Genomic DNA, 70,249 nt, shown 5'->3' with positions numbered 1-70,249 from the left:
GTACATGAGCCCCTCTGTGCCTCAGTTTCCCCGACGACGCCCTCTCAGGGGGCCAGGCCAGCCGCCATGCCCAGGCACGGCCCGAGCCGCCTGCCGCGCCACGCTCTCTCTTCCACCTGCCATTTCCACCCCATCTCTGCCCACACCGGATCCCCTAGGAGGCCTTCCTGTGGATGGCTGGCCTCGTCCGCGGAGCCCTCAGACACGTCAGCTTTGTGTCACGAACGTCCCTGGGAACTGTCCTGACAGCCTTGCGGCAGAGGCCAGCGGGCTGTCATCACCCTTCTCGGCACCCCCTTGCCCGGCACATGGTCAGCGTGGACCCACCCGCGGGATGTCTGAATGTGTCACCCTGTCTCATTTTGCCTGAATTCTAATCCCAGTTCTGTCCTTCCCTGGCTGTGTGACCTTGGGCAAGTCACTTAACCTCTCTGGGACTCGGTTCCATCATCCTTAAAATGGGAAGGAATACTTTCCCCTGTGAAGTTGTGAACTGAAGGAGGAGAGTAGCCCCGGAGAAGTGCCTGCTCTGTGGCGAAGGGAAGCAGTCTCCTTTCCTCTCCTCCTTCTGCTTCCCTCTTCTTTCTTGTCAGCCTCTGGGAGGAGCCCAGCCCCCCAGCTGCCCCGCCCAGCGGATAACAATATCTGCCCTGGCTTGGGGCTTGCAGGCGCTGGGCCTAATGCAGACCAGATGCTGGCCTCCCCTTCCTGCAGTGAATTCTCCCTGCCTGCTCCCACCCCCTTCCTGTTTTTGCTCCTGGCTCATCCCCTGCTAAATTCTCCAGTGCCCCCACCTTCCTCTGCCCGTCAACCTTGGCCTCACCTGGAAACTATTAATGGAAAACAGGATGCGTGAATGGGGGAGCATCTCCCACCACCCCGACAGGGTGCGGAAGGAGGGGAAGGGGCCCAGGCCGGCGGGGCAGAGTGCACGGGAGATAGTCCCTCCCTGCCAGGCCCCAGCCAGCCCCTCAGCGGGGAAACAGAGTCAGGGTTGGGGGCCGCCCTACGGAGGGGCACCACTCTCTGAACATGGAGACGTAGGCTGGCCTGCCCGTCAAGCTGCCAGGACGTCGCCCTCGGCTGTGCAGACAAATCAGGACCAGAAAAGGACTCACCCTCTCCTTTTGTGGGTGAGGAAACTGACGCTCGGAGACTCATCCAGGGTCTTGGCAGCTGGGACTGGGCCAGCCAGCCAGGGGCTGGTCTGGGGCATTCTCGCCTGCCCTCCCCCTGCTGGAGCTGGTCTGGTCATGTCACGAGGTGAGGCTCACGAGTCTGCAGCCCGTCAGTCACCCCGCTGGCTGCCCAGTGCCTCAGGCTGGCGGTGTGAGGCAAGCGTGCACACCTGGCTGGCAGACTGAGGCAGCGAGGCCTGGGCACTTGGCCGGGTGGCCTTCAGCACCGTGTTTGTGTGGGTGGGTGGGGGGACTCTTCCTTTGTCCTCTCAATCCTCTGACCCCTCAGGGCTGCCAGGGTCGGCCCTTGCCTGTTTCCATGGAAACAGCAGCCCAAGGGCTCCCAGAGCTGCCTGGCCACCCCTCCCTCCTCCAGCTGTGCCGAGTGTTTGGACAACTGGATGGAATGTTTTGTAGCCAAAATTCTCCCAGGATCCCCGCTCGGATTTCAAGAGGGAGGGAGGGAGGAGAGGATGCCTGTGGAGGGAGAGGGCAAGAGACTCTGGACGTCAAACGTGGGTGCCGGTGGGGCTCCGGGCCTGACCAGAGACCACTGCTACCCGCCCGGCTGGGGTGCGGAGCTGGAGTCAGGCCCGGCTCCTCGGGGAAGGGCAGGGCTGAGGGTGGAGGCAGCGATGGTGTCAGAGATTTGAGGCCGATGTGGTGAAGTCAGGCCCTGGGGACAGTCTGGGCTGAGAGAAGGGCCGGGCCCAGGAAAGCACGGAGAACGCTAAGAACGCTAAGATCCTGGGGCAGAGACCGTTCCCCATTTTGCTGATAGGTCAGTTGGGGTTCCTCAGGCTCAGGCCCTTGCCCAGGTGACCAGCGTGCTGGGCGTAGGGCTGGGTGGCAACCAGGCCTCCGGAAGCCAGGCTTGCTCCTCTGACCGTCCAGGAGGTCCCCAGTCCCCCTCAGCCGCAGAGACGCACACCACAGCAGTGGGTCCGCAATCGTCTGTAGTTAATGCTCTCATTGCGCCCCCCTCCCTCCCAGGGGCCAGGGCAGAGGCCCCAGAGCAGGGATTCCTGTCCCATGTCCTAGGCTGGGGCCAGAGCCCTCCCAGGTCCCCAGCCCAGCCACCCAGGCCTCCGGGGGCCCCTGGAGTAAATCCATTCCCTGTCTGCAAAAACTCGCAAGTTCTAGACCCAGCGATGCAGATGTAGTTTGAACCCAAGTTAAAATTGGAGAATTATCTTTATTGTACTGGCCTCGCCATTATATCATGGGGTGTTGGCCGACCTCTTTGGAGACTTAGCCCCTGGAAGCTCAAACGAAGAAAGGAAGGAGGGGAAATAGTCTTGGGAGTGACCTCATGGAGCCCGGGGGCCTGGACTGGATTCCCCGAGGTGAATCCTGTTTGCTCACTCCTGTCTGCCCAGTAGGAAAGCTTGGCCACCTAATAGAATCCGAGAACCAAAACCCTCAAGGGAAAACATGACTCATTGGCAGGAGGCTCGACCCTGAGCCGGAGACTCCCTCCCAAGATGGCAGAACATGGGCTGCGGCAGGGGCTGTCCTGGGCTCGGTACCTGGGGTCGCCCTTGCTCCTCTGCAATGCGGTCCTTTGCTGCTCTCTGTTCCCCTTTTAAAGACTGGGGGCAGGGCGGGAGTGTCTAGGGATGGAATGAGTGGTAGAGAGCTTGCCAGGCAGGCCTGAGGCCCTGGGATACACACCCAGCGCTAAAAAATAATAAAGGTGGGAGTGATGACAGGCACAGAGACTTGACAGATGGAAGGATTTGGCCAATAGCTAACAAAGCAAAGGATCTTGGATTTTAATCCAGGTTTGTCTGGCTTGAAAGATATTTTCTTACCCCTCCACCACTCACCCTCTCAGGAAGAAGGATAAGGTGAAGCTTTTTTAGAGAAAGTGGGGTTTAAAGAATAAGCAAGATTTCATTATCTATTTAGAAATGGGAGGTGGGTGCCCAGGACAGTGGTCTCAAATCCCAGTAACTCAGGAGGCTGAGGCAAGAGGCCAGCCTCAGCCACTAAGGGAGACCGTCTCAAAATAAAAAGTAAAAAGGGCTGGGGATGTGGTTCAGTGGTCATGTGCCCCTGGGTTTAGGTTTGGAGCCTTGGAGACCAAGTTAAAGAATTTGGACTTTATTCTACAGGCTCTAAGGAGATTGTTAAACATTTTTTTAGCAGGAGAGAAAAATGATCGGAGCTCTGCTAGCAGTAAAGAACAAAGAAAAAAGAAGTGAAGGACATTTACTTGTCCAGTATCCAATAAGAGACTTTCCTTCAATTTGGAAGTGCTTAAAGAGATCTCAACAGAAAAGAATCAATAGGTCTGCTGACACTGACATGTAAAAGTTCTTTATGCTCCTCCTCACCCCATAGAAAACAAATAACCAAAATTCAAAGGCAAATAACAAGGGTGTGGGCTGTAGCTTGGTGGTTAGAGTGCTTGCCTGGCATGTATGAGGCGCTGGGTTCGATCCTCAGCACCACATAAAAATAAAAGAATTGTGTCCATCTACAACTAAAAAAAAATATTTTTTAAAAAAAGCAAATGACAGAAAATATTCTCAACCAATGGCAAGGTGTCAACATCTTTCACATGAAAGAACTGGCAAAAATCAATAAGAAAAACACCAGGAGACCAGTTCATTCGTTCATTCATTCATTCCATCAGTTATTTCATGGGCCCAGCGCCAGGCGCTGATAGTAGGTTAGTAAACAACACAGAGTTTCTGCAGTCGGGAAGTATGTGGTTTGAAAGATTGTCACGTGTAGCGGGGATTCGGACATAGCTGCATGTGGCGGGTCAGGATGTGGGAGGGTGGGGTGTTCCAGAAGTGTATCCAGGAACTCAACCTGGATGTGGGGTATGGAAAAATTCTGAGGGGAGGAGTTTGGGAGTGGGAAAGGGGATTATGGAAAGATAAGAAGCTGGCATGAGAATCGGCCACCACATCATGAGGGACTTTTGAATGCTAAGAGTTTCAGATTTTATACTTATGGATAAAAGGAAGTTACTGGAAGATTTAAACATTTAAGAGTGTGATGTGATTAGATTTATATGTCCAAAAGATGGCTCCAACGGATGGGTGTGGGATGGATTAGAGAATTTGTGCTCCTCATGACGAGGTGGACTTGGGGCCGTGGGGACTCTTCCTGCTAAGCCAGACACAGTGGGTTTGCCTGTAGCCCCAGCTACAAAGGGGCCAACGCAGGAGGATCACTTGAGCCTAGGAGTTAAGAGGCCTGGGCAACATGGTGCCTGCGCAAGCACACGCACACGGAATATCCTAGGGAAAGAGAGGCCATGATTCTGTGAGGCCTGTTGTCTACCAAGATCTCCAAAAGCAGTCCAGGGTTGTAGCTCAGTGGTAGAGGGCTTGCCTAGCATGTGTGAAGCACTGGGTTGGATCCTCAGCATCACATAAAAATAAATAAAATAAAGGCACTATGTCATCTACAACTAAAAACAAATAAAAATTTTAAAAATGATCTCCAATAGCTGCTTCCTTATTCACAAAGGAGAGTGAGCATAAAGCTGGGTGCTTGGCCAAGAGGGAGGTTGGGGCACCTCCAGTAGACTAGGACCTTCAAGGAAAATTGAAGTGTTCATGTTGGTTGCACCCCCAGTTATCCTGATAGAAGCAGACATAAACATTCTTTGGAGCAAAGCATCTAAGTTATGTATGAGATTCCCACTGGTCAATATTGGGCAATGAGCTCCCAGTCAGAGATCACTAGTGCATAAAGATGCTAGCCACGATGGGTAAGAATCGGCTTCTAGAAACAACACACAACAGATCTGGATGCTGTAGGACTCCAGATATTCCAGTCCTATATACAATATAGAAAGGTTACATCTGAATTTAGGATGAATAAGCAATAAGATTATCAAGGACAACCAAGCAGATTTTTTAAATGACCAAATGAATACGTACATACATACACACACACACACATATATATATATATATATATATATATATTCATTCATTCATTTGAAACAAGGGGTTAAATAGTGGATTAGACACAGCTAGAGAGAGACTTAGAACCCTGGAATCTATATCTAAACAATTAGAAAATACAGAAATATAAAATAACAAATAGTTTAAAAGAAACATAGAACATACACTTATAAGATCTATGAACTATGAATAGGAAATAGAGAATGGGGGATAATGGTCATTTCATGGATACAAAGTTTCAATCTGGAAGAAAATGTTTCTGGAACTGGATGATGAATTGCACAACAGTATGAACATACTTAATGTCACGAAACTGCACATTTTAAAGTGCTAAAAATTATTTGGTAGTACCAGAGAATGCGTGGAGGACCTGTCACACATGCGAGTTGGCTCCTGCGCCACTGAGCCATACCCCAGATCTTTTTAAATTTTTACTTTGAGGCAGGGTCTCACTAAGTTGACCAGGCTGGACTGGAACGTGTGATCCTTCTGCCTCAGCCTCCCTAGTTGCTGGGATTACAAGAATATACCAGTGTGTCTGGAAAAAAATAAAAAAGACATTTCTGACACCATTAAGCATAGGTATTGTTATGGTCCAGATGTAAGGTGTCCCCCAAAAGCTCACATGTGAGACAATACAAGAAGGTTCAGAGGAGAAATGATTGGGTTATCCAAGTCTTAACCCAATCAGTGAATTAATCCCCTTGATAAGATTAACTGAGTGGTAGCTAAAGGTGGGTAAGGTGTGGCTGGAGGAGGCGGGTCACTAGGGGTGTGCCTTTGGAATATGTATTTTGTATCTGGTGAGTAGACTCTCTACTCTCTGATCATAGTGTGAGCTGCTTCCCTTGGCCACACCCTTCTGCCATGATGTTCAGCCTCACCTTGAGCCCTGAGGAATGGATCTCGTAGCCTATGGACTGAGACTCCTAAAACCGTGAGCCCCAAATAAACTCTTCTTCCTCTACAGTTGTCCTGTTCGGGTCTTTCAGTCATAGCAGTGAAAGAGCTGACTAAAACAGGTATAGAATAGAGATTGAAAAAAGTTAGCAGAAAAAAAGAAAGGTGGTGTACCTATATCAATAGCTGAACTTTAAGAGAGAAATATTTTTAGGAGCAGAGTTGGTCACTATGCAATACTAATAAAAGGATGACAATGTTTAAAAATAAAAGCTAAATTCACAAAAGATGTTACAATTAATTCTAATTAATTCATGCCTAAAAATATGTAAAGCAGAAATCATTGGAGCTACAGGAAGAAATTAGGTAAATATACTGTTATATTATGAATATCAATGAACCTCTCTCACTAACAGAGCTGGGAAGCAAAATAGCAGAGCTGGCAGCAACAGAAACCCCTGGCTCTGGTAATAAAGGTTAAAATATGGAGCATTAGCATAGTTAATGGAGAATTCAATCCCTAGGTCCTCTTCCCTACTTCACGCCACTGCGGACCTGCCCCTTCTGAGTTTAGCATAAGACTGGACAGTTTTTTCTGTAGATGGCAAAACAGAGTGTCTTTGGGCCATCTCTAGAGATTAAGCAATTGAATGCATGCTGAAAATGGACCCCCAAACCTCTTCCATTACTTAGTGGCCAGCATGGGGGCAGAACTTTACCTTCCAGATATCCCTCTTTGGGCCTCTGGCCAGCCCAGGAAGGGAGACCTAAGATTAGTATTACTCAGCAAATATCCAGCCAAGAACATCATACTGTGAAGCTCAAAGTCAACATGCTTCGGAGTGGCGCATCAATTGTTAAGTGCCCTCCCTGCCACACACTTATTCTTTTGAGACGGGGATCTGTTAATGCAAGGTGGTGTTGAACTTGGGACCCTCCAAGTCTGAGCCTCCTTGGTAGCAGGGATCACAGGTGTGCGCCACCAAACCGGCTAAAACTTCCATTCTCCCTGATGAGCAGGCAACGGAGGATTGCTGGCTGACCGAGGAGCACCTCTAACATGAAAGAAACCAAACCCAGTAAGCACGAAAAAGCAACCTGCAGGAAACAGAGGCTCTGCAGGAGGAAGGAGGAGGAGGAGGAGAGGAGGAGGGAGGAGGGAAGAGCCAGCTTTAGGATCCTCAGAGAGACAACTGACATGTTGTGTTCATGAAATAAGAACTGGGTTCTACGAAGGTAAGCATTCAGAGAACAGGAAGAACTCTTGAAATTAACATATATTTTTCAAAGGTAAGGTAGAAATGAAAACCTCAGAAGAAGGGTTGCAAGGCAAAGTTGATGGAATATCCAAAAAACAAGCAGAAAGAAAGAAATGGAAAATGACAGAAAAGAGCAGAATATCAGAGGATCAATTTAGGAGGGTCGATATCTAATTCACAAGAGGGAAGAGAAGTAAGTGAAGGAACAGAGCAGCAAACAATCCAAGATAATTTCCAACAACTGACACTATGTGAGTTTTCAAAATGAAAAAAACCTACTCATCTGGTGCCTGGGAGAGATAATGGAAACACTCAAATTCAGTGTAGAATTTGAGGAAACTGGGACAAAAAGAAGACGTGACAAGCCCCCCGTAAACATGGAAGTAATCTGGGATCAGAATGGCTTTGGACTTCACAACAACCCTAGAAGCAAGAAGACAAGGAAAGGATTCCTTCCAAATTCTGAAGGGAAAGTGTCTCCAACCTAGAATTCCATGACGACCCAAGTGTCATTCAAGTATGAGCAGAGAATAAAGGGATTTTTATATATCCAAGAAAGACCTCAAAAAATTTAACATCTCATTTCTCTAAAAAGCTGAAGGGTGATGCTGTGGTCTCAATGTGGCCTTCAGATTCCTATGTTGGGAAACTTAATTGCCAGTGTGATAGTGTTGGGGGGGGGGGCTTCAAGAGGTCATTAGGTCATGAGGGTGCAGCCCTTTTGAATGAGATTGGTGGCCTTATAAATAAAGCTGAAGGGAACAGCTAGCCCTTTTGCCCTTCCATCTGTGTCCCTTCCTCCATATGAGGAAGGCGTCAAGAAGTGCCATCTTGGAAGCAGAGCAGAAGTTCTTACCGGACACTGAATCTGCTCGCACCTCGATCTCAGACTTCAACAAGCAAACTATTGAAAACCAAAGACAGTAAGAAGATATAAATAAGAAAAGAAACTCAAGTCCAAAAAATCTTATCTAAATATAATTAATTTTAAGTCCCAAATTTTGTCATCTGAATGACGTATGGGCGAGAGACTGGTAGAACCCATTCTGGTGAAAAATTCCTTTTTATTTCTGGAATTGTGAAACTAGAAAACAAGGCATCCATTCCTAAAATGCAGTGTTGGATTGGCATAGTATAACAGTTATGGATATCCCTCTTCCGAACGAGAGAAAACTGAAGAGAGAAGGGAGTCATGGGTCCCAGGCAATTCCAAAATCCAACAGGGCAAATTCCATTAGGCTTCAAGGACATTTATCCTCTGTGACCCTCAGTTTCAGCCTTTGCACCTGTGGTTGTGACCTCAGTCTGAAAGTTGTCCCTCTGAGCAATTCTTCCTTTTTCTTTTCCTTCTTCCGCCCTTGCCCCCACCCCCTGCCTGTGTGTGTGTGTGTGTGTGTGTGTGTGTGTGTGTGTGTGTGTACTGGGGATTGAACCCGGTGGTGCTTTGCCACTCAGCTACACTCCTAGTCCTTTTTATTTTTTATGTTGAGACAGGGTCTTGCTAAATGGCTGAGGCTGGCCTCGAACGTCTGATCCTTCTGCCTCCGCTTTCCAAGTAGCTGGGATTACAGGCAGGCACCACCACACCCAGCTCATTGTTCCTGTTCTTAAAGGGCAGCACGTGTTTGGAGTGGAACAGTTTTATAAACCTGTTTCCTGCCTGTAGAATTTTTGGAGTCCATCACTCTTCCTTCTTTTTCATTCTGTCTCTTCCTCTCTCAGTTGAAACTGGCAGCATTTCTGCTGGTATAACTTTCTTAAAAATCTTGTCATTCTGCTGTGTGTGCCACAGAGCTCTGCGTCATTAAAGAAAAGGGTCCTCCCCAGATCTTTCCTGGAAAATCTGCTCTGTTCTGGCTTGTGCTGACATGGTTGAGTGGATCTGGGAGTCAGGCACCTAATACCCTCAACGGTAGCAAAAGGCTTGTTGAGCCGCACCCCCAGCCTGCTCAGCTCACCCCTCCCTCCCAGTGAACCGTCTCATTTTAGCATCTGGATAGGCGGAGAATATCTGAAATCATCAAGTGCTGGTTCTTTTTGGCTCGACAGCTCCTCTCGTGACCTATCTTTTACTACACTCAACAAAAAGAAACCAGCCTGCACCTGCAACTTTTGCATGCGAGTCACCTCAGTGAAAGATCCAAGCTCATCACTTACAAGTTCTGCTTTCCTTACAACTAGCCGGCACAGTTCAACTCGACTTCCTGACACTCTGGGACAGAGATTTCTTCTCCGGTTTCCAGTCACAGTTTCCTCATTTTGTTCAGCGTCTTCACTACTACAGACTTAAGTGTTCATAGTTCTACCAATGAGTTTTTTCTGCCATACTTCTCAAAATTCTTCCAGCCTTGCTGGGTGTGGTGATGCACAACCACAGTCCTAGCAACTCAGGAGGCTGAGGCAGGAGGATTGCAAGTTCAAGGCCAGCCACAGCAAATTAGCCAGGTTCTAAATAAAAAGGGCTGGGAGCTTTCTCTCAGCAAAGGAAACTATCAGCAATGAGAAGAGAGAGCCTACAGAGTGGGAGAATATCTTTGCCACTCATACTTCAGATAGAGAGCTAATGTCCCGAATCTATAAAGAACTCAAAAAACTCTACACCAAGAATACAAATAATCCAATCAACAAATGAGCTAAGGAAATGAACAGACACTTCACAGAAGAAGATCTACAAGCAATCAACAGATATATGAAAAAATGTTCAACATCTCTAGTAATAAGAGAAATGCAAATCAAAACTACCCTAAGATTTCATCTCACCCCAATTAGAATGGCGACTTATCAAGAACACAAGCCAACAATAAGTGTTGGAGAGGATGTGGGGAAAAAGGTACACTCATACATTGCTGGTGGGACTGCAAATTAGTGCAGCCACTCTGGAAAGCAGTGTGGAGATTCCTTAGAAAACTTGGAATGGACCTACCATTTGACCCAGCTATCCCCCTCCTTGGCCTATACCCAAAGGACTTAAAATCAGCATACTACAGAGATACAGCTACATCAATGTTCATAGCTGCTTGATTCACAATAGCCAGACTATGGAACCAACCTAGATGCCCTTCAATTGATGAATGGATAAAGAAACTGTGGTATATATATATACAATGGAATATTACTCAGCCATAAAGAATGATAAATTATGGCATTTGCAGGCAAATGGGTGAAATTGGAGAATATCATGCTAAGTGAGATAAGCCAATCTCAAAAATCCAAAAGACGAATGATCTCACTGATAGCGGATGATGACACGTAATGGGGGGTGGGAGGGGGGCAAGAATGGAGGAAGGAGAGACTATATAGAGGGAAAAGAGAGGTGGGAGGGGTGGGGGGAAAGGAAAAAAATAACGGAATAAATCAAACATCATTACTCTATGTAAATGTATGAATATGCAAATGGTATGCTGTTACTCCATGTACAAACAGAAACAACATGTATCCCATTTGTTTACAATAAAAAATAAATAAAAATAAATAAATAACTAAAACAATTTTAAAAAAAGAGCTGGGGATGTGGCTTAGCAACTAAGTACCCCTCAAAAAAGAAGTCTTCTAGCCTCCACCCACTACCCAATTCCAAAGCTTACCTCCACACTTCTGGATGTTTGTTACAGCAGTGCCCCACTCTTCATTCCAAAATAAATCTATATTAATCTTCCAGGGTAACTGTAACAAATGACCACAAATTAGGTGAATTTAAGCAACAGAAGTTTATTTTCTTGCCACTCTGGAGGCGAAAGTCCAAAATCGATAGTACTAGGCTGAAAGGAAGATGTTGGTAGGTTAGTGCCCCTTCAAAGGCTCTAGGGAATAATCCTCTTCTCTTTGCTTCTTCTGGCTTCTTGAATGTCAAGAGTTCCTGGCTGATGGCGACATCCATCCTCTGAATTCACATGGCCTCTTCTTTGCTCTGTGTCAAATCTCTCTTTGCCTTCTTATAAGGGAACATTTAGATCCACGATAATCTCCCCACCTCAAGATTTGAAACTTGATTACACCTGCAAAGATCCTGTATAAAGGAATAAGGACAGGTTTCAGAGATTGAGATTTGATATCTTTGGGGAGCATTTTCCTGCTCCCAATTAGGTTCATGAAATGGAATATTATATAATGGAGAAAAATGAGTGAAGCTATGGCTACATAAAACTACAGGTAAGTCTTAGGGACATCATTTTGAGTAAAAATGATGTTAGAAAACTATATCACAACGCTATGCTCCTTTTTATAATTTTTATTTCTTTTTCCTTCTTGGTCGTAAACCCATAAGATCAGAGCCTCATTTTGCTCACTGCTGTATGTTCAATGACTGGAAGAATGACTATTAGGTAAAAGATACTCAACAAATCATTGCCAAAATGATGAATTAAAAATGTACATTTATGAAGACTAATATAAGTAAACAGAAAATCTTGCAATATAGTATTAATGAAAAATTATAATTGTAAATTTTATATATTGAATCTTTTTTGGGAGCGAGTACAGAGACATTAAACTCAGGGGCGCTTGGCCACTGAGCCACATCCCACTTTTTGGTATTTTATTTAGGGACAGGATCTCATTAAGTGGTTATCACCTTGCTTTGGCTGAGGATGGCTTTGAACTCAAGATCCTCCTGCCTCAGCCTCCCAAGCTGCTGGGATTACAGGCCATGTGCAACCACACCCAGCAAATCATTATTTTCTGTGAAAATTCTATGTTTAAAGATAGAGGACCAGGGGCTGGGGTTGTGGCTCAGTGGTAGAGTGCCCGCCTAGCATGCGTGAGGTCCTGAGTCTGATCCTCAGCACCACATAAAAATAAAGGTGTTGAGTCCACCTACAACGACAAAATATATACATACATAAAAAAATAGGGCTGGGGATTTAGCTCAGTGTTTAAAGCACTAGCCTAGTATGTGCAAGGCCCTAGGTTCAATCCCCAGCACTGCAAAGTAAATAAACAAACAACCCAAACAAATAAATAAATGTAAATAAAAGACCAGATGTTAGTAGAAATGGCAGCGTTGAGGACTTCAGAAGTCCATAGGGCTTTGAAAAGCTTCTCTGGGGTCCTGGGAATAGAAGTGTACATGAATCTCTGGGCCGGTGCATACGGAGAAGAACTGAGCAGGACCAGCTCTCCGCCTCCAGCTGATCTTCAGGTTCTCTGCAAGCAGAAAGTAAGAGCCAAGACAAAGCTGCAAATGCCTGGCTGAGCGCCCAAGGTGTGTTTTAACATGCAGACGGTCCCTCCACAAGGACCGTCGAGTCGCTGTGCTAACAGAACACGGACGCTCGCCACACCCAACAAAAAGACGGACTTTACAAAAGGAGTTCAGAAAAGCCACTAATGGGACTTGTCCCACAGTCCCCACGGACAAAGCCTGGGTGGTGGGGGAATCTGGCGTTCCAGAGTGGCTAGATTATAATATTCAAAATGTCCAGTTGATGCCAGGCATGGGGGCACACACCTGTAATCCCAGCTATGTGGGAGGCCAAGGTGGGAGGATCACAAGTTCAAGGCCCAAACTCAGCAACCATAAAGATCAGATTCAATTTCCATACCCAGCAAAACTATCCTTCAGAGGGAAAGCGCCATCCTTACACTCAGGCTGATTTTAAAGGATATGACAATAACTCAAAATCACATGGAGAAATAAGGAAACACCAATGAGGTAAAGGTACCATCAGGGTTAATACTCATCAGCCTAGACTTTGGATCTGGAATGTCCTCAAAGGGCCATGTGCTTGGTCCCCAGCCTGTGGTACTACTGGTATATAGGACTTAGGTAAAAGTAGGGGGGAATCCTGAAAGTAAGTTAGGTCACTGGGATGTGTGTGCCCTGACAGGGAAGATTGGAAACCTGCAATTCCTGTCTCTTTCTTTCACTTCCGAGATGCTATGATGTGAGAAGCTTCATTCCACCACACACGGCACCATAATGTGCCGCCTTACACAGGTCCAAAAGCAATGAAGCCAACCAACCAGGACTGAAACTTCTGAACCAGGAGCCCAAATAACCTTTTTCTCTTCATAAGTCTATTATCTCAGGTATTTTGTCACAGTGACGGAAAGCTGAAATATAGGTCAAAGAGAAATATAGGTCAGTATTAATATATTTTTAGCTTATAACTCCTCTTTTTTTCCCTATATAATTAAAAGGCAACTTCAATAATCATAAATCTATGTTGATGGACATACAACACATAAGATGTACTTTATGGGGATAAGAACATAAAGCATAGGATGAAGCTATAGGACTGTAAAGGTCCTGAGGGCAGGAAGATTGCAAATTTGAGGCCAGCCTCAGCAATTTAGTGAGACCCAGTCTCAAAATAATTTTTTTTTAAAGAGGAACTGGGCATGTAGCTCAGTTGATTAAAGCACCCCTGGGACTCAGTCCCAGAAAACACATACACAAAAATGAGTGAATGTGGAGAGCTGAGACAGCTGGGTCACAGGTTCAAGATCAGTCTCAAGGAGACTGTCTCAAAATAAAAATAAAAAGGACTGGCAATGTGGCTCAATGGTTAAAGTGCCCCTGGGTTTAATCCCTAATATTAAGGAAGAAAAAAAAAAAGGTGTTAATGGTCATCCCCAGGACAACCACTAAAGGAAAACTAATAGTCTAGTAAAAGAAATGAAAAGGAGGCCTGGGATGTCAGTGGCCCTAGCATGTTGTGAGGCCCTGGGGATTGAACCCACAAACCAACCAACAAAGCCAGAGTAAAATGGTACACTATTTAAAAATTCTAAGATGCTGGGCACGGTGGGTGCACGCCTGTCATCCCAGCGGCTCGGGATGGCTAAGACAGGAGGATTCAGAGTTCAAGGCCAGCCTCAACAAAGTGAGACACCAAGCAACTCAGTGAGACCCTGTCTTTAAATAAAACACAAAACAGGGTTGGGGAAGTGGCTCAGTGGTTGAGTGTCTCTGAGTTCATGTCCCCCAGTACACAGCCCCCCCATAAAAAGGGAAAATATCTAACACAAAAGAAAGCAGTAACAGGAATTTAGGACAAAAATTTATATAAGACATATAAAAACACATAGTGGGACTGGGGCTGTAGCTCAGTGGTAAAGCACTTGCCTAGCATGTGTGAGGCACTGGGTTCCATCCTCAGCACCACATAAAGGTAAACAAATAAAATAAAGGCATGCTATACATCTACAACTACAAAAATATCTTTGAAAACAACACATAGCAACATGGAAGTAAGTCTTATTACATGAAATACAAATGGATTAAAATTTCCAATTAAAAAATCAAGATTAGCAGAACTCATGCTTTATTTATTGATTTATTTTTTTGTTAACAGGGATTGAACCAGGGGCTACAAACTCTATCCCCAGTCTTTTTATATTTTATTTTTAGAGAGAGGGTCTTGCCTTTCTGCTGGGGGCCTCTCTATGTTGCCTAGGCTGGCCTTGAACTTGTGATCTTCCTTTTTCAGCCTCCCAAGGTGCTGGGATCACAGGCTTTTGCACATCACACTTGGCCCAGAACTGATTTTTTAAAAACATGATTAAACTCTATGCTGTCTACAAGAGCTTCTCTTTAGATCAAATGACCCACATAGGTTGAAAGCAAAAGGATGGAGAAGATTTTCCATAAAAACTAAGCAAGAGGCAGCTCGGAGGGTTATACTAACATCAGAAGGAGGTAGACTTGAAGGCAATGATTGTTACAAGGAACAGCGAGAGGCGTCACGCAATGACAAATGACTCAGTCCACCAAAAGGACAGAACAATGATAAATAGGTACTTAGATAAAGACGGAGCTCCCCCCAAAATTGGAGCAAAAATGGATGAAATCAGGGCTGAGAGTGTAGCTCAGTGGTCCAGCCGTTTCCCTAACACATGGGTGTTATCCCTCATCCTGCAAACAAACAAACAAACAAACAAACAAAAACAACAAAAACCAAAGTGTAAACAGTGTACAGAGTCAAAGGGAAAAATAGACCAGCAAGAAGAGCTGCGAACTTTTAACATCCCGCTTTCAATAAAGGGATAAAACAACTAACAACTAGACACAAAATAAGAAAACGTAAAACTTGAACAACTCTAAAACACAGACCCAACTCTTCCCAACAACAGTGGAATAAACATTCTTCTTAAGGGCACATAGAACATTCCCCAGCACAGGCCAGATGTCAGACCACAAAACAGATTTCAAAAAATTGAAAGAGATCGAGGTCATATGAAGTATCTTTAACCAAAATAGAAAAAAAAAAAAATTGAAATTAGTAACAGAAGAAAAACTGGAAAAAAAATCACAAATGTGTCAAAATTAAATAACACATTTTTAAACACCCAATGGATTAAAGAAGAAATCACAAGGGAAATTAGATGAGACAAATGAGAGAGAGTGAGAACTGACTCATTCAATTCTGGAATTGTTAGAGCTGCTAACACCTACATTAAAAAGAAGAAAAATCTCAGATTAATAAACTGAACTTCCAACACGAGGAAGTAGAAAAAAACTAGACCCAAATCAAACAGAATGAAAGATATAATAAAGATTAGAGTGGATAAATGAGATAGAGAAGACAGAAAAAACAGAAATCCGGGCACGCCTGAATCCAGAAACTCGAGAGGCTGAGGCTGGAGGATGACAAGTTTGAGGCCAAACTTAGCAACTTAGCAAAGCTCTAAGCAATTTAGGAAGACTCTGTCTCAAAATGAAAAATAAAAAGGGCTGGGGATGTAGTTCAATGGTAAAGCACCTGGGTTCAATCCCCAGTATCAAAAGGAGAGAGAGAGAGAGAGAGAGAGAGAGAGAGAGAGAGAGAGAGAGAGAGAGAGAGAGAGAGAGAGAGAGAATGAGAATAACAGAGAAGCAAAACAAAAGTTGGTTCTTCAAAAACCCAACAAAATTTGGTTCCTTCCTCTTGAGATAGCCTGCATTCTCCCTTGAATGTGTACCCCTTGCTTTCCTAAATAAAAACCCCTGTGTCTCAAAAACAAACAACAATGACAAAATCTCCAAAGTAAAGCCAATTAACCTTTAGTTAGATTGACCAAGAAAAAAGAGAGAAGACTCAAATTGCTCAAATTCAAATTTGGAATTAACTTGCTATCAATCCTACACATATAACAAGGATTATAAGAGAATACCGTGAACAATTGTGTGGAACCAGTAGATAGATAATCTAGATAGAATGGGCATAATCCTAAAAACTCACAAGCTACCAAAACTGACTCGAGAAGAAGTAGAAAACCTGAATAGCCCCAGACAAAAAAAAAAAAGAAGAAGAAAGAAAGAAAAGACCAATCTTTTTCAAGTTCTTCCAAAAATTCAAAGGAGAGTATACTGCATAACTCATTCTGTGATGCCCATATTACCTGCAACAAAAGTCAGACAAAGACATCACAAGGAAAGAAATGACAGACTAACATCCCTTACGAATATGAGTACAAATATCCTCCATAAAATACTAAAAGATTAAAGCCAGAAATATAGTAAAAGGATTATACATCAAGGTCAAGTAGGATTTATCCTGGTCACACAAGCAAGGGCTGTTCCACATGCGAAAATCAGTCAGTGCCACATACTGTCTTATGAAAATGAAGAAAACCAGGCACATGCTCATCAAAATTGGTGCATAAAAACAATTTCACAAGACCAACATGCTTTCATGACAAAAATATTCATAAGACTAAGAAGAGAAGGAAACTTCCTCAACCTGATAAAGGCCGTCTATGAAAACCCACAGTTAATGTCATACTTAGTTGAAAGACTGAAAGTTTTCCTCCTGAGATCAGGAGCAAGATAAGGGTAACTAACCTTGCTTCTTCTACTCAATGTTTTACTGGACATCCTAGCAAGGGCAATCATAGAAGAAAATGAGAATGGCATTATCTTATATATAGAAAATCCCAAAGAATCCCCACAGAAACTACCACAGCTAGTAAATGAATTCAGCAAAGTTGCAGAACACAAGACTGATGTACAAAAATCCTTTATATTTCTATACATTAGCAATAAGAAATCTAAAAATAAAATTAAAAAATAATTCTTTTTATGATGGTATCCAAAAAACCCCCCACAAAAGACTTAGGAATATTTTTAACTAAGGAAGTGCAAAATTTATATACTGAAAATTATAAAGCATCATTGAGTGGGATGTGGTGGCATGTGCCTATAATCTCAGTGACTCAGGAGGCTGAGGCAGGAGGATTGCAAGTTCAAGTCTAGCCTCAGCAAACTTAGTGAGATCCAGTCTTAAAATAAAAAGTAAAAAGGTCTGGGGAATATAACTAAGTGGTAGAGTAACCCTAGGTTCAAAACACACACACACACACACACACACACACACACACACACAAATAGAGAGAGAGAGAGAGAGAGAGAGAGAGAGAGAGAGAGAGAGAGAAATTAAAGAAACTGAGTAGGTATCCCATGTTCATAGATTGGAAGACAATATTATAAAGATGGTGCATTAGTTAGCTTTACTTTGCTGTGACAAAATACCTGAGATAATCAACTTAAGGAAGAAAAGATTTATTTTTGATTGTAGCTGTAGAGGTTTTGGTTTCGTGGTCACATTGCTCCATTTTGTCTGGGCCTGTGGTAAGGCAGAATATCAAGACAGGGAGCAAGTCGGGGTGAGCAGAGAAGAAGGGCCAGGGTCCTCCTATGTCCTTCAAAGGCACACACACCTCAATGATCTCCTTCCTCCAACCAGGCTCCACCTCCAAAGGTCTCCACACCTCTCAGTGGTGCCGTCAGCTGGGAACCAAGCCTTTTGGAAGCATTGTAGATCCAAACCATAACAGATTGTAGAGCAAACTACAGAGTCAATGTAAAATATTTGTATGCATTTTGTCCTTTCTGATACTACTGTAACTGTTGTTGCTCTTTCCCATTGCTGGGGAGTGAACCCAGGGCCTCACACATGTCACTAAGAGCTGTACGGCTTAGCCACACTCCCAGCCCCCAGAGAATAATTTCCTTACTTTCATTCTCAGATTGTTCATTGCTAGTGTATAGAAATAAAACTGGCTTTTTTTTTTTTTTTTTTGGCAACACTGGGGATTAAACCCAGGGGTTTGTAGTCTAACACTAAGCTACATACCCTGCCCTTTTCATTTTGATACAAGTTCTTGTTAAATTGCAGAGGCTGGCCTCTATCTTGTAATCCTCCTGCCTAAGCCTCCTGAGTTGCTGGGATTACATGCATGCACCACTGTGCCTGGCTCTGATGTGTGTGTGTATGTGTGTGTGTAGTATTGTGAATATAACATAGAGTCTCAAACATGCCAGGCAAGGCTCTACCACTGAGCTACATGCTCAGCCCCTGATTTTTGTATTTTGTATGTGAACGTTTCAACTAAATTCATGTAGTTTTTAAGGGATCCTGAATAGCCAAAATGCTCTTCCCCCCCCCCCCTTTCTCCTGTGCTAGGGATGGAACCCAGGGCCTTGAACATGCTAGGTAAGCACCTGCCACCGAGCCACACCCCAGCCATGGCCAAAACAATCTTGAGCAAAAGAAACAATTTGATGAACACACACTTCTTGACTTCATACTTTTTCCATAGCTACACAATCAAAACAGTGTCCTGGCATAAGGTCGGGCATACAGATCGGTGTGATGGATGACAGTCCAGAATAGAACTACACATCTATCACCAATTCATTCTCAACAATGGTGCCGAGACCAGGCAGCGAGGGAAGAGTATCCCACGGATAGCTAGACACCCAAGTGCAGCACAAGGAAACTGGATCTCCGCAATGATGCACAGAAGTGACCTCAAGCGGGGGTTGGGGATACAGCTCAGTTGGTAGAGTGCCTGCCTCGCATGCACAAGGCCCTGGGTTCAAATCCCCAGCACCACAAAAAAAAAAAAAAAAAAAAAAAGAAGTGACCTCAAGGTGGGTCAGACTTCTAAGTGCCAGAGTGAAAGCTGTAACACTCTTAGAAGAAAATGCAAGGGTAATCCTTCATGACCCCGGACTTCGCAACGTCAAAATGCATCAGAGAAACTTCCTCAAGAGAGCAAACAGAGCCAGGCACAGTGGGTTCCATCTGTAATCCCAGCAACTTGGGAGGCTGAGGTGGGAGGATTGAAAGTTCCAGGCCAGCCTGCTGGCATCTTAGTGAGATCCCATCTCAAAAAAAAAAAAAAGGATGTAGCTTCCTGGTAGTTTATGCCTAGGATGTGATGTGCAAGGTCCTGGGTACAATCCGCAGTGTAATAAATTAGTATAAATATAAATAAAAAGTGAAAATTTAAAAATGAGTGAAAGTCTTGAACAGACATTTCTCCAGTGAAGATACACAAATGCCCAGTAAGTAAAGGAGAAGCAGCTCCCCATCGTTTGTCACTTGGGAAATGCAGCCCTAAGCCACAGAGAGACCTCTACACACCTATTCCATGAATTTAAGATAAAACCAGTAAACAAATGGAAAAGGCGAATTTTACAGTATAGAAATTTTCCCTCAATATTTCTTAGAAAGACTGGAAGGAAGTATATCAAAAGAATCACCACTGGTGTTTTGTTGTTGTTGTTGTTGTTGCGGTTGTTGCTTTACTGCTCTGTAATTTCCTGATAGTTTATAACAACATGTACTTCTGAAGTGGAAACAATAGTAAATTTCGAGCTCTCTTGTCATTGTCTGAAGCTGGCATCTTGGATGTGCACCTGCATCAGCTATTAAAAGGCAGATTCTGATTGAAGAGGTCTGGGGTCGGGGGCAAGATTCTGCATTTGTACTTTTGTGTTGTGTTGTGTTTGTTGGTTTTTCTATACCACCTAACTGCAACCACAGCTCTTTTCATTTTGAGACAGAGTCTTGCCAAATTGCCCAACTGGCTTCAAACTTGCAATCCTCCTGCCTCAGCCTCCCAAGCGGTTGGGATTACCAGGCATGCGCCTCCACAACTGGCCAAGATTTTGTATTTCTAACAAGTTTCCAAATAGTGTGGATACTACTGGGCCAGAGACCTCAGTTGGGGAAGGTTCTAGAAGTTGGTTAGCAGGAGGGCAGAGACTGATGAAGCAATTCACTGAAACTGAGGGCCCAAAAGAGAAGAAGCTGTTGCTTCTAGAGCCTTCCCCGCTGGAGTTTATATCATGCAGGACATATTTTCACTGAAGACTTTTTTTTATTGTAGAAGCTAGAGGTGTAGCTCAGTGGTAGAGCCCATGCTTAGCCTGTGTGAGGTCCTGGGTTAAAAAAAAAAAAAATTACGCTTTCTTTATGAGTAATTCACATTTAACCGACTGTCCTGTTGTTTGCTGAGTCTGATAGCTCTAGGCTGGGAAGGGGTAGAGGCCTGGCAGCCCGGCCAGCTTGCATGAGAGGTAGGTAAAGGCAATTTCCTTTTCCTTTTCTCTTTGCAGTGATGGGTATCAAACCCAGGGCCCCACGCGTGCTAGGCAAGTGTGTACCCAGAGCTACATCCTAGTTTTTTTTATTTTTCATTTGAGACAGGGTCTCACTAAGTTGCCCAGGCTGTCCTGAAACTTGTGATCTTCCTGCTCCAGCCTCCCAGGTCACTGGAATTATAGGAGTGCACCACTGTGCCCACCTGGTAAAGGCAATGTTTTTATTTGTGGTACTGGGGATTGATCCCATGGGCGCTTAACCACTGAACCACATCCCCAGTCCTTTGACGTATTTTATTTAGAGAAAGGATCTCACTGAGTTGCTTAGGGGCCTCACTAAGTTGCTGAAGCAGGCTTTGAACTTGTGATCCTCCCGCCTCAAACTTCTGAGCGGCTGGGATTACAGGCATGTGCCACAGTGCCTGGCTTGGTAAAGACATTACAGCAGCTGGCTTGGTGTCCTGTTGATCTGAGAGAATGGCAGCATGGCTTATTCTTCCTCTGACCTGCCCTTGTCCATCCTCCCCCATGTCTGTCCTCCTGTGATGACAGATAGCCCTACCTGTCCCCCAGGGGTGTGCACCAACAGTGAGATGACATCATTCCTCAAAGGCATTTCGGGGTGGCCTGTCCCCAGTAAGTGCTCAGGAGGTGGAGGAGCAATGGTTTCCTCCCCTCTTTCCCTCCCACAATGCCCTGGGCAGTGTTGAGCACAGTGGAGACCCTGAGACTCTGCGCTGACCTAGCCAGAGACCTTCTCCAGCTCTAACTCCTCGGACTCCAAGTAAGTCATTTTCCTTCTCTTTCCTCTGTTTCTTTATTTGCAAGATGAGAAACTGAATGAGAAATGGCTGACATTTGCTCACAGCATGTCAAGCTTAAATGCCCATTTGAAATGAGGAACTGAGGTGTGTGACCGCAGCCAGGTTGTCCCATGCCCCGGGCCGTTCCTCCTCCTTACCTGCCCATTAGCCCCAGTGCTAGTGTGCAACGGGGTAGGGTGGGTCAGTCCTCACCTGACTGGTCTCAGCAGGGCAGAGTCCATGGAGGACTGGGCCGCTTGGGGATCCCGGCGTTCTCCTCAAGGCTGCAGGTGACTTCTCTTACCTCTCCTTGAGCTGGCTCTGGCCTATTCCATACTAATCCACTGTCACTGGCAGCCTGGGGCTTGGTGGAGCTGGACCCAGGTGAGTCCCATTGTGGCCTGCCTCCCCTGCTCCCTGTGGCTGTTCTGTAGTGGCCAGAGGTCACGTGTTCATCTGTGTGAATGTTGAGTCTCCCCAGCCTTCAGGGTGTAGATGCCTGACCTCAGGGTATAGCTGTTGTTTTTTTGGCCTTCCACGTCTTGGCTACTTCTGGATGGGCAGTACCTCTTCCCTGTCCAGTTGCGCAAAGCCCCCTCTGTTTCTCTCTTGGCTTTTGCCCTGTTTGTTGTGCGATTGGCTCAAAAGAGGGATGTGAGCTGGCAGGCACCCTCTGCAGACGCTGGAGGCAGTATGGGACCTGGCTGGTCCACCCCAGAACCCCTTGCCACTGCCCCCAGGCAAGCTGGGTCCCTTTCTCCCTGCCCCGCTGAGACAGGCGCTCTGTGATGCTGTTGCCAGGGCGACCCTAGAAGAGAATGCTGTGGCGTTCTGCATCTGGAACCTGCACCCATCTGCCCAGCTCTGCCCTGCCTGCCCTGGACATGGCTCTCTGCTGGGATGCTCGAGAGCACGGGCTCTGCTCTAGTCGAAGATTCCTATGTGCACACCCCATCCCTCAGACCCCCCTTCCACCCTGACAGACCACTACCCTAAGCCTCCACTGCAGAGGTCATGGTGGGGAGTAGAAGGGCCCAGAATCCAAAGTTGGAAGACAGTTCAGTGCCAAGTCATTCATGGCTGTGTGATCACGACCAAGGCATGCCTTGAGTTTCAGTCCTCTGTAAAATATGGATAAGAATGCTACACCAAACTGTTCTTCAATAATGCCTGTGATTCCGGTGGGCCACTCCCCTGATATCTCAAACTCTTCCATCTTTCTCGGTTCAGTGAACTCTTACACAAGCTTCAAGCCCCAGCTCAAATGCTCCCTTGTCTGTGAAGATCTCCCCGACCCCTGTGTACTTGGCACAGATCCGAGCTTGCAGTTCCATTAGAGCTCTTTAAGTGTTTTCCTTTGACTATGAATTCTTGGAGGCAGGAGACAGGGTAGACTCCATTTGGGCATCAGAGATGCTTTGTTGAATGATTACCTTGTGGAAAGGGTTGGACACCATTCTTGCAGGGCATGGCTTGGGTCACCTGGTGACTGTGGTGGCTTTAAGCTGTGCCCAGATGACAGGGGGCATTTTCATGCCTGAGACCCAGTGGGAGAGACCATGACTTGTGAGGTGACTCTGCGGACATTCTGGGGAATCTCAAAGGGACAGGGAGACTGGAACAGCACTGTCAAGGGACACTAGTGAAATTTCTGGGATAATGCCAGAGAACCCGGGGTTCAGAGAAGAGAGGAAGGACTTCAGTATCTCCCAGCTCCCTCTCAGGGCTCTACAGCTGCAGGTCAGGGTCAGGGAGATGACAGTCTTTGGGTTGGTGGTTGGTGGACCAGGTTTCCCAAAGTCAGCTAGTCAAGGGCGCCCTCTAGAGGCAACCAGAGGGGAGGCCCAACGGCAGGATTTTCATTTATTGTTTACACAGTGAGTGTCCGGGCTGGCCAGGCATTGTGCCAGACACAGGTTTAACTAAGAATATGTGCATTGATCATCTGGCAGGTGGAAAGCTCTACCCAGGGTGTCAGTATGCATTGGCGAAGAGGAAAGACAAGGTAGAGAAATAACCCCTGGCAGCTGCAGTCTCAGCCCAGATTGTGCATTGGAACTACCTGAAAAAAATCCTACTCTTGAGCTGACAGAGTCTGCAACCGTAGGGTGGGGCACAGGTACTAGTGATTTGCCGCTGTTCCCCTGGAAATGCTAATCACTGGGCAGAGAACGCTGGCTTGGACAGTTCAGAGTTTGCTAACGTTTTTGTCATTCATTATTCTCACCTGGCCACTGAGGCACAAGTTATTGTCCCATTTTGCAGATGAGCATACTGAGGCTCAAGTCAACTCTCTCCCTTCCCTGTTCTTTCTTTCTTTCTTTTTCTATTTTGGGGATCGAACCCAGGGGCTCTTAACCACTGAGCTACATCCCCAGCCCTTATTTTTTATTTTGAGACAGGGCCTCTCTAAGTTGCTGAGGCTGACCTGGAATTTGCAATCCTCCTGCCTCAGCCTCCCGAACTGCTGGGATTATAGGCGTGAGACACCACGATGGCTCCCTTCCCTGTTTTAGACAAGGACGTCCACGGGAGGTGAGGAGGCAGCAAGTACTCCTGCAAGGCTGGGCCCAATCTCCTACAGAGGCTCCATGACAACAAAGTGGCTTTATTGCCTGCTGTGATTGGAAAGGTTGCCAAGGTCATTGCCAAACAGGTTTTTGTTGTCCTCTCTGTTGTCCCTCCACCCCTCCCCCCCCAATCCCACCACTTCCCCACTCCAATCAGGGACAGAGAATTGTAAGGGCAAAAGTAGTGTGTCCCAAAATCTTGCAAGCTCAGCATTGTTAACACTTAGGGAGTGAAGTCCAAGAGGTGGACAGGGAGGGAGGAGGGGAGGAAGGGAGAGAGAGTGGATTTATTTTAAGACTCAAGGTCACTGTTGTAATTGGGGCTTCTGGAAGTGTGGTCCCAATACCACTCACATCATAATCCCCTCAGTACCTGATAAAAATGCAACATTTCCAAGGGCACAGAGACTCTGGAGAAAGATCCTGAGATCTCCTGCACGTTTAGTAAACACTGGGCAGTTCTTGCCACCACTGAAGACCAAGAGTCACTGCTGCTTGGAATTCTGCTCTTCTCATTTAGCAATATAATCTGAGTAGATTAGTAGATACCCATCATGCCTAGAGGCTCAAAAGGGCGTAGGAAGGGATTGATGTATTAAAATATGTGAGATCAGCTGCTGAGATTCTAACCAGCAGCCTCTGGGGATCTGGGCACACTCTCCCATTTTGCCCAGGCTGGCTAGAAGCCAGCGGCATAAAGGCCAGGATGGCTTTGTCAACTCCCCGCAGACCTGGTGTCCACGCCTGGGCTCCCAGCCCAGCCCAGCTCCTTCTCCTTCCCTAGCTGTGAAGCACCTACAAACAGGTCCTGCCAACCAATCACAACCTATGACGTCACCAGCAGCCAATCAGAACTCCTCACCAGTACATGCAGAATTCTGTCACTCTTACGGAGGTGATGAAATTCCAGGGCAACACCACCCTTTTCAGACAGGGACGCTGAAGCGAAAGAGGAGCAGAGTCCTATCCAGGGTCACCACGAAGGTCACGGCAGACTCGGGGCTAGAAGCCAGGACTTCTTACTGTAGCCCGGTGTTCTTTCCGCAGCTCCCTGGGGCCTGGACAGAGCCTTCCTCCCTGGGTAGCTCCTGGAAAGGAAAGATGAGGCTCAGCCCTGTCCCCAGTTTCCCTGCAAGACCTCAGGGGTCGGATGCTAGTGGAGCAGATCCCTCGACCTCTGGATTTTAGGGCCACGGTGCTCCAGATTCCTGCTCTTAGCTCGACCCCGCAGGAAGGAATTAGAGGGTACCTGGCCAGGCAGAGTGGGCGGCTGCTTCTGAGCAGATTATAGGGCGGGACCAAGACAAGGGCTCCTTTGTGGAGGCCTTGGCTTAAGGAGTCAAGTGATCTGCTCAGCACACATGTACGTGGGCAGTACCAGCCTCCAAGTGTGGCCCGGGGCACAGGCTATAGGGTCTCGGACAGTCCCACCAGTCCAGTGACCAGAACTTTCAAGGGATCGTTCGACCAGACTGGAGCCCCGCCTGTGAGTAGGGGGTGCCCCATGTGGACAGGGCTGGGACTTTGAGGGCCCACAGGGGTGGATGATTGTCCTCGAGTATGTGTGTGATGTATACAGAGTACAGGTGCAGGTATGTGAACTCCTGCACTTCTGTGCAAAGACCCTGAGGTGGGAGTGAGTTTGCTGTGCACCAGGCACAGAGACACAGTTTGTGGATGCATCAGAACAAGTGGGGGAGGATGGAGAGTCAATCGCTGCTTCAATAATTTTTTATTGAGCACCTGCTATGAGAACACAACAGGAACTTCCATTTGGAGGAGGAAAGAGGCAGCAAGCAGCAGGTTTCTTGTATAATTCATGCTCGAGTAGGGATAAATGCTAGCTGGAAAAGTCAAACAAGCTGGGAACACACTACTGGTGGCAATGAGACACTATTTCTAGTAGGCGGACCATTGGGGACATCCTTGCTGAGATGTGGTGAAGTGGGAATGAGTCATGCAATTACCTCAGGAAGAGCATCCCCCCAAGCAACTGGATCAGCAGGTGGAAAGGCCCTGGGGCCAGCACTCAGTAAACATTATTGGAACATCCCTGCCAATTAGGCTCTGTTCTGGGAATGGGTCACCTGCAGTGAACTGGGCTTCCTGGGTCCCTTTCTTACTTCTCATTCCACAGTAGTTGAGGGAGCTTGAGGAACAAGAGGAGCTCAGAACACTGCCTGGCTCAGAGGACCCAACCTAGTGTGGACGCTGCTGTTATGTCTTTGTCACAGTGCAGAAGTAGGGCACATGCCCTCAATACACAGACCTGCCGTGTCTTCCCTGCCAAGGTTGGGGGCAGCCTCTGGGCTCACTTTCTTGGCTTCCCACCTCCCACAGGCAGTCAGATCTGGGAGGGCCTTGCAGATTATCCTGCCTCCCCTGCTCCCAGTGTCCAGGTGAGAGAGCTGAGGTCCCCAGCAGGAAAGTGTCCTCGCTAAGGTCACACGTGAGTCCCAGTCCAGAACTAAGGCCTCTGATCCTCCCGGCCCATCCCATCTGTGTCCCTCTCTGCCTGCCCACCAGGACCCAAGCCCCCCTGCTGCAGCCCAGTGCCTGGCCATGACCATCACCTACTCCAGCCAAGTGGCCAACGCCCGCTTAGGCTCCTTCTCCCGCCTCCTGCTGTGCTGGCGTGGCAGCATCTACAAGCTGCTCTACAGCGAGTTCTTCATTTTCCTGTTCTGCTACTACACCATCCGCTTCGTGTATAGGTACAGTGGCAGGGCTGGGGCCAGGGCAAGGGCCTGGGAGGGCGGAGATGGGTTTGGAACTCCTCGGGGCCTCCCAGTGCACTAGGGGATCAGTGTGCCAGTCAACTATGAATGTGAACTGGGGTCAGGGCCAGGACCTGGAGGCCGCAGCTGGGGACTGGGGAGAGAAAAGAAATCAGATTGAGGGCGAGGGTGCAGGTCAGTGGTAGAGGGCTTGCCGAGCGTTCGTGATGCCCTGGGTTCAATTCCCAATACCACACACACACTCACACAATCAAACTGAGGACAGCTCAGTTCAACCCAGGACTGGAGCATCTCAGACACTTTGCTCCAATCGCAGGAAGGCCCTGGAACTCAGGTCTTAGTCCCACTCTGTTGGCCTGTCTTACTGAGTCTGCACAGGCTCTCAGGCCTACACTGAACATTGAACACAAAGCCACACCCACACCCACATGTGCATACATATACATACACAGTTCACGTATACAAACATATAAGCATATTGCAATTAAAATGTTTAAACAATAAAATGTAGGACAGAGACCTTTGCAGAATATACGATAGCACTTTTAGTTGAAAATCCTTAATGACTACAATGGATTGAAAAATATCAACTACTAAAAGTACTTCTTATTATGGTATTAGGGGTGGAACTCAGGGCTTTATATATAATAGGCCCCTAAATTTCTTAAGTGTATACTCATAACAAAGCTTGGTATTTATTTATTTATTTTTTATTCGTACTGGGGATTGAACCCAGGGGTGCTTTACCACTGGGCTACATCCGCAGCCATGTTTATTTTTTATTTTTAGACAGGGTCTTGAGAAGTTGCTTAGGGCCTCTCTAAGTCGCTTAGGCTGGCCTTGAACTTGAGACCCTCCTGCTTCAGCCTCCAGAGTTGCTGAGATTACACCCATGTGCCACCACACGCAGCCCACCATACTTTTAAAAAAGACCAAACACTCTGTTTCAACTTGCTTTTCAATAACTGTCCCTGGGTTCCTTTACAAGGGTCAGTGATGCCTAAAACTGACCTACAGCAAGTCCTTCCTTCCTTTCTCTCAGCCAGGGGTTAGTGTGAGACCTCCTCTAGCCTAGCCGGGTTTGTCCTGGCTCAGGCCGGAGGTGGACCCTGGCCCGGGCTGGACCTGGGGCCAGCCTCAGCCTCCTCCTCACGGCGTCCACATCTCCGTGCCCCCCAGGCTGGCCCTCTCCGAGGAACAGCAACTGCTGTTTGAGAAGCTGGCATTGTACTGCGACAGCTACATCCAGCTCATCCCCATTTCCTTCGTGCTGGGTGAGCGCCCCCTTCCGGCTGCGCGGGGTCCCGTGGCCGCCCCAGGCGCGCGACAGACCCAGGGCAGACCAAGAGGAGCTGCGAGTGAGAGGCAGGCCAGTGGCAGGGGTGGCTCTGTGCAGTCCAGGGACACGTGCAGACTGCACTAGGGAGACTAAAGTTAGACGTGGGGGAGGTCTTCCTGCTGCTGCCACTCCAGACTCGGTTTTCCGGGGGAGGCGCGGGAGCCTCTGCGCAGGAGGGGAGCGGGAGGGAGCGGGCTGCGGCCGATGGCAGGGATCCGGGCAGATCACCCTGGAGGCTCTCGCGCCTCCGTGCGAGGCTCCCACTGCCTTCCCTTCCCGAGAGCCTCCCAGGAGCGCCGGGGCCGGGCCCGCTCGCATTAGAAAGATGGAGAAGCCGAGGCATCACCCGGCGCTGGCCTCTGGCCACAGCCCGGCCGCTCGCCCCTCGCCCCTCGCCCCTCCTGCCCAGGTTTCTACGTGACGCTGGTCGTGACCCGCTGGTGGAACCAGTACGAGAACCTGCCGTGGCCCGACCGCATCATGAGCCAGGTGTCAGGCTTCGTCGAGGGCAAAGACGAGCACGGCCGGCTGCTGAGGCGCACGCTCATCCGCTACGTCAACCTGGGCCACGTGCTCATGCTGCGCAGCATCAGCACCGCGGTCTACAAGCGCTTTCCCACTTTGCAACACTTGGTGCAAGCAGGTGGGCGGAGCCAGACCGGGAGTGGCAGGAGCGAAGATGGGTGGAACCAGAATCCCCTGAACTTGAGCATCGGGTCGGGGGAGACCTGGGGACAGAATTGGACAGGTCAGGTGCTTGAAGGTGGGATGAGGCCAGAACATACCCTCGGGTGACAGGGGTTTGAGGTAGGGCCAAAGATCCTTGAGGCTAAGGGAAGGGCTGGGGACTCGGGAACCGATGAGGTACTAAGGTCTTAACCTCCCTCTGCCCGTCTGGTCCTGATCTCCAGTTTCCTGTCCGGGGGTGTGCGACATCCGTCTCAGGCCTCCCCCTTGCCCATACCTGACCTGTCTCTGATGAATAACACGTACTTCTTCCACATGCTCAGTCCCTAACTGCACATAGTAGGCATCCAGTAATTTTTTGTTGAAAGCAAGACAATAGCAAAGGAACTCAGCCTAAGGTGCCTAAGGGCTCAGCAAAGCTTGGCCTGGCCACCTGGTGCTGGCCACCTCTGCTGCAGGCTCTCCCACCTGCTGCCTTCTTCTCTCTACTCTGCAGGTTTTATGACCCGGGCGGAATACAAGCAGTTTGAAAAATTGAGCTTACCACACAATATGTTCTGGGTGCCCTGGGTGTGGTTTGCCAACCTGTCCACAAAGGCCTGGATTACAGGTCGCATCCGGGACCCTGTCCTGCTTCAGAGCCTGCTGAATGTGAGCCCACTACACGGGTGGTGCTGGTACACAGTGGGGAGGGTTGTGGCCCAGTTCGAACAAGGTTTCCTACAAATGGAAGGCTGGGACCCTGGCGGTTCTTCCCAGAACCTGTGTTGGGGTGGAGGATCTTTTCCAACAGGTTTCTACAGCCCCCGGGGGACCCTCTCCCAAGATCCCTTCAATTCCCTCTCTAAGTGAGCCTGTGAGGTCCTGATTCCTTTTTGCTAGATGAGGAGACTGAGCACAGAGACGTTTTGTAAACTGCCCATGACCACAAGGTGGGGCTGGATCAAGAAACCAGCCCCTGGTATCTGGGGAAGGTGGGGATGAACCTGGGGAAGCAGCCATAGTCAGAACCCCCTCCTTTCCTCGTGTTCCCCAGGAGATGAGCACCTTGCGTACTCAGTGTGGACAGCTGTATGGCTATGACTGGATCAGTATCCCGCTGGTGTACACACAGGTGAGCCCTGGATGGGCGAGGCTACCCTTTGGCAAATGAAGGCCAGGAGGACCTAGGAAGCAGACTGACCTAGAGGCTGAGCAAAAGGGTCACCCCAGGAGTTGAGTCTGCACTTTGAAAGTTCTGTCTAGTGCCACGTTCAAAGCCCCCAGGCTCTTGCCTGGTGCAGCCCAGCAGAGGCAGTGTGATCACACCTGTTAGAGAGCAGAAAGCAGAGACCCAGTTGTACTAGTGCGAAAGTCAGAGCAAGGTCCTAGACTCCTAGTCTTGGGAGCTTCCTGACCCTGGGGTTCCTGCTAGTCCTAGTGCCACCTCCCCCATTCCTTCCTCCCAGGTGGTGACCGTGGCAGTGTACAGCTTCTTCCTGGCTTGCCTGGTTGGCCGGCAGTTTCTGGACCCAGCCAAGGCCTACCCAGGCCATGAGATGGACCTTGTAGTGCCCGTCTTCACGTTCTTGCAGTTCTTCTTCTACATGGGTTGGCTGAAGGTGAGCCAGTCCAGGACTCACCGGGCTGGGGATGTGGCCAGAGGGGTCATGGCCAGCAGCTGCCTGGGACGAGGTGGAGAGCCAGGAAATGAGGGTAGGGCTCCGGGCCCGGCCACACTCGTGTTCTTACACAGGAGAAAGCTGGGACCCAGACCGCAGTAGTACTTGCTCGAGGTCTGTGCCTGCTTCCAGGGCTTTTCCCAAGGCCAAGCATTTATATGGGCAAGAGAGACACAAGGAAAGTTCCGTCAGTCTAACCATTTGGAGCCCCTCAAGAGTGTTCTTCCATGTCCGTCCAGAACGGGAGGAATTCATGGAATAAGGTGGCAGTGGCGGGCCCTGTTGGCCCAGCAACTTCTCACTGTCCCCACTGATTTGGCTCCGATCTCCAATTTGCCCCCACTGCTTACTACAACAGAAGCCATGAGGTTGACCACGCCCCTGTGCTCTAGAAGGCACCTTAATCCCTCCTCTCCTTACCACCCCAGGACCCCTGTTAGAATAAGTGCTGTCTGTCTCTTGGTCTTTCATTCTCTCTGCTTCCTACTCTCCCTCCTCTCCTTTCTTCTTTTATGTATTTGTTTTTGGTAATGGTGGCAGGGGTCTCTCTCCCTCTCTTGTCCTCATCTCTCTCTCTCTCTCTCTCTCTCTCTGAGATACACACACACACACACACACACACACACACACATGCCTATTTCCCCTGTATCTTTCCCCAGTTATCTTTGGTTTCTAAAGATCCAACCAGATCACACCACTTTCATGCTTGAAATTGCCCAAGGTGCCCCAGTGGCTTGCAAGATGTCCCCTGGATCCTAAGGCTGCTCATCACCTCTCTGGGGGACTTGTCAGGGTATTTTAGGGGTTAGCATCCAGGAAACTGGCCGCCTAGACCACTCTTTAATTCAACACAGCCTCAGCATGTATCTCAGTTCCATTAACAAATAATGAGTAAGTGAATGTTTGAAGATATGAATGAGTGAATGAATGAATAAGTGAAATTCTGCAACTCCAGGTAAGATATGGGGGATGAGACAGAGGTGGTGACTCAGTTGAGTGACACATTTAGTGACATAGCTGTGGTCTTCAGGGAGGAGCTAGCTCAGGAGAATCAGAGAGGTTCAGGGTCCAGAGAGCAGGGCCATATGTGTGGGTGGCCCCATCTGTGGGGGGCTAGTGCCTTATGCTGTGGCAACTGCAGACAGTTGTCAGGCAGGAAGGGTGTCATGAGGGTGTGGAAATGGCAGGATCCAAGGCTTGAGGGAGGGAAGCAAGAGCTTCAAGGAGCTCTACCTGAAGGCTCCCAGAGTCCCACCCTTCCCCAAGGTGGCAGAACAGCTTATCAACCCTTTTGGAGAGGATGACGACGATTTTGAGACCAACTGGATCATCGACAGGCACTTGCAGGTATGAAGGGAGCCATATCGTGGACCCAAGGAGGGGGACCCTGAGGTTCTGCAGGGAAGTGTCACAGGGAATCCTCCTCCCCTGCCACACCCCACTTTGCTGCCGACCATTCACTTACCAGTCTCACCTCAACTTTGGACAGGCATCAACCTCTCCATTCGCAGGCAGGGAAACTGAGGTCCACAGAGAGGGAAGTGACTTCGCCAAGTCACCCGGCAAGTTGACCTTTCTGTTGGGTTTCCTCCTCTGTTCCTGGTGACCAGGTTTCCCTGCTGTCTGTGGATGAGATGCACCAAGATCTACCCCCCCTGGAGCGGGACATGTACTGGAATGAGATGGAACCTCACCCTCCCTACACAGCGGCTGCTTCCCAGTTCCGTCGACCTTCCTTCTGGGGCTCCACGTTCAACATCAGGTGGGCAGTGCCAGGGAACTGGGTGGGAAACATCTCGGGTGCAGGATTCTGCACACATCTTAACTTTTTTTTTTTTTTTTTTCCTTGCCAATAACCCTGCTTTGTTAGTTTCCAGACAATTAAGTACAGAAGTTCAGAGGGGCTATAGGTTGCCCAGTCCACCATCACGTAGCTAGCAAAGGGCACGTCTAAGCCAGTTGTCAGGTTCCACCCTGTGCTTAACTCTCAGCTGAGCTGTGACAGGACTCCTTCGGCTAGAAGAGCTCTTGGGAACCTCTGGACTTAGGTACTCTCCTTCCTCGTCTCTAGTTGGAATTTGAGGCCCAGAGAGAAGGGGGATTAAGAGCAGGCGGTGGTCAGTGATGCAGTGGGACATTAGAACTTGCTTCTTGCAAACTCGGGTGTTTGGATGGAGAGCAGAGTGGGGTTCTCTGGGAGAGGGGAGGGGCAGCAAGCACGTCCAGGCAGAAGGCAAGGCCACCACAGGTATTTTCTGAGTCTGTCCTACAGAGTAAAAGCCTTGGATCCCCCAGTAACCAAAGCTTCCCCTGCACAGTCCCATTTCCCCGAGTGGTCTGAATCCCTCCTGGCTGCAGTGGGTTGGAGGGCTGTCCCGGAAAACCCTCTGTCCCTGGGATGACAGAGGAGGCTTTGGGAGTGTGTTTGGCGCATGTCAGGATCCATATCAAGGTCCTCGACCACAGTATCCAGCACTGTTCTCTCATTGTTCTTTTAAGAATCAAATAGCCTACTAGGCTGTAATTAGGATGGCGTCCATAACTAGTGTGAAGGGCTGGAAAAGCAATCAAGTGAAGGCCGGTGACTTGTTTCACTCAGGAACATTTCTGGAGGATGAATTTGAGCCCTACATTTTCTGTATCCCTGCATCTGAAGGTCAGGGTGGGGGAAGGTGGATAACAGAAAAATAGGAAGGAATACTCAAGTTAGCAAGGGAGCTCAAACTCCAACCCAAACCCTGGGATGCCTTGGAAAAGGATAGAACATAAGAGCAGAGGTCACCTTGGCTGCCTGGAAGGCAGTGCCCATCTCAGGCCTGGGGCTAAGCCTTGGAACGTGGGAGGATTTGGAGGTAGGAAAAGGCAAGTCCCACTCTGGCATAGGTAAGCTCTGTTGCAAAGGTCTTGGGCCCCAAGAAGCGGCCAGGAAGCCAGTCTTCTCTCATGGTGGATGCTGTTCCACACTTGAGGACACATATCCCTGGCCTTGCCTGTGGTCACTCCTAGGCTTCATCTGAAGCACGCATACGGGGGACAGTAGTTCTGATGGTGTAGAGTAGAGGCTTTAATGGGAGGGAGCCGGGGTGAGGAGGAAGTCCTTAAATGCCAGGCGAGGGGGGTTGGATATTAACAGTAGGCAAGAGGGAGCCGAAGAGCTGGGCCTTGAGAGACTCACTGGAGGCACAGGACAGGTCAGGAGAGAGGCAGAGCCGTGGCATCTCGCGCAAGGCTGGGACAGAGGGAGGGAAGGAAAAGTAAGGTCAGGGTTTGGTCCTTTGTCCTCCCTACTCAGCCCTCAGTGTCCTTTCCAGTCTGCAGAAAGAAGAGATGGAGTTTCAGCCAAATCAGGAGGATGAGGAGGACAATCACCAGGGCGTCATTGGTCACCTCCTAGGGCTGCAGTCCCATGACCGCCATCCTCCCAGGACAAACTCAAAGACCAAGCTACTGTGGTCCAAGAGGAAGCCCTACCTCTATGAGGGTCAACCTGGTAAAGCCAAACAGAACCCTGGGGACCAGGAAGACCCCAAGGCCTGGAAGCTCAAGGTGGTGGATGCCTTCAAGGATGCTCCACTCTACGAGAGGCCAGGCTACCACAGTGCCCCACAGACACCCCTCAGTCGCACACCCATGGTCTTCCCTCCAGAACAGTTGGCACCCTCAGGGCTTCATGGCCTCACAGGTACTGACACAAATGACCAAAGCCCAAGTCCTGTGATTTCTGGGGCCAAGAACCATTTTGAATCACTCCCAGATGATGGGGCCTTGAGGGAGCACCCGGAAGTCCATCATGCAAGGAGGAAAACTGTTGAGTTTAACCTGCAGGACATACCAAAGCACCCTGAAGGTCATCTCAAAGGACATTTGGAATGTTTGCCAAGCAGTACACACACGATACTCAAAGATCATGCCGCTCCCCATCATGCCTTGGAAAACAGGTCTGTTTGCCCAAACCAGGGTCATGACATCCCCATGTGTGCCTCCTCTTCCCCACCCCAGCTTCCCTTGCTCTCAGCCTAGTTTCCCATGGATTCATTACTGCCAGGGTATGGGGGAGCTATGCCCTGACTGGCGGGGAGCATACACAGGAGCCCAGGAGTGTTGCGGGGGTGGGGGGCAGGGCTCACACTCACTTCACCCGAGAGCTTCAGTCACTAGACTTCTCTGGGACTCACAGAAAGAAGATGAAGTTAGAGAGGAATGCTGGAGGGAGGGAGGGTTGGCAGGTTAGGTTTGATGTGCAGCGGTGGCTGATAAAAACGAGGCAGAACCTGACTCACTGCCCAGTGTTCAGGGATGGCAAATGATCACTTGCCCAGGGCCCTTCATGTTGGGACCCAATCACTGGAAGAAAGGGTGGCAGGTGCTGCCTTACCCCCAGAACTGGCAGATGGTGAGGTGTTGGGGAAGACAGGATCTAAGGTCCCCAAGGCACATCTCCTCGCTGCTTTGGGAACCTCACAAAAACAAGTCCAAATTTCATGCTTCCTGAAGCTCCAAACTGCCCCAAACCCAAGATATTTCCCTTTATTCTAGATTTTTTGAATACTTTTGCCCACTTGGAAACATCCTGCTCCAGCCCCAATCACATGAAGAGGAAGTCTGGCTTCTTCCCATTTTTACATTCTCAGTTTCTTTTGTGGTTACAACACCCAATTTTCTTGCTTCTAGGGCTAGACAGGAACCCTCACAAATCGCCTGTGGCTTAACAAAGTTATTATAGATGGGTCTCAACACTTGCCCTGCAACTACAGAACTGTCTTGAAGTTAGAGTACCATTCCATACTCATATCAACTTTCTCAAATTCTCAATAGGGATGAAACACATTCCTAGCCTGTATCCCAAGGGAATGCTTCACCAGCCTGGTCCTCTCACCTGCCTGTAATCAACGGGACACTGATCCAGTCATGCCCACACAGTTGTCCACCTGGAGTATGTTCCCATGACAGCCAGAACTAAATGGCTGGCTTAATGGATAAAAAAATGAACTAGCCCAGAACTACTTCAGCCTATAAATGTCTTTTTATACATAAAACCTGTACAAACTAGAATGAACCACTGGAAACATGTAACTCAGAACCAGGAGTCCTCAGTCCCAGCTGAATTCAACATCCCATACCTGGCATCTTTCCTAACCTAAGGAGTCTAATAAATACAAGTATTCTCCTAAGTCTTTGTTTAGCAGGATTGGTATTGAACTGTGACGCTTTAGGAATCTGAAAAGAAATACAAAGACAGATTTCTGGCCCATCCCACAGAGCTGGGTACCAAATTTCAACACAGAGCTGGGTACCAAATTTCTTTATTTGAAGGAATGGTACAAATAAAGAACGTAAGTGGATGTTTGGTACAATTTATAGAAAAGGTGAAGGTAACCCCAACCATGCATGCACTGCCTTGGTGACCAAGGAAGTCACTTCCATAGCTATGGGAAGTCAGCCCTAAGGTTTAGCTGTCATTATCACTGTCCCCAGGGTGTGCTTGTTCAAAGAGATACTCTGCCATGCCCGACTCTGGGGCTCCCATCTTGCGCAAGTTGGTTACATAGTCACCCAATTCTTTGATGGATTTCACCTGCTCATTCAGGTAATGAGTCTCAATGAAGTCACACAACTAGAAAAAGAATCAGAAGTTTTTGGTTAGCATTCCCAGCCCAAGGGCCAGTGATTCCCTCCACTTACACCCCGGCTTCCAATACTCACGTGGGGGTCTTTTTGTCAGTAGCCAGTTTGTGCAGTTCAGAAGTGACTGATTCACACTTTTTTCCAAGTGCAAAGCACATTCCATTGCATTGGAGCCCACTCTCCCAGTCATCACGGTCTGGTTTCTGAAGGAGAGGAGGTTAGGTCAATCATCTGCAGTCTCTACCAATCATCCCCCAAGTTAGCAAGCCTCCTAACAGCTAACCATCGTACTTTGGCAAAATGGCATGTTTAAGTCTGCCCTGACAACAGCTTCTGCTTTAACATTCTTGCCCACCACTGTGTTCCTACTTTAAATGGTAGGTCTAAAATGGCACAAAAAACAGAAGCTCAGTCTGTCATCATTTTATAGGTTAAGGGCAACTGCTAGTCTATAAGATACCCCTGACACCCTTGGTTACCTTGATATCCTGAAGGAAGATCCGGCCACCTCGTTGGTTCTGCAGTTTCATCAGTTTCTCAGCATGTTCCCTCTCCTCATGAGATTGGTGAAGGAAGTATTTGGCAAAGTTCTTCAAAGCCACATCATCACGGTCAAAGTAGTAAGACTGAAAGTGCAACGTGAAGATGTTAGGTTAAGGATTCCCAGAGGCAAGGAGTTGTAAACAGTAGGTAAAAATGCTTGCTGCTACCCAAGCCTGCTGATCTCAAAGCACAGCAAGAAGGGGCCAGTGCCTTAGAAGGGTCGAGGTGTTCCTGGATTGAACTCATTAATTTCTATTTTAAAACAGAAAACTGAAACTTGATCCTTTAAAGTTTGTCTTCAAGGTTCCTTTAGAATATCACAGGAACTGACTCCAGCAGAATGTCTTAAAGATCTGTTATTAGTATAGAGGAAATTTCTTAAGCCAGGGCCAAACATGATTGAAGCAAGGGTGCTGGAATATTTACTCTGTCCATTTCCCCTCTCCTTGATTAACCACGTTAAACAGTTGCCAGCTGTACAGATTGCTGACCTATAAAGCACCACACCACATGACAAGTGAGGACATATATACTTGTAACTAGTTACAAGTAGAAATCAAAAATTTGATTTCCAGTTTTAGGCACTAACTCCTACTACTCAGCCTTAAGTAAGGAGCAAACAGATTCCACTGGGTGGAAAACTTCTTGCTCAATACTGTTGGTGGACTTTATCCAGAAACTACAGGTTCATTAATGTGTCACAACTCCACGACTCTCTGGCACAAAAAGGATAAGCAATTAAGTAACCGAGGCAAGTATCCCAGGCGCACGGTCGGTGATGACACTTCCATGGCTGCAGAAAGGGAATTTTTAGCGATAATGCTTCAACGCAAGTGGGTCTTCGAGATAAGCAGAACAGAGAGGTGGAGACCGCTGTTCAGAAAGAGGCCGGGTAACCCACAAGATAAGCTACTTTGTATCAACCCCAAGGTTGCTGCTGCTGCTGCTGCTGCTGCTATTCGACACCATTACCCAGCAGGCCCCGCCACTGGGTAACCAGGTGGGAAGGGAGCTGGACACCCAAGCAAACTGAGGGACCATGGATCACGTGATCAGAGGTGGAGGTAGAAAAAGGAAGCAGGCGCCAAAAACCCACTTCCTAACCGCGAGGCCGATGGTACCGGCTGCCAGTCTCTTTGGAGAGGGTGTTTGCAGAGGCGAGCCTGTCTAGGAGGGCGCCCCTCCCAGGGGCTGCTGGAAAGGGCCCACCTGCCCAGCCTTTCTGCGCCCAGCCAAGTCCTGGGAGACCTCGCGCAGCCTCCATTTTCCAGAAGGGCGCACGGAGGCGGGGAAGCCCGCGGCTGGGCCACGCCCCCGCTGCCCGCCCGCGCCCCCGCCGCAGGCCCGCAGGCGCTCACCATGGACAGGTAGACATAGGGGCGTAGAGCTCCAGGTTGATCTGGCGGTTGATGGCGGCCTCCGAGTCCTGGTGGTTAGTTCTGGCGCACCTGCGAGGGGATGCGGTCGTCATGGGCGGGCGGCTGGGAGGCGCGGGCGGCTGCGCGGCGCTGGAGCGGCGGCGGAGACCTCGGGGTCCGAGGGCGCTGTGAGTAGGTGGCGAAGGGCTTGCTGGCTCTGAGCGGCCGGCCGGGTGGGGGTCGAGCGCCGGGTTTCCGTCCAAGCAGCTGTTGAAGCAGGAAACCGCGGCGACTCTGGGCGAAGAACGTCTGGCGCAGCCTGCGCCCGCCTGGCTCTTATAGCGGGACTCGGCGTCAGGACGGCCCTGGCCAATCAGCGCCGTCCGCCTGCAGAGCTCCGCCCCTTCCTGTGGGCGCGCGGGCGGGGCGGGGGAATTGGGGTGCTGGCCGGCCGCCCCCATCCTTGAGCCCCGTGGCGCATTCAGGCAGGACTTGCAGCAGAGGCTGTGCCTGGGCGCCGGGGCATTGTGGGGAGGCGTCTCTGAGCTTTTAGGGTCCGTTTAGCGGGGTTAAAAGGAAGATTGGAGGAGGGACGGGAAGCCCACCTTGGGGCCCCGGCTCCCGTGGAGTCCTGGGACTTGGAACCAAGGAGGCAGAAGGCAAGGGAACAGGGTGATTCTCAGGTCCTAAGCCAACACCCTAGGCTCTCAGCCAAGGGCATGTTAAAAATCTTGGCTGAGGGGAAGCAGTTACCATATCCCGAAGTAATTACCTCGTAATGCAAAGTGGAAAATGGAAGATGGAAACGTGGGCTGGGTGGGTGTGAGTCAGATGTTGGGATGGGAAAGGGCACACTTTCTCCTCCTCAAAGTCTGAGAAAGAGCACAATCGCAAAGTGGGGGCCCACAGACGGTTTCGGGCCTGTCCTACCCTTCTGATCCCAGTGACCATGGCACCTTTTGCTGAAAGCAAATATGGCTCCGAGTGCAGTTTAAACAAAGGCTGGGCGGGTCGTGTTTCCCAAGAGCCCGCCTTCCTCTGGACGTCCCCCCCCGGAGTCGTGGGGCTGAGCCACCTGGGTTTCTGAGAAAATCTGGTGACGCTTCAAAGATAGATCTCCGGGTTATAAAGAAAGGAGAAGTGACTTGGATCTGGAAATGAAGCTGATGCTCAGGCCTTTTCAAAATGGCCTTTTATCTTCCCCGTCGCCCTTGGGGTTGTCCTTGGAGAAAAACTGATGGGGCTGGCTGGCAGGTGACAGGTGCAAGCCACCATGAGGCTTGTCCCAGGTGCAAAGTGGATGTGCATTCGTGGATAGCAGAACTGAGGGTAAGGCCATCTCCCCTAGATAAGTCCTGCCTTCCACATCTACTCTTGTCCAGTCAGGTCTTTTGACACAAGTGTGGGAGACCCATCAATACCTTTTCCGGGATATTCACAAACGTGCAACTGTAAGCTGGACTTCCAAACTTATTTGCATTTTGAGCAACTCTACTAAAATATTAAGACAAGTTGTGGAGAGAATTATGATGCCTCTTTCTCAGGTCTTTATCACATTCATCTTCAAAACAAAAACAAAGTATGTTATTTTAGAAAAAATAATTGAACAGTGCTAGAGTTACAATAAAGTCAGCAGGAGGATGCTACTGGTCAAGAGATACCTTACTTAACCTGGGAGAGGAGGTCAGGGAAGGCTTCCCTACAAATGATATTGAGCTTTGAAGGAAAAGTTCCTAGTGGAAAGCCAAGAGGAAGAGGGAGATGGGGAAGGGAATTCTAAGCAGAGGGAATAGCCAAATTATGTGCCACATTATAAAGGTGTGGAAATAGATGACCTGTTCAAAGTAGCTTAAGAAAGTATTTTGGCCTGGAAAGTAGTGGGATGAAAAGGTTATTCTATAACAATAACCGTCAGTGAGAAAATGTAATGAAAGAGAAGATGATGAAGGAAAGAAGAAACCTTCAGTTACATTGGCAACAGAAGCTCAAAGCACATAGGGATAAAGTTAAGAAGTATGAAGAAAATGGTGTGCTTACTCCTGGACTAGGAAAAAACAAAAACAAAGCAACTAGTGTAAGTGAAGAAGCACCATCTCCTTCATGGTCAGCCTCCATATTGTAAAGATGTCAGTTCTCCCAGAATAGGCCTATAAACTCAATGCAATTTTCATAAAATGCAGTGTATTTTTGGTAGTGGTAGAAACATGATAAAAAGATTCTAAAGTTCATTTGGAAGAGTCAATGTGTAGAATAACTGATAAATACTTGGGAAAAATAAAAGAGTGTGAGGGTGGATTTGTTTCCCTGATTTTATATCTATGTATCTATACCTATATATAATGCTAAAGTATACATATATTATAATATACATATCTATCACAATAAAGGAATCAATGTGTTTTTTGCACAAGAAGTGACTAGACCAACAATAAATAGCCCTGCTGACATTTGTACGGGAACTTGAGGGCTTTTGAAATTAGGGAAGAAAGAATGGATTCAACAAATAATGTTGAAAGAATTGATAATCATGTGGAAAATGATTCACTCTGTATTTAAAAATACATTCTAGAGTAACTTAAAGTCCAATCCTTAGGAAAAAACATGAAGCTTTGAGAAGAATATATAGAAGATTATCTTTTTACAGTTTTGGTATATGGACTGTCCCTTTGAAGCCATCAGAAGCCATAAGACACCTGGCAGATTTGACTACCTAAAAATGAAAAACTGGAAAACAAGATGTAAACAAAATTAAAATAGAAGTGACAAATTGTGTTGATGTTATTGATAAATTAAACAAGATCGAAAGCCATGATATGTATTTATATGTATGATTTTATATCATGTGCTTTTATTTTCCTTCAGTTCTGGGGGTCGTACCCAGGTCCTCGTGCATGCTAGGCAAGCGATCCACCATTAAGCTACATCCCATTGTTTTGTTTTGGGACAGGTTCACACTGTTGCCCAGGTTGATCTTGAACTCCTGGGCTTGAGTGATCCTCAGTCCCCTGACTGCCGGATCTCAGACACTTGCCAGTGCACATGGCTCTATCACAAACATGTTGTCACTCCCTTTCGTAAGGGCTGTATGGTGGTTTTCTGACCACGGCGGGTTGTGAGCTCCTGGAAGGCAGGTATTGCTTCTGCCTTTGTCCCCGTATCTCTAGTCTTCCCAGCATTTTGTGGGGTCTCGTTTCTTGGTACTCAGTATTTGTTGCACGAACAGATGGATGTATGGTTGAATATGGAGGATGAATTCCAGTCAGGCGAGAGGGCTAGGTATCCGTTGGGGGACTATGGCCCTCGATCTCCATGAAACAGAAAGCAGATTTAAGAGAGATGAGAAGAGAGAACAGACAGGGTGGCTGATGGAATAACATGGGGACTGAGAGGTGCGGAGTGTGTCAGAAAGCCCCCGGCACGACTTTCTAGCCTGGGTAGCTGGATGGTTGGATGGCACAGAGGGCAATGTAGGTTTGGGGAAGGCTGTTGGTAGCCAGCTTGATTTTGGACTGGATGAGCTGAATTTCAGGACATCCAGGAGGACAGAGCCAGTATAAAGTTGGACCCACAGGAAGGAAGTCAGCCTGCTGTAGAAAGTGGAGTTCATGAATCAGTAATGGCTCCATGCTTATTAAACACCCACGTGGCTGCGGTAAACCCGCAGCAAAACCAGGGACAGCTTGTGCTGTGGAAGGTCACTGAGCGAGGCCAGCTGTGAAGAATGGAGGAGAAATCTCCACGCTTTTGCTTGGACCTCCAGCCTGCATTTCACAAACCCTGGGTGTCAGAACTACAAGCCATATCCAAGCCTTTAGATTTCTTCCAGAGATGTGGCCTGGTCTTTGGACCTTTGTTGACCAAGCTTCTGACTCCCCATCCTCCTCCCACCCTGGCTCCTCGTGACTTCGAGGAGGCTGGGAGTTTGGCTGGGCTCCCAGGACAGCTGCCTCCCAGGGCCAGGAGCAGAGGGAGGGACGGCAGGCCACACACGAGCCAGACTGCTTGTTTCTGGAGGATACGAGCTCATTCCAGAGCAGAGTGGGGGTGGGTGGGGGTGGGTGGGGGAGTGAGGTGGTGATGTGAGGTGGCGGAAGGCTGCTGCCCCACCGTGACTCAGCACTCTGCTGATCCCCAGGGCTCGGGCTCGGGCTCCAAAAGTGCTTAGTCACAGAGAAGCCAAGTCAGAGGGCCTGGAAGGAGGAGGAGGGAGCGCCTCCATTTCATAAAGGGACAAAGAGAGGCTGGAGGAGGAACAAAGGGGTCCTCTGGGTCATCTTGACAGGCCTCATGTGGTGTCTTTTGGCAAAAAGGGGACATCATTTTTCCTACCTCTGTGCTTTCCCACCTCACTTGCTCTCCCAGCAGGTGCTGCTCCTCTCTCTTCCCCTGTGGGGACTGGGCCTCTGCAGGGACAGTTGAGGATTCCACAGCAAAGCCATGGTGGACGTTTGGAAGGGACTGTAGGACTTCCAAATCACTGTTTTTTGTTTTTTGTTTTTTTTTTACAGATAAGGAGGTAAGGCTCAAAGAAGGCAAGGCTTGCTCAAGGTCGTAGAGTCAGTGGCTGAAACACAAGCTGAAAATGTAGGACGGGGCAGGCGTGGAATGTCGCGTGATCATTAGAAATGCTAACTGTGTTGCGGGAGGTGTGTCTAGAATAATGTGATGCAAAAAAGCACAGCCCAAAATAGTTCCCGCCAGCTGATTACAAGGAAGGGAAGAAACGACAGAGCCGGGAATCTAGGTGAGGTTTGGAGAATGGGTCCAGTGATATTTTAACGAGGAACTGGTTTTGTGAAAGCACGGGATTGCCCAGGCAGTCAAGCGTTGCCGGAAGTTAGAGTGTGGAAATTCAAGAAATTGGAAAAAACACCACTTAATCAGATTCGGGTACATTTCTGGATGACACAACCAGCTCATTCTGAAAGCTTGTCTTTATTTCTTGAGTGCTTGTGAGGACATGTAGATGCTGTCTAGGAACTCAGAATCCTCCTCTTCCAGGTTAAGGGTTGGGATCCACAACCTGGAATGTTAGAGAACAACTGAATGAAAGGGTCATTTTTTCTTTTTCTTTTTCTTTTCTTTTTTAAAAGGCAGCTCAGGCCTTACTGCCTGAGGAAAGCCTCAGAGCCTGGCTGGAGAGCCAATGCTCACACCTGTGCCAGAGGCTGTATCGCTTGGGCCCTGACTGTTTGTTTGCTTCTCTGGACTTTGAGCTCTTTTTTACACTTTGTCCCCAACACAGTCTGGGCCCTTCCAGTTCCAGCAGTTTGCAGCCTGGATGACTCTCCTCTGGAATCATCTTGCCCAGTGGAAAGTCCCTCCTTGTGGTCCACAGACCCCTGGGCATGGAGGATCTTGCTCGTGCTGTATCCTTCTCAGTGACCCGTGTCCCCTGCATGTCTGCCCATATCCTAGAAGCTTTGAGGAAGCCACCTGGCCTCTCTGAGCTTTGGTTCCTGTATTTATCTGGAGCCAGGCCTCACCCATGCTTCCTCAAGCACCTCCCCTTTGGATGCCCCCTTTGCCACACTGCATATCCCATGCCATCTGCTGGTACCCAGCCTCAGGGCATGCCAACATCACCCAGTCTCTGCTCCTTTGGCCAGATTGGGAGAAGTGGGGTGCCTTGGAGGGAGCTAAAAGAGAAATGTGATTTGCAAGCCTTGGCAGGGTGTCTGCAGCCAGGCCTGGGAGCATTCCCTGTGGGAACAGGAACTCTGGCTGCCTCAGCCTGCACTCCTTCGCCTACGCCCCAGGGAGTCTGTGGAAGCCCAGTGCTTCGAAGGCTGGTGAAGATGGAGAAGTTGAGGGAGGTCTTCGTGCTCAGTCTGGGCGTGGGGAATCCTGGACTCCCTTGCAGCGGGCTGTAGGGAGGAGAGGCGAGGAGAAGACACAGAAGCTCAATAGGAATCTAGAGGTTGGCAGCCTGGTGCGACCAAGTGGGAAGTCAGCAGAATGCGGCAGCTGGCGTGGGCGTGACTCTCCTCCCACCAGCGAAGGTGGTGCAGTCCAGGCAAACCAGCATGTTTGGCTGGGTTAGCAGATGGGGACTTAATGGCCCACAGAGGGGACACTTGAGTGTCCTGCGAGAGGATAAGGACCCTTAAGTCCTTGCTATAGGCATGGAAGAGGCCTCCCCCAGCCTGGGGCTGCTGCCCACATCCCAGGCTACCTTCTGCCTGTTCTCTCTGCAGCCTTCCCCTCCATCACCTGTATCTCTCCTGCCTTGCGAGACACAAAGGCAAACATTTCACTTCTCAGTTAAGATCCTGCAAGATTCACAGGGACATGATTGTGCCTCCTCTGTGTGACCTGAGGCCTGTCCCTTTTGCAGGCCATTCACCCCCAGGCCTTCTCTCCAGCCTCTCAGCGTTGCCCTTACACCTGGGGGTTCGGTGCAGCTGCTCTGCCCAGCCTACCTGCCCCAATTTGTCTGAAAATCTACCCAGCTCAAGTAGCCTCTGTGAGGTATCCCCGGCTCCCTGCAGAGCTGAGCATGTCTGTTCTCTGTGGCTTCCAGGGTTCTGGACACGTCTCCACTGCCCTGCGGTACTGCGGCGACCTGTCATGCTCCCCTCCCCTGCTGGAAGGGCAGCTCCTACTCGTGCATCTTGGTGGTACCTTTCCTGTCCCTTCCTCAGAACCCAGCAAAGCACCAGGCTGACGACCGAGAAGCGAGGCTAGGTTTATCTTGGATTTAGCTCTAGCCCAGCACTTACTCACCTTCCTGTTATTGAGGGCAGGCCGCCCCGCTCCTTGCCTCATAGGTTGGTTTTTTCCATCTTCTGTAAGACCAGCTCTTTCTGCTTCCATGAGGAAGATGCAGAGATTGGGCAGGGCATTTCGTGGTTTGGAGATTACGCCACCGCGGAGAGCCTAGGACAAGGCCAGGGGGCTGGGACCAGATGGGTCATGGGGATAGTGACACCATGGTCACAGGCTCCACCACTCTGATGACCAGTTCCCTTTGTGACCACAGAGTGTTTCCTCAACTGCGGGAGTCTATGGACTGTCACAGGGGCCAGGGGAGGAAGTAGTGACAGATGGATGTGACCAGCTCGCTACTAGAAAAACACCAAGTGCTTCCTGGGGATGGACTAGGGTGTTCTCGGGGTCACTGTCATTCCGTGTATAATGCGTTGGGCATCATGCCAGAGGGTTTAAACAAAGCAAGGTGACACCTTTGTGGCTGAAACCTCTGTAGAGTAGGTTGGGCGGGTCGCCTGTGCTGTAAGCAGTCCCTTTCCAAAGGTCACAGAGGTGGGGTGACGGCCTTGTCTGAGGCTGCCTGGAACCTCATGTGGGGAAGTTTTACAGTCCAGTGCCCTGACATAGCCATGGTGGCGACATCCCAAAATTCAGGACACTGGGCCAGAGGTGTGGAGGGAGAAGACCCTTGAGTTTCCAGTTCCTGGGGACTTAGGAAATACAGTCCTCTCTTGATATGGGGGGCGATGAGTTCCAGCAAATACTGTGTTAAGTGCTATGTAAGTCGTCATTATATTGTTTAGGGAACAAAGGCGAGGAAAAAGTCTGTGAATGTTCTGAATGGACATGTTTTTTCCTCTCGAATGTTCCCACCTTCTGGCCCGGAACCTGCTGACATGGAAGCTGACAGCATGGAGTAGGTGGAGAAGCTGCTCCTGCCCTGAGTGCCAGGCAGAGGGGAGCCAGCTCTCACGTTTGACCAACTTCAGGACGCCTGGGTTGGCAGTTGGCACTTCAAAAATATTTGTTGTGTAGCCAGGTGTGGTGGTGCCCACCTGTAATCCCAGCAATTTGATAGGCTGAAGGAGGGTCTCAAGTTTGAGGTCAGCCTGGGAAACTTAGCCAGACCCGGTCTCAAAAGAAATAATACGAAGGGCTGGGGATGCAGCTCAGTGGTGGAGCGCTCGTGAGTTCAATCCTCAGTTAAAACAACAAAAAAAAAGTACTCGCTCTGGTCTTGCTAGTGGCAAAGCTTTAAAAATGACAGAATGAATAGACTGATTTGAATGGTAACTGGCGTCTGCTTGGTGCAGATTTTGTAATTCTTTAGAAGGCACCATGGGGAATTCCGTGGCAAGGCTCAGACCCTGAACTTGACCTCCAGTTACCTCCTGAGTCTGGTCCATGGCTGACAGGCCTAGGAGGTGAGTGGGCAGCCTGGAGACCTCTGGCTGCTTGGTGGCATCCCTGAGCAGGGCAGCTGGGTCTAGGCCTGTTCTTGGTGGTGCTTTGGAGCCTGCTGTTAAAAGGGAGCAAGAATGGCTCCTCAGAACTCCAGGGCTCCGGCGGGCGAGGCTGTGCCCCAGGGCCTGGGCAGGGTCTCCTCAGTCCCACGTGGGATCTGAGAACCACACCAACTTTCCCGCAGAACCTCAGGGCACTTGGAGCTGAAGCTGATCACCTGTTGGGGAGTGTAGGATCCTTGGAGGGCCCGCCAGCTCCGCCAGCTCCCAGGTGGGGGCCTGAGCTCTCTCTGTGGAGGACTCACCCACCGCTCCTGTGATCCTGGGGTCTAAGGTTGGCCGAGGAAGCCATTGTAGGCAGCTTCCGTTCCCATCTCTGTTCCTAGCTGCATGGATGATATTCTAACCCCCTTCCCGACATCCCACCGTTTATAAGCTGGAATCATTGCGTGAAACTAAGTAGCTCTATTTTTTTTTTTTTTCTCCTTGCCCACCTGTCCACTTGTCTTTTCAATTTTGTGGGTGTGTGTGAGCAGTGGCAGGAATTCAGATACTTGTTTTTTCTTTCTGGATTTGGTGATTTCTCCAGATCCATAATATCCACCCCTAATGCCCATCCCCCTTGTGGATACTGGGTCCAGATCTTTCTCTGGAGAACTGTTTCCTTCCCTCCACCCCTGCTGTGGGCTAGAATTAGAACTGCCACCATCCCCGACTCAGGGATAGACATGTTTTCTGTCACTTGCTACAAATCTTTCAATCAATTTGTAATTTATATAATCTGAATGGAGGGTTGAGGTTGTGGCTCAGTGGTAGAGCGCTTGCCTCGCACACGTGAGGCACTGGATTCGATCCTCAGCACCACATAAAAATAAATAAGTAAAATAAAGTTATTGTGTTCATCTACAACTAAAAAAAAATTTTTTTTTTTAAATAATTTAAATGGAAACTAATTCCTCCTTAGGTCACAGAGTTTTTAAGCCAGAAAGGAGCTTTTGGGACTATCTAATTAAATACTTTCATGGAGCCATTCAATTAACATGTTAAAAATGGTAACTTTGGCTAAATTAAGAAACTGGGACCCACAGAGAAGAGGGGACGAGCCCTGACTACACAGAAAGTTAGTGACCCAGTCAAGGCCTCTGACCTCCACATCAGCCTTCTTTTGTACTGTTCTTTGCTTCCTGGGTTTAACTTTTTTCTTTTCTTCTTCTTCCTCCTCCTCCTCCTCCCCTCCCTCCCTCCCTCCCTTCGTCCCCCATTTTGTTTCTCTCTCTCTCTCTTTCTTTCTTGGGATTGAACCCAGAAGACCTTTACCGCTGAGCCACATCCCCAGCCCTTTTTATTTTTGTATGTTGAGACAGGGTCTTGCTAAGTTGCTTGAGGTTCTCACTAAGTTGCTGAGGCTGGCCTTGAACTTTGGATCCTCCTGCCTCAGCCTCCTAAGTCACTGGAATTACAGGTTGGAGTCACCTTGTGCACCTCGATATTCAATTTCTATGGCAGTGTTTATACATGAGAGGGCAGGGAGCAGTATATGCCAAGCAGTTATCTTTGTTTTTTTTTCCGTGCAAAAGAGAAGTGGTAAAAACTGAGAAGGAAAGAGGAGGGAAGGAGGAGAAGAAAGGTGGAGGGGGGCATTAAGAAAAAAAGTAGCAAGGATAAAAACAGCATGTGTGAAAAATGTGGACCCCCCACACACCCAAAGTCATGTGCTGCATAATGACCCTTTGGTCAAGGAAGGCCCTAGCGTATGACAGCGAAACCATAAGATTAGAGTGGAGCTGAGACATTCTCATTGTCTAGTGACATCACAGTGAAAAGGCATTACCTGCGCGTCTGTGGTGATGCTGATGTAAAATAAACAAGCCCAGCACAGTGACAGTCGTCGGGAAGCATGCCCGTTCCAATCACGCACCGGGTGTAATGCTTGTGGTGCTTGATAATGAACCGCCAGGTTCCTGGCCTGTGTGTAACATGCTGCTTTTCACCGCTGTGTTAGGGTCGACTCCTGCTTAAGAAGGTTTGCCGTAGAGCAGTAGGCCACGAGACGCTGGCAGCTGCCTCACTAGCATCACGTTGATGATGGCCCTAGACCATCCAGGTGTGCCAGGGATGCTCCGTGTCACTCGCATGACGATGAAACTGGCTAAGAACTCTCCCACTGGAACCTGTGTCCTTGTTCAGCTGTGCATGTCGGTAGATAGACATGAGAGTCACATCTCAGCCTCCCTGTCCCTGAGAAGGACTAGGAGGGATCAACCGAACCATCTGTTCATTCAGCAGATACCTAGCGAGGAGCCAGCCCTGAGCCCAGGGCCAGGCCTTGGGGACACTGGGTGGAAGGAGACCGCACTGTCCTCGGGCACTCCTGGTGGGCCTAAGGCGCATTCCTTCTAAACGTCTTAAAAGCCACCGTGGCAGCCACACCCGCTTGCTGGTAAGGCTGCCGCCCGGCCCGGACCTCGGAGCAAGCACATTGGCAGCCGCAGCGGAGGGGCTGAAGCTGCTCACGCTGATCAGAACGAGTTCCAAAGGCCAGACTGGGAGGGAGAGGGGCTGGACCAGAGCAGTTAGGACCGCGCTGAGGCCCTGGCAGTTGTTGCCCAGACCTGGCCGCCCTTTTCTCTGGTGCCCCACAGCTAGTCCTACTGTCTTTCAGGCAGTTGCTTCTTAGCAGCTGCCCCTGGTGCCAGACAGTTGCCCGACAGGTGGCAGAGCCTGCCGGGGCCGCCTGAGGTCGGGTCCCTGGCACCCTGCCTTTACAGGGCCCCCTCTGCACTCTGCTTTTGCACACTAGTCCCTGGGGGGCTCCACGGCTCGGTGTGGCCCCATGTCTGCCCCTTCCTCACGTCTTTCCTCCCCAAAGCTGACCCCTAATACCTGTCGAAGACCAAGCCTTGCTCCAAACCCAGTCCCGGTCCTGCCTCTGTGGCGACTTCCCGATTCCGAGCTGGTCTCTTTCTCTTCGTCTTCCAGCCTTTGCTCAGTGACAGTAGACGACGGTGCCATTGCAAGGCCATTCCTTCAAGGCACAGGGACACCGAGGACTCAGAGGACACAGCAACCCCATTTTTATCTCAGTCCCAGGGCGGTGACTCCCTTCTTTCTTGCATTTGCCACTTGCCCGCTCACAGTGCATCCCGCCACCCAGGACTCGGGCCCGGTGCCTCCTGGCTGCAGCTGGAGACCGTTCTTCCTCAAAGCCCCGTCAGCCAGGCCTCCTCTTCTTGGACTGGTTATCATGGGAAGGGTTGCGATAACCAGCCCGAGGATAAGGAGCAGCCTCCATGGCATAGGAATCCATTAGAAAAACACTGGGGTAAATCGGGCACAGTGGTGCACGCCTGTAATCCCAGCAGCGCGAGAGGCTGAGGCAGGAGGATCGTGAGTTCAAAGCCAGCCTCAGCAACTTAGCAAGGCCCTTCTCAAAATGAAAAATAAAAGGACAGGGACTGTGACTCAATGGTTACGCGACCCTGGGTTCAGTCCTGGGTGCCCAGAGAAAACAAAATAACAACAAACAAACAAACAAATTACCAAAAGCCACTGAGGTAAACAAGGTGAAGTTATCCCCTTAACAGTTCAAATTACAGAATTGTTAACCATATGCACATCATTCTACCACAACTCTTCAGAACTTTTTCATCTTGTTTTGTGTGAAACTCTGTACCCCTGAACAATTGCTCCCCATTTCTCCCTGCCCCACCGCCTGGTAACCATGGCATCTTACTTTCTGTCTCCATGAATCTGATTGCTTTAGATAATTCATGTAAGTAAGTTGAATCATGCAGCCTTTGTCTTTTTCAGTTGCCTTTTTTCACTTAGCAAAAGTCTTCAGAGTTTATCCATGTTCTAGGGTATAACAGGAGTTCCCTCTTCTTAAAGGCCGAGTAATATTCCATTGTATGGTATGTCATGTTTTCTTCATCCCCTACCCCCACGTCCCCATCTGCCAATGGACATCTAGGCTGCTTTCACATCTTGGTTGTTATGGCAATGGGGTGATGGACATGGAAGTGCAGGTGGTCTCCACCCTGGGTTATTCTGCAGCAAATCTCAGACAGTATCCTGCCATCTGTTTATGGGTCTCTAAAAAGGGAACGACTCTGCTTTTGGAACACACCACAGGAGACACTGACCCCTTCATACCGTCAACTCTGGTCCATATTCCCATTTCCCTATTGTCCTACAAATGTCCTTTTTTTAAAAAAAAAAAAATTGAATGTTTGAATCAGTATCTGAACAAGATTTCGGAGTGGCTAACATGCACTGTAACTCTTTCTGTAGATTTCCCTACATCTCCTCTTTTCTCTTCTTCCTCTCTTTTTCTTTCTTTCTTTGGTGATGGGGAAGCAGCCCTTGCACATGCCAGGCGAACACTCTGCTGCTGGGCTATTGAGCTGCCCCACCCAGGCCCCTGTGTCTTCTGCCTCCTCTCTTGATGCCCAACCTCATCAGGATTTTTTTTTTTTTTTTTTTTTTTGTACTGGGCACTCTATCACTGAGCCACATCCCCAGCCCTTTTAAATAATTAAAAAAAAACTTGAGACAGGGTCTCAAAATTTGCCCAGGCTGGCCTGGAACTTGTGATCCTTCTGTCTCAGCCTCTGAGTCACTGGGATTACAGGAACGCAACACTGTGCCCGGTTCCACTCAGGATCTTGCCGACTACATTTTTGTGGAATTTTTCAACATGCTTCTCTGTGTCCTGAATTTCATGCAAACTGGTCATTAAATCTAGAGACTTGATCAGATATATTGGACATAGTTTTTGGCAAAGTCATGCTTCAGGTGGTATTTTGTTCTTCCATCTGGAGGTGCACAATGTCTGTCTATTTGTTAGAAACTGTTGATCTACTAACTTATTGGGATATGCAAAATGGTGATACTCAAATCTGTCCTTCCTTCTTTATTTATGATGTGGGATATTTGTATGGAGAGGACTTCCCTTTGTGAGCTATTTGGTTACCCTGAGATGTAGTTCTTAAGGAGAAGGCAGAAAAAATGCTTGGTTTTTCTCTTTATTTTTCAAATAGTAAGTTGGTTTTCTAGTATTCACTGTAGTAATCAGTTTCCCAATATTATAATGGAATACCTGAGGCAATTAACTTATAAAGAAAAAAGGTTTATTTTGGCTCATAGTACTGAAAGTAACATTCCAAGACCCAATGGCCCCTTTGCTTTGGGTCTCCAGTGAGGGTGACACATCATGACAGGAGCATGTAGCAGAGTAAATCATTTGCCTCAAGAGCCAGGAAGCAAGAGAGAGACAGGAAGAGAAAGAGACTGGGGTCCAATAGTCTCCTTCAAGGGCCCACCCCAGTGACCCACAGACTTCCCACAAGGCCCTATCTTCCAAGAACATCACCCTGGAGACCAAGACTTTAAGACACAGACCTTTGGGGGATACTCATTAAAACCATAGCATCCCCCAAAGGTGATCAAGGACTTTAAATCATTATGAACTCATATTTATTAATTGTTGATGTGTGCCAATTAGCTGCAATTATCATCTGCACTGATTTTCAGATTGTCTGTATTTGGATCCAGTGGCAGCCTGCCTGCCCTGATCCCTGAGTCCTTTTACCTTTTCAGAGGATGAAAAAATTAGTATTTTACGAAAAAAATATGTGCTTATACTGAGACTTTCGATTCAAATCCAGAATTCTGGAATTTTTGCTTGATTTTGTAGCTTTTTACATCTGAATTGCTTCTTTCCTGTTCTGTTCCCCAATCTCAGGCTGCTCAAGGACGCCTACCTGCCTGGTTATGCATCTACCTATCTCTCCACTACCTGGGCAGCAGCTTAATATTTTGTTTTTGTAGTTTTCTTCTAGTAAAGTAGCAAGTCCCACGAGGGACACATAGTCAAAGCCTTTTAGAATCGTTCTCTGCGTACTTGGCTGCCAGCTCATTGCCCAGCCAGGGGTGTTGGCTTCATTTTAATTACAGTTCTAAGAATTCCTTTCCTTTCCTTTCTTTTTTTCCCGTGGGGGTTGGTGCTGGGGATCAAACCCTGGGCCTTGTGCAAGCTCACCCCTGGGCTCCACCCCAAGCCTAGGAATTTCTTTTAAAAACGTAATTTAGTTTTATTATTATATAAAATAGGTGCATGGTCAAAATCTTAAAAATAAGATACGTTTGAAGGCATCTAGCCTCTGCTCTTTCTCCCTACCCCATTCTTTCCTTGTTGTTGGAACCACCCAGGTTCATATTTTGGTTTTAAGAATACATGTATTTACACTTTAGAATTGATGGTTTTCTCTTCCCTTCTTAGATAATCCATTGCTTTTGAGTACCCTGTACACCCTTTTTTATATCCCCAGGTTGTCTTCTTTCAGCCAGGTGTCCTGGGGATCTCTCTGTGTCAGCTGGTGGACATCTTCCTCGTTCTCTTTTGGGCTGCAAAGTACCCCATTGTGTGGGTGCCGCTGTTGTTTGTTTCTCCAGGTCCTTGTTGATGGACGTTTGGCTTCTTTCCAAAGCTTTCACTGTTACAAACAGCGAGGCCATAAATAGCCTGTGCCTGTCTTTCTGCATTGCTTGCAGCGCATCTTTAGGAGCGTCCTACAAGTGGGACTGCAAAGGCCCAGGCGGGTTCGCCAGACCTTGCCAAGCCCTCTGGCCCAGGAATGGTGCCGGCTCAGGGTCCCACCAGCAGTGTGTGACAATGGGGGTTTTCTCACAGCCGGGACAAGAGAGGCTTGTGTTGGATATTTGGATTCTGGCCAATCTGATCAGTGAGAAGTAGTTCTCTGGGGGCAGTTTGCATTTCTTTTACTCTAAGGGAAAGCACCCAGAAAAACCACTCTGGACGCGGGAACTCACACAAGAGATTTTAAGTGGACAGGCAGAGGGGTCTGCCTGCAGGTGAAAAAGAGAGAGATAGAGTGAGAGAGAGTGAGAGAGAGAGGGGAGAGAGAGAGAGAGAGAGAGAGAGAGAGAGAGAGAGAGAGAGAGAGAGAGAGGGAGGGAGGGAGGGAGGGAGAGGGAGGGAGAGAGGGAGGGAGGGAGAATATGGTGGGTTGGGGGGAGCTATTCTTAAGTAGTGAAATTTCACGGCTAATAACAATGGACCAATGGCTGGTGAGGTGGTCTGCGGGCTAGCAATCTAGACCAATGTCTGGCTAGGAAGTTCGCGGGCTAGCAGTCTGGACCAATGGCTGGCTAGGAAGTTCGCGGGCTAGCAGTCTGGACCAATGGCTGGCTAGGAAGTTCGCGGGCTAGCAGTCTGGACCAATGGCTGGCTAGGAAGTTCGCGGGCTAGCAGTCTGGACCAATGGCTGGCTAGGAAGTTCGCAGACTGGTTGGGGGTGGGGGGCAGAATACTGGCAGCAGCAAAATGGCAGATCTGATCCAGTACTAAGCAAGGTCGAGTGACTTACATAGTTTTGAAGCATTTGCCTTTCTTTTTTCATAAACTATTAGTATTTTCAGTGCATTTTTCTATCGGGTTGTTGGTCTTTTAGTGTATATTAGAAGCTCATTATAGTCAAAGAACATTAGTATATATTTATACTAAATATATAAATAGTATCTGTCATGTAGGTTGTAGTTTTCTTTTGTCAGTCATTTGTCATTTTATTTATTTTAATCTTATTTGTTTTTCCATATAAAACAATTCCTTAAAGCATTTTTTCCCCTTATTGTTTCTAGATATTGAGTCAGAAAAGTTTTCCCCACTCCCAAATTACAGAGTTTAAACCATGCTGTCTTTCTTTCTTTCAGTGCTTATCCAAGTTTCATCTTCTTATGTATTTATTTATTTGTTCTGGGAATTGAACCTGTGCCGCTGAGTGTAGCTTTACCACTGAGCTACATCCCCCCGTCCTTTTGATTTTTTTTATTTTTGCTGAGGCTGGCCTTAAAATAGCAATCCTCCTGCGTCAGCCTCCAGAATTGCTGGGTTTATAAGTGTGCCCCCCACCCACATTTAAATCTCCAGTCCCTTTGGGAAGCATCCTGGCTCTCAGCAAGTGTGCGCTGCACTTCCGGTGGTGTGAGTCCCTGCTGCAGCACCGTGTATCGGATCACCCATTCTGTCCCCCTGGCTTGTGATCCTGCCCGGAGCATCTACTTCCACAGGCAGTGGGAGTGCTTTCTGAATTCTATGCTCTGGTCTCCAGAGGAATCGCCTGGTTTCATTCACCTCTGCTCCGGAACTTCCCTGCTAAGGTAAGGACGGCCTCTCCAAGATAATGGGGTGCCAGGGGGAATATTTGCCGCACAAGGGGCAGGCTGGCTTTGGGGCTGAGGAAAGCTCCATCCGACAACAGAGCCCTTTGTTCAGGGTGCAGAGACCAAGCTTTGGAAGCAAAAGCTCTTGAGGAGACCTCAGTATCCACGTAGCTCCAAACTCAGTAGATGGGAGGCTTTTCTGGAAAATCCCCTTGGGCAGGATGGAGGACTCTCTGGGTGGAGGAGACCCTTGGTCTCTTCCCGGGGAAGAGACAGGTAGGAGCCAACGTTCCGAGCTTGCACCCACGTCGGGGCTCGGGAAGCAGTAGTGGCCCTCCACTCCTGAAAGCCTACTCAACACTTAATTCACTGGCTTATGCACAGGGAAGGAGGTCAGTACGCTGTTCTTGCTCCTCTTTTGGGAAGAGGAGAGCAGAGCTCTGTGGCTCTGAGCGCTGAAAGATCACAGAGAGGCTTGTTTTTCAAGCAATGGTCATTGGTCTGTGAAAGTAAATGAGCGGTCTAGTCTCAGCTCCAGCTCTGCTGGCTAGGACCCCAAGTTTGGGAGGAAGAGAGAACCATGGGAGTCCACTGCCTGGGACACATTTTTTTTTTTTTTTTCTTTTTGTACCGGGGATTGAACCTGGTGTTGCTTAACCACTGAGCCCCATCCCCAGTCCTTGGTATATTTTATTTAGAGACAAAGTCTCTCTGAGTTGCTTAGGGCCTTGCTAAATTGCTGAGGCTGGCTTTGAACTTGCGATCCTCCTGCTTCAGCCTCTTGAGCCACTGTGATCACAGGCGTGCACCACTGTGCCGGGCCTAGGGACAAATTTTTAATGACACTTTGAGCTGTTATTTCTTAAATGAATAAATAAATGAAAAATGCTTTCCAGAAGATAGTTTCGAAGGTGGAGAAGTCATTTACCGCTTAGGGACACTAAGGTGAATTTGTTGAACTGATTTTTGAAGGGTTGATTTTGGGGCCAGTTGCTTTTCAATGAATTGGTCTGCCTGCCACATGGGCTTTGGGTGTGGAGGGCACCCTTTGGGAAGGTGACCACTTCCCATTTCCCTCCAACACTCTAAAGGCAGGTCTTAAAGATCCAGAGCTTGGCAGGACCACAGGAAGCCCCTCGAGGGAAGCAAATCTGCATGTGATTCCCACTCTGCTCACCTCCTGGGATATTGTAAGAACTGATGCGCGTGATGCCCACTTTATAACCTGTCCAGGGCCCTCGTGGGGGTATTATTGCTCATCAGACTAGATCTTTGCAACCACTGGCCCACCCCACAACCCAACAGCCATTCATAGCTTAACAGCTCTGAGACTCGTAACTCCCTCAGCTCTCCAAGGTGACCTTGAAGTCTCAGTTTCATAGACTCAAGCATAGTTTTGAGGTAGGATAGAAGACATAAGAATAGGAAGAAAGGCATCCTGAGGGACAACCCAAGAGTGGCCCTGATTTAAAGTCCAGATTTAAACGTCGCTTTTACATATCTTGATCACAAACAAGACTATTAAATCAACGATTAGACCTTATCCACAGGTATATCTATGTAGTGCCGTGTTCACAAAGCAGAACGTGTCAGAAACGAAAAAGAAAATCACCCACTGTCCCAGTAAGAACTCAATGCGTCAATAAATCACCCCCATCTCCATAGTGGTCCCCACGTCAGGAAATGACCCCACCCGTCCCAGTCACGGTCCACTACCCAGTTACCAACACAAGGAGAACTGAGCACACCTCCCACATCCTCTCAGATCCCGCCCTGGACTGGTCACACCTACAAACGCGCCTGGCTGCGGTGGCCGGCCTCTTCTCTAATGCCCCCTCCGCCCCGCTCTCAGAGGACGTGCTTCTTTCTTTCAGTGAACACCATCTGTACCTCACTTTGCCCATCCTCAGATTCCTTTTGAGGGATCAGTGAGTATATTGCACTTTCATTGGAATTTTGGGAAACTCAGCCCTCTGTGGCTGAGTTTCTCTACTTACCAAGAAAAGATATATTCACAATGACACAAAAACACCTGCTCAAAATGATATAAAAAGACCAACAAACTTTCTTTTTTGGTTTGAACTGAAATTAAGACAACTATGTAAAAATACTTCTTGGCTATAATGATAACATGTAATAAACAGTTATTGAATGCAACCTAAGGGCAGAGTAATCTGCCATAGAATATTGACCACTTACTTTTTGTTTATTCATTGTATACAAATGGAGTATAACTATCGTTTCTCTGGTTGCATATGAAGTAGAGGCATACCATTTGCATCTTCACACATGTTCATAGGGCAATGATGTTTGTCTCATTCTATTATCTTTCCTTTCCCTGCCCCCTCTCCACCCCTTACTTCTGTCTACAAAACATCCTTCTTCCATTCTTTCCTTACCCCCTCCCCGTCGTCCCCATTATGTATCATCAACCACTTATTAGAGAAATCATTCAGCCTTTGGTTTTTTGGAATTGGCTTATTTCACTTAGCATGATAGTCTCCAACTCCATCCATTTATCTGCAAATGTCATAATTTTATTCTTCTTTATGGCTGAATAATATTCCATTGTTATATATACCACAGTTTCTTTTGCCAAAGATTTGCATGGCCTGAGTCAAGGTCCACTTCCCTTTTGGGGGACCTCCTCAGAAGGACAATGTAACCTTCTGAAGAACTGATTATGTGAAGTTAGAGACATCCCATTGTCTCTGTTTCTTTAAACACTGCCTCCAACAAGGAACTGACACTCTCTCTATAAACAGGGTCAAGCTATAAGATGGAACAGCCCCCAACAGAAGAGTTTCTGGGGTGGCAGGATCTACGCCTGCCACTATTTATTGCCTAAAGTCGAAGACTTCCAGCCTCTCGGAGCAAATCCATTGGAAGCACTTCTCTGTCTCCACAGGGATATTAACCTGGGAGCCCGCGGCTGGAGAAAGTGACAGTAGCCAGTTGGTTTGCTGAACTGCAAAAGTAGGTGGCCCTGATGAGGCGAGAGCAGGTTGAAGGAGCTGGTGTCCTTCCACTGGGTGCCCGCAAGCCCCTCCTGGTCACTCGGCATCCGAGGTCCCCGGTGCTGTCTCTAATTGGGTGGAGGTGCTCAAAAGTACATGGAGAGTCTTTTGCAAATGGTTTACTGAGGGCAAATTCTCAGGGTAAGAACGGGCAAGGGAAGGGGCAGCAGGAAAGGGCAGGTGGAGGCCAAGCCACGCTGCTCTCTGCTGGAAGCCCTCCCCCGCCTGATTCTACCCTGAGGCAAGGGGATGGGGCTTGGTGACCCTGCAGCTGGGCAGCCCGGGCCCGCAGTTGGCCTCCCCAGGGGAGAATAACCAGGTGACTCCTGTCAATCAGTGGCAGTTTCATGAACTCTGGGGAGAGGGTGCACCAGCTCACCAGTTGGTTTCCTACTCTAGGGACTAGAGCTTCCTACAGCCTCCAATGTGGCTTCCTACTGCCCCAGAATGACCTCCGCCCACACACAGACACCAGGGGCCCTTTGCCTCTGTCATCCCTCCTCCAGGCCCCCTATCTTCTCTGAAAGTCCTTCCTGTTAACCAGCCCCACCCTTAGACAGCCTTGGTGCTTACTGATCCCAATCACGTCCCCCTCATCCTCCCTACCCGGTGGCGTGTGCCTTGGCACAGTGTGCCCTTGGAAGGCAAGGGCCACACCTAGCTCTCCTTTGGGTCTCTAACCTGGAACTGCACCTAGGAGGTGACTCTGAGTGGACACAACCGAACTCAGAGGACACTCAGCTTGGGAGGCTGCACCCCAGGCCTGCCCAAGGTCCTGTGACCACTCGAATCCTTTCCTGTTGCCAAATCTGGATTAGGGTGCGTATTCTCTAACTCACTCACCAGTTTCTGCATGTTTTTGGTTCCTGGGTGTTGGTTCTGCTGGGATTGCAACCTTTTGCTCTCCTGGGTCAGGAGACTGAAGTAAGATCATAGAAAACCGGTGAGCCAAAATCCCCTGGGGAATGAGGACACACACTGCAGAGCCTCAGAGGTCAAGTGCGAGGGATTTCCAGAGGAAGTGAAAGCTCGCTGTCAGCTCCGGAAGGGACATGCAGACCCACTGGCCAGGGCCCACCCGGCAGCTAGCTTTGCCATAGGGCCCTGAGCCACAGCCTGTCAGTCCCCCGGCCAACCGCAGATCAGGGCCACATGTCGGTACCGTGGCTGTGGCGTGTTTCCTGAAAGTTCGGGAGGCCTGGGACTGAGGCTTCTCCCTCACTCTTCATGAGCAGATGTTTTCGGAGACAGGCTGACGCACACTCGGGAATGGACAGGAGGACAGATGGAAGGCAGAAGAGGCATCCCCAGGACAACCCAGAGGCCAGTGTCACCACCCTGTTCTCTACCGGTACTAAAAAAGGACGGGCTCACGGGCAGTAACTCCAGACAAGCTCCAAGGCAGCAGCTGGGCTGGGCCTCAAATAGAGCAAAGAAAGATGTTATTCAGGGCCACCAGCGGCCTCCCTCCCCTGCCCAGTTCCCCCTCTCCCTCTCTCTGAAATTCTTCCCGCCCACAGCAGCAGCTTTTTTTGTCCCATGATAGGGGTGTGTGGGGGCGGGGAGGGAAGCTGGCTGCCAGCTGGCTGCAAGCTGCAGGGCTGTAGGTCGTAGAGCTAGGGAGATCCAGTCTCCCAGTAACGATCCCAGGCCCCATGTGCTGCCACCCAGGGAACCAAGGGCTCTTCTCTTGCCCAAACCATATGTGTAGGGGTGCCAGGCTAGCTCAGGCACAGGTAAGGGCTGCAGAGTGAAGACCCCAGACTCCGGGAGCTGGGTGGAAGCAGGCTTGTGGCGAGCAGCCTGCAAACTCCTTTATTGCAGGAACAGCTATACATTTCATAGACTTCTTGCCCAATCACAATGTGCCACGGGGGATCAGACCACCAGGCTCCTATACAGGTTCCCTTGGTAACACTAGGTCAATTTGGGGGCAGTTGTTTCCTTTCCTTGGTGACCAGAGCAGAATACGCCTCTCCGTAGGTTTTCCTGGCAGGCGTGAATGTGCGAAGGTTTTCCTTACACACTTGAGACATTCACTGCTGCCAGCCAAGAACTAGGATTTCTCCCAACACATATGGTTGGACTCTGTCTTTTTTGTTTTTGGAAGGATTATGGGGGCTCGATGAGAAGGGCACTGGCAAGAGAGGGGCTACTGGCTTCTCCAGGGAAAGTCACCTCTAGGCCGAAGGCCGCAAGAGCCAATTTGTGCTTATTTGACTTGGACAGTTAGTTGAAAAAGGAGAAGCAGCTCTCAGCGTGTGTATGACCAGCTGCTCAGAAGAGGTTCTCCTCCTGGAGTAAAGTAGAAACTGCCGGTAAACCAATTGTCAAAGTTCAGATAGGGTATTTTGACTCAAAATCTATCATGAACCCGCCACCCCCACCCAAATTCTGCCTAGATCAATCTAGTACAGTGAGATTTTTTCTTCTTCCTTTTTTTGCATTATTATGTTTGTTTCTCCAAGAAGTCGGACCATGTTCATTTGGCCCTTTCTTCCCATGCCTTAAAAATTAGCGAGATAAGCTGAGTGTGGTGGTGCACACCTGTAATCCCAACAACTTGGGAGGCTAAGGCAGGAGGATTCCTGTTCGAGGCCAGTTCAGCAATTTAACCAGACCCTCAGCAACTTAGGGAGACCTTGCCTCGATAGCTACAAAGGACTAGGGATGTAGATCAGTGGTAAACCATTGCTGGGTTCAAACTCCAGTAACGACAACAAAAAAGTTAATGATACAGATCAGTGAGATACAACTGACAGTCCAGAATTAAACCTGAACATGTCAAGAGTGATTGATTTTTCAACAAAGATGCCAAAATATTCAATGAGGACTAAAGATTCTCTTCAATTAATGGTCCTGGGACAACTGAATATCCAGGTACGAAAGAAAGAAGTTGAATCCAAATGGTTCCAAGACCTCAATGTAAGAGTGAAAATTATTAAACTCTTAGAAGAAACTGGAGTGATGAATCTGTATAATCTCGAATCTGGCCGTGGATTTTTAGACACGACCCTGAAAGCACAATCAATCAATTAAATGAAAAAACCAGGCAAAGTTAATTTCACTAAAATTTAAAACTCTCATGCATCAAAGACCAGTACTGTCCCACGTACACACACACTCTCCGACCATTCAATGCCTTGCGCCACCCTGGGACTGCTGGCAAGAAAACCATCACAGGTGTGATCCCCAAACCTTGTATCTCCAGAACCATGAGCCCAGATAAATCTCTTTTCTTTATAAAGTTAACATAAAAGATCACTATCATGAAATTGAGACTACCCACAGAAGAGGAAAATATGCAGGTATCCAAAAAGATCTAAGATCCAGAATACATATTTGTTAAAAACTCTTATGACTCAACAATAAAAGGAAATTCATTTTAAAAATGAACAAAGGACGTGAATAGAGAGGTACCCAAAGACCCAAAGAAGATATACGAATGGCCAATAAGCACATGGTGATCAAATCAAAATACCATGAGTACCATTTCCCACCCACTAGGATGGCTATAAGTAAAAATACAGCTGGATGCAGTGGGGCAAGCCTATAAATCCCAGTGACTTGGGAGGCTGAGGCAGAAGGATTGCGAGTTTGGAGCCAGCCTCAGCAACTTAGCAAGATTCAAAGAAATTTAGTGAGACCCAATCTCAAAAAATAAAAAGGATTAGAGATACAACTCCCCTGGGTTTAATCCCCAGGACCAAAAGCAAACAACCAACCAACAGCAACCAAAAGTTGGTAAGTGGGAAGTATTGGTAAAGATGTGGGGAAATTAGAATGCTCATTTTTGGCAGGAATGTAAAATGGTTCAGCCATTGTACAAAACTTTTTGGTAGTCCTCAAAATACTAACCATAGAATTTCCATAAAACCTAGCAATTCTACTCCCAGTTATATACACAAGAAAATTTAAAATAATACTTCAACAAACTCTTGTATCTGTTCAATGTTCGTAGCAGCATTATTTATAATAGCCAGAGTGGAAACAACCCAAATCGTCATTAACTGGTGAATGGGGAAACAAAAAGTAACATAAGTGACGTCTTCGTGTTTGGTTTTTATTTTCCCATAAAAAACAGTGAGGTACCATCCACACGACTGGCCCTTCCCTGGTCTGTTTTAGGGTTTCCCAGGGTGGATCCTGTGGGAGATTTGGCCCCAGCTGCCTCACTGATAATGTCACAAGGTCAGAGAATTTAGGAACCCCTTGTTCAGGGACCTCCAGGGGCATTTTAACACCCCTCTCTCCCTCTAGGCGACTTCTCTTCCTCCCCCTCTCTTCTTCCTCTTCCTCTTCCTTTTTGGTGATACTAAGGATTGAACCTAGAGGGGATTTACCACTGAACCACATCCCCAATCCTTTTCATGTTTTATTTAGAGACAGGGTCTTGCTAAGTTGCTGAGTGTCTTGCTGAGTTGCTGAGGCTGGCCTTAAACTTGTGATCCTCTAGCTTCAGCCTCTTGAGTAGCTGGGATCAGAGGCATGTGCCACCTTCCTGGCTTCCCTCTGCACTTTAAAAGTTCCTTTTCTCCTGCCACTCCCTGCTCAATTCCTTCCCTTCAGGTCTTCTCTGTGCCTCAGTGTGAGGCCTCTTTCTTCCTTCTCTTTGCAGATTAGCCCAGATGCGTCCTTACCGAGTTCATATTATGGCCTCCAGATGACTAATGGTAGGTAGAATCCAAAGATGGCGACCATGAAGACCTTCCTTCCCTCATACCAAGCTCAATGACTCTGCCCCACCTAGCAAGGGAGTGAACTTTCCATGGGAGGCGGAAGTGACATCTGAGGTCTTCCAGGCAAGGCCATAAGAAGTCTGCTCTGGAACTTTTGGATAGGTGTGGAGGGTGGTGCTGGTCATTTTAAAAGAACTCCGACAGTTCAAAGACTGTCATGCTCGTGGAAGCCCAAGCTAGGTAAGAGGTAGAAGCCGACAGAGACGCCTGGCATCCTCCAGCTGCTCCAGCTGTTGGGGCCCAGGGGCCAGGCCTTCAAGTAAAGAAACCTTCGAATGACTCTAGCCCCTTCTGCCAGCTGACAGCAACCTCGTGAGACTCCAGGTGGGAACCTTCCTGCTGAACCCAGCTGACTCCTAGATCCTGAGACTGGTGTTTCAAGCCACAGCATTTTGGAGAGACTTATTACACAGTTGCCTGTGTGCCCCAGTTTCTCTGTCAACTGCCTGAGGACAAATGCTCTGAGCCCTCATCTGTGAAGAGGGTGTTCCATGTCCACAGGGAACCTACTGCCCCGGATCCTTTGGCATCTGAGCCTGGTTCTCAGAAACAGGAGCCATTCTAGCAGGTGAGGGACCCAGGACAAGCAACAAATGACCTTGTCCCATGTCCAGTAGTCAACAAGTGCCCATTCTCTAGGCATCCAACTTAGCGAGAGGATTCTCAAGTGACTCAAAGTCATGTGACTTCCTAGGTAGGTCCAGTGGGTAGACAAGGAGTTGGGGTGGAAGGCCAAGACAATCAGAGAAGATTCTGAATTCAGCAATGCAGAGTCAGGAAAGGATCCAAGTTCCTGAGACCGTGGATCTGCTGCCAGTCCCCCTTGACCTGCTTCCTGCTGCCAGAGTGAAGGGGGCAGGGCCTGGAGCTCCAGGGGTAATCCCAGAACGCTGGGCATCCTGGCTTTGAAAAGGCATAGTTCAAGTTTCTCTCTGGCTCCCTGGGAGGCTGAGTTGCTGGGAAATTCCCACCATTTACTGTGCCTGCCAACTTTCCTGGAACCTTCTGAAGAGTGAGCCAGGAAAAGATCTGCCCACAGGCCCTTAGAGTTACAAATCCTCTTTCCTCCCTGCACTCAGGATGGACTAGGAAAAAAGTCCCTTTAATATGATACTAATGGGTAGGATCTCCATTTAGTCAATATTTGTTGTGTTCCAGGCAATTTTCATATATATTAATCATGAGTTCATTCAGCAAGTCAAAGAAATATGCTGGTTTTATAGATGAGGGGACAGAATCAAAGAGGCTGATAACCTCCCAGTGGCCACGCAGGCCGGGAAGTACCACGGCCAGAGTTCCTTCCCAGGTTTATCAACCGCATCCCCTACTGCGGACGGACTGACCCAGCCCAGAGAGTAAAATGCAGACTCCACAGCATGACACACAGGGCCCCAGAGTCTGGTCCCTGCCAGTACTCATCTATGTCCAGGACTTCAGCCAATGCCCATGCGCCAGACAACCCTTCGCAGGTACTGTTCCCTCCGCCAGAAAAGTCCCCGCATTCCTCTTGGCTAAGTCCTATCAGTGCCTTGAAACTTTGTTCCTGCCCACGGACCTGCTTCTTAGGTAGGATTAGGGTCCAAAGTCAGGGTGTGAGGTGAAAATCTCATGTGGGGAGCCACCATCTTGTTCTTCCATGGAACTGACTAACCAGGGTTTCCCCCATTCTGAAACAGGTGCTTTTTGAGTAGGGCCATGGTGAGGGTCGGAGGGCTGTTCAAGGAAGCTTCCTGATGTTGACTTACTGTGAGATTGCATCATGTGTACCTGTAACTTATTAGGCCTCGATGACTTGTATTCAGAAAAAGCCACTGAATATATGAAGCCATGCATGCAGACGGTAGTGCTATATTTAAGGAATGCTTGAATTCTCCTGAAGAGAGGAAAAGGTTGGGAAGATCTGCACAGGACTTCCAGCTGCCTTCTTGATATTTTATTTTAATATTTAATGACTTGAGAAAAAGAAGCAAATAGGTTGCAGTGTTGAGACTGAACTAAACTGGGTGGCGAGCCACGGATTTCTATTACATTCTTGTCTGTGCTTGAAATATCTGAAATTTGAAGTATTTCAAAATAAAAGCAAGCTGGCCATGCACGGTCTCCCACATGGCACTGGGGTAGACCCCAAAGGTGTTGTGGTCCTTATCCCAGTACCGTGTGTATGTTACCTTATGTGGCACACGGGACCTTACAGATGTGGTTAAGGATTTTGAGATGGAGATATTATTCTGTATTATCCAGGTAGATCTAATGTGATCCAAAAGGTCCTTTTGAGAAAAAGGCACGAGGGTCAGAGTCAACAGGAGGTATGAAGATGGGAGCAGAAGGTGGGATGATGTGGTCTCCAGTCAGTGGACATGGGCGGCCCCTCCGACTGGAAAAACACAAGCAATAGATTCCTCCAGAGCTTCCAGAAAGAACACAGATGGCCCTGCCAACGTCTTCTTGTAGCCCCGGAAAGATCCATTTCTGACGCCTGTCCTCCAGAACTGCTGTATAATAAATTGGTGCTGTTTTAAACCACTATGCTTGTGGAAGTTTGTTACAGCAGCCATAGGAGTGAATGCAGGCGTGGGAACAATGAGGGAAGAAGCAGCTCAGGGAAGACATCTCTGATCCAAGATGGCAGAGCTGAGTTCCCTGAGTCCTCAGCACCCATTCCTCTGCTTCACTAGAGTCCAGTTAGCTCTAACTCTAAACCAAAGGTTCAAAGGGCTCCCAAGACTACAGGCCCTGACCTGCAGAGTTGCGTCAGCTCAGCATGATGGCCTCAGATGCCTAATTCCTCCAGGATTCCAAGATACCCCTGGCCTGGGGTTTAGCTGCCTAGGCTGCTTCTGGGATTTGCAAATGAAAAGGCTGGTTTTCCATCAGTTGGATGCCCAAAGGCTTCTAATCCCTCACCTTCTCCCTCCGAGTTTCCCATTCTCTGCTGTTTACCAGTCTCTGGGCAGAGGCCACCCTGGCTTCTCACTTCTGCGCCCACTGAGCTGTTCTTCACCCCCAACACTGGCACCAGGTTCTGGGAAGATGAGACAAGATCTCGTCTTGGAGATGCCGTGTGCCCCTCACCTCAGGAGTTTGCAGCCTGGCAGGAGAAAGTATCATGTGCCCACAGAGGACCACAGAAGAAGGCAGCAGGTGACTGGCAGGAGGGAGGGACCAGAGAGGCCACACTGACTGACGCATTTCCACAGGGCTCCACACTCCTTTCCCAACTACCACCCAGAATCTGCAAATGCAGATCTTTGTCTGAAGTAGTAAAGAATCTTATTAAAGCAAAAAACACAGACAAACACTGTTGTAGCCACGTCAGGTGGTACCGTGAGGGTGATCGTGCCTGGGCGCTGCAGAGAGAGTTATGGGGAGCCAGAGAAGAGAGCAGTGACAGCTGTCCAGGGGAGGCGGGACTCAAGTCCCCATCCTTGGAAAGACCTGGTGGCATCCTCAGCTGCAGACGTGTGTGTATGCGTGCGTGCGTGCGTGCGTGTCGGGTGGAGGAGGGGTCTGTGCAGCTGGAGATTTGATTTGAAAGGAAGGAGGGAAGACAGGGAGAACAAAGCATGAAGCCCAAACTCTTTTGAGACTGAAAGACCTCAAAAGTAAAAGTGTTTGAGGAACGGTTAAGAGATTCTAGCCAGAATGAGGCCCTGGGACACGTTCCCTCAATTGTCAGCAGCAAGACTGGAGAGCGATTGGGAACGTGTCCACCAGACCTAGAGCGAAGAGTATTTATAACAAAAGACTGGGGGAGGAAGGAGTATGGAGTTCACAGTGGACCAGAGGGGCCGATCACCTGGCGGAGGGAGGCCTGTGGGTACCACGGCCGCCCGGAGGTAGCTATGCCTGTTGCTTCTGGATTGGTTGGAACTAACAGTCCGGGACATTCACACTTAACCAGGTCACGGAGCCCCTGGTGATCCGCTGTGTCAAGGTTTCACATACTTTCAGGAACGTGGAAGTCTTTTGTTGGTTCCTCCCGCAGCTGTTAACTGATTAACCTCCCTCACTGCTTTCCCGCTCCATCTCTGGGCCCTTAGAATTAAATTTTGGGTAGCTCAGATTTTGTCTTTTGTTAAAAGGTGTGAAGGTTTGGGGCATGGTGCTGCTTGCCTATAATCCCAGTGACTCGGAAGGCCGAGGCAGGAGGATCTCAAGTTTGAGGCCAGGTTCAGCAATTTACTGAAACCCTGACTTGAAATAAAAAACAAAAGGAGTGCTTGCGAGGCCCTGGGTTAGATCACCAGCACTGCAAAAAAAAAAGGGGGGGGGGGGCAAGGATATAGTTCAGAGGTAGAGGCCCTGGGTTCAATTCCCAGTAAAAAGGAAAGGAAAAGAAAAAGTCTGAGGTATGAACGTAACAGTGTCCACTTTATGCTCTATGCCACTGCAACTTATTTTTAAAATGGACATGTTTCTTTCTCTTCTTTCCTCTCTGCTCCTCCTTAATCTCTCCCCCTCCCTAATCTCAGGGGAAACAGGATCGCCTTTCTTGCCCATCCGAGGCAGAGTTATCGGACCCTGAGTCCACATGCACCACAGGAAGAAGGAATCCTGACTTTGGGGATGCTGCCAGATCTCAGAAATGACTGTCTCTCTCAAATCAACAAGTGAATTACCACTCCAAAGAGAGCATGGAGTGTGCCTTTGAGTCACCTCTTTAAAAGCCCCTGTCCCTGCTGAGGGGCAGAATCACAGCCTCTGGGACAGGAGTCCCTTGTGCTTCTCCTTCGCTAGCAAAGCGATAAACCTTTTTCCTTTTTCTTTTCCTTTTTCTCCTTGTTATTGGATTGGTGCCGGGGACAAGGACGGAGCTTTTGGTAACAAGTGAACCAAGAATAAAATTATGGGGAGTCCTGGAGGAGTAGCAGGGGTCAGCTGTGGGGGAGTCAGATGGTGCTGGGAAATGATCTGTGGCAGGTGCCCTGAACAGTAGGATTGGGTGGGGACATTTCACAGCCCAGGGCGACCTTATAGTTAACTCAAGGGCACAATGGAGAGGGGGAGGGAAGACTAATTAGAGGTGAAAGGGGATGAGTTGAAGTGATCAGCATTCACCGGAAGAGCTGAGTGAAGGAGACTATTCCCCCGAGAAATGAAAGCAATACCAACAGAGTTCATGCCGGTCACTTTGCCTGGAGAAGAAAAATCGATCAAAACTTCAGCAAGCAGCAGCTGGGGCTATTTGGTCACTTATATTCAAATCTCATCAAAGGACAAGTTAGAGTCACTGTCACACACCAGGGGAGGCCACCCTCTCCCCTGGTCCTCTAGACAGCAGGAGGAAGAGGGCAGAGCAAGGGAAGGTCGCTGAGCCTGCGCAGAGCAGCGAGGGGGAGCCTCCTGCGGAGAGGCGGGACAGGGCAGGCGGAAGCACCGTACCTGAACCAGCTCCGGACCGGCGTAGGGCTGGAAGAAGGAAGGATGAAGGAAAGGCAGGTGGGCACGACGCTATTTAAGCCTGAGAAAGAAAAAGTCAGCAGGGACAAGCAGAGGAAGCTGGAGCTAGGGGAAGAAAGGGGACAGGAACTTGATGATCAGTGACTAGGAAGGATCAAAACAAGGGACAAAGCAGAAAGAGAGGTCTTGAGAACAATGCGCCTGAGGTCAGAACAAAGGCTGCAGAGCCCCACGGGCTGGGGAAGCAGGCCTTCTGCAGTCCCTGGGACTTGGTGACACAGGGGAGCATCTGCCAAGCACAGTGACACACGCCCTGCTGTCGGCTGGGCGGAAAAGTGGGGCTCCCTGGGAAACAATGTTCGCTTCAGATCCAGTTTTGGCTTGCTGGCTGGGGCGCACTGTCTTCAGGGAGCGAGCTGCCGGGGCCTCTGCTGCAGCAGGGCTGCCACTGAGATGACTGCAGGTGTTCATCCAGGAGCTTCTGGACGCTGCAGTGTCAAGTGCAGGGTTGGCTCAAGAGCAAATGGAGCCTAACTCATGCGAATCTTATGTGCTCTGGGAGCGGTAGTTGGCCCAGGCTGAGGTGTAAGGTACCTTCCAAGGACACAGTGGTCTGTCTGGTGGCTTGGCTTCCTATCCCTGCTCTCTTTCTGATCTTGGAGATCATCTGAGTGGACAGTGCCTCAGTTTAACAATCTGCAAAATGGGTACCGGGATAACCCCATCTCACGGGGCCGCACATATCTGCTGAGTGCTTAGAACAGTGCCTAACACACGGCAAGTACCCACTCCACGTCAGTACAGGTGATTACGAATTCATGACCCAAAATATTAAGAGGGGAAGTAAAAGGAGACCCGAGCTGGTGGAGAAGCCGCTCTTGAGTGGGCTACATGTGGGGCCTACTTGGTGGGTAGTCCGAGGTGGGAAGGGACTTCCCACAGGAGGCAGGTCTGGGGTGGCCGTTCCCAGGGTTCTCTGGCCTTTCTTCTTCTTTCTCCTTGTGGTATTGAGGTTTGGACCAGGGGCGCTATGCTACTGAGACTTACCCCCCAGTCCTTTTTATTTATTTTTTCATTTTGAGATATGGTCTCGTTAAGTTGCCCAGGCTGTCCTTGAACTTTTGATCCTCTGTTCTCAGCCTCTGGAGTCACTGGGGTGACAGGCATGCGTGAAGTGACACTTGGTTGGGGGCCGGTCATCAGAAAGATGAGGCCAGGACAAGAAGTTTGGAACTTTGGAGGGGACTGCTCGCTGTCCCTCCAATCTCTGGGGAAGGGAAAGCAGCCAAAAGTTGAGTTGGTGACCATTGGTCAATGGCTTAATGTGCTGAAACCTCCGTGAAACCCAAAAGGTCAAGGTTGGGAGAGCCTGAAGAGGGTGCTCCAGGGTGTCCGACGTGTGGGGTGGTGGAGGGCCTCACGCCCGGGGAGGGCCTGGAAGTTTCACGCCCGTCCCGTGTACCTCCTCACCTGGCCGCTCACCTGTATCCTTTGCAATCTCCTTTTTAATAAACCAGCAAACCTAGGAGATTCCCGGAGTTCCGTGAGCAGTGGCGTGGGAACCCTTGATTTACTGCGAGTACGTAGGAGGGATGGGAGGCCTGATCATGTGCTAGGAGTCTGAAGTGGGGAGTCCTGTGGGACTAAGCGCCTAACCTGTGGCATCTGATGGACGCCAGGTAGTTCGCACCAATTGCATTGAATTTTAGGGCACCCAGCTGGTCCTGGGCACTGGCTGGTGTTGGGGGCTGGGGCTGGGGCTCAGTGGTGGAGCGTTTGCCTAGCATGTGTGAGGCATAGGGTTCGATCCTCAGCACCACATATAAATAAATGAATAAAATAAAGGTCCATCAATATCTAAAAACTAAAAAAAAAATGTGTGATATGTGTTAAGAGCACAGTAGGACCCAGTCTGTTTTCTGCATTATATGACAGGGACTTGGGGCTTGGGGTGGGAGGACAAATGAAATGTGATGGCCACAGCGTGAAGAGTACCTCCCCACAGAAACCGTAGATCTTACAAAGGTGGTACAGGGAGAAGAAGGGCGTGCACCCGCAGGCACGTGAAAGCGGATTAGCACACATACGTGGGAAATGTCAACCTGAAGCCCAAGACACAGCTGAAGACAGACATGGAGCACTTTGGGGTGGGTGATCAAGGGGAGCAGGGAATGGCTGTTGTGGGAAAAGGCAATAGCCGTTTTTTAAAAGGAGTGTAGCTGGGCCAGTGGTGCCCCCGCTATGATTCCAGCAACTCAAGAGGCTGAGGCAGGAGGATCACATATTCAAAGCCAGCCTCAGCAACTTAGTGAGGCCGTGAGCAACTTAGGGAGACCCTGTCTCTACATAAAATACAAAAAAGGGCTGGGGATGTGGCTCAGTGGTTAAGTACCCCTGGGTTCACTCTCTGGTACCAAAAAAAAAGAACATTAAAAAGGAGTATAAGCTGGGCACAGTGGTGCATGCCTGTATCCCAGCCAATCGAGAGGCTAAAGCCTCGCAAGTTTGAGACTAGCTTCAACAATTTTGCAAGACCCTGTCTCAAAATCAAAAATATGAAGGGCTGGGGATGTGGCTCAGTGTCACAGTACCTGGGTCCCATCCCTAATACTGAAATAAATAAATAAATACACAATAAAGGTGTGTAAACCAAGAGTTTAGTACAGACACTGGGGTTAGCTATTAGTTATTAATTAAAAAAATAATAATCAGAACACAGTGAACACTTTCCTTCCAGCATACATTTCGGTGAGTTCTGAGAAAAGGCAGGGTCCTTCCCTGACTTCCCTTCCATATTAACCTGGCAGTGAGTATGTCTCCAATGACAGAACGA

General features: G+C 48.7%; 2 protein-coding genes and 1 long non-coding RNA gene across 4 annotated transcripts; 2 read left to right on the top strand and 1 right to left on the bottom strand.

Moving 5' to 3' along the window:
- The first annotated feature begins 24,898 nt into the window (after positions 1-24,898).
- BEST1 (bestrophin 1) lies at positions 24,899-35,591 on the top strand. 2 transcript variants are annotated; one of them, XM_079105674.1, is made up of 11 exons: positions 24,899-25,440; positions 26,481-26,668; positions 27,872-27,966; positions 28,441-28,674; positions 29,215-29,369; positions 29,755-29,832; positions 30,167-30,319; positions 31,646-31,726; positions 31,990-32,141; positions 33,691-34,317; positions 35,195-35,591. In XM_079105674.1, the coding sequence occupies exons 2-11, from the start codon at positions 26,517-26,519 to the stop codon at positions 35,211-35,213; spliced, it is 1,746 nt and encodes a 581-aa protein (XP_078961800.1). In that variant the 5' UTR covers positions 24,899-25,440; positions 26,481-26,516; the 3' UTR covers positions 35,214-35,591. The 2 variants fall into 2 exon arrangements, with proteins under 2 accessions (XP_078961800.1, XP_078961799.1); XM_079105673.1 differs by lacking the exon at positions 35,195-35,591 and having other exon boundaries at positions 33,691-34,523.
- Positions 35,592-35,719: 128 nt separating this feature from the next.
- On the bottom strand, positions 35,720-40,798 carry FTH1 (ferritin heavy chain 1; the record flags this gene model as incomplete). The annotated part of the gene is given in 11 exon segments (XM_079103441.1): positions 35,720-35,863; positions 35,865-35,993; positions 36,083-36,093; positions 36,096-36,122; positions 36,125-36,170; positions 36,172-36,207; positions 36,484-36,630; positions 37,906-37,925; positions 37,928-37,982; positions 37,984-38,240; positions 40,783-40,798. Coding segments are annotated over 11 exon segments (786 nt in total). The 3' UTR covers positions 35,720-35,821.
- A 12,320-nt stretch (positions 40,799-53,118) lies between these two features.
- On the top strand, positions 53,119-66,785 carry LOC306640257. The gene is made up of 3 exons (XR_013757779.1): positions 53,119-54,257; positions 61,896-63,485; positions 66,489-66,785. It is a non-coding gene; the product is annotated as an uncharacterized lncRNA (long non-coding RNA).
- Positions 66,786-70,249: the final 3,464 nt, after the last annotated feature.

Source organism: Sciurus vulgaris (assembly GCF_902686455.1).
Source record: "Sciurus vulgaris genome assembly, chromosome: 11".
NCBI classification, from domain to species: domain Eukaryota; kingdom Metazoa; phylum Chordata; class Mammalia; order Rodentia; family Sciuridae; genus Sciurus; species Sciurus vulgaris.
Note: the sequence above shows the minus strand (reverse complement) of the source record. Positions and strands in the feature narration are given on the sequence as shown.

Bases quoted from the DNA above. Each gene is read 5' to 3' on its own strand.
- BEST1 (XM_079105673.1), top strand. From the start codon at position 26,517: ATGACCATCACCTACTCCAGCCAAGTGGCCAACGCCCGCTTAGGCTCC. The intron at 27,967-28,440 runs GTGAGCGCCCCC...CCTCCTGCCCAG, and splicing joins CCCCATTTCCTTCGTGCTGG to GTTTCTACGTGACGCTGGTC. The intron at 29,370-29,754 runs GTGAGCCCACTA...CGTGTTCCCCAG, and splicing joins TGCTTCAGAGCCTGCTGAAT to GAGATGAGCACCTTGCGTAC.